The sequence below is a fragment of the Humulus lupulus genome, chromosome 4 (genome assembly GCF_963169125.1).
Source record: "Humulus lupulus chromosome 4, drHumLupu1.1, whole genome shotgun sequence".
Classification (NCBI taxonomy): Eukaryota; Viridiplantae; Streptophyta; class Magnoliopsida; order Rosales; family Cannabaceae; genus Humulus; species Humulus lupulus.
Window position 1 is genome coordinate 18,149,796 of NC_084796.1, and position 72,089 is coordinate 18,221,884.

The window sequence follows — 72,089 nt, forward strand, 5'->3', positions numbered from 1 at the left end:
TAATATAATTTAGGTAATATTATATGGTCACTCATTCAACATAATATTGTTTGTTGCAAATTAATTGTTGATGATTGATAAGTGCTTTCAGGGTATAAGTTTAATTTATTATACCTCTTTAAGAAGTAATAAAGTAGGATAAGGCTTGAAAATATTGTATCTTCAATCAAAAGGAAAAAAGTAACTTGGTAAGAAAAAAAAATGATCAATATATAAAAATTTTGGCCTATAAGCCAAAATAAGTTTACTCATACAAAGCCTAATATTTTTAATCAATCTAGTTCTACACATGTCTTGATAAAAATAAGATGAAATAAATATTAAACATATATAAATCAATACTAAAAAAAATAAAATAAACCTCAAACCGTATATGAATAACTATGTTTCTTTCATAGTCTATGTTTATACCTGATCTTGTAAGAGAAATAATAGAAACCAGTAACAATAATAGAGTTGTTGAAGCAAATAATAATGACACAAAAAAAAATTACTAGATGAGACTACACTAAGTCCTTAAAAAAGGACTATGATTTCTTTTTTCTTTTGAAAGGACTAAAATTTTGATTTAGAAAAGCAAAAATTCAACTAATGTTTTATATTCTTTTTTTTAATGTAGTAATAAGTTAGTATTTGGGTTGAATTAGAACTTAGATAATTAATGTGATACTAGTGATCTTGATTACATGAACCATTTATTAAATACACATATGTAAACATCATATAGTAATATCAAGATTAGTACAAACAAACAAAAAATAATTAGTCAAGGATATTATGTGTGCTTTCATTCCTTGTGATAAGAAAAAGTAGTGCGATGCCATACCTAATCAACACTAAACAATATATCCAAGCAAAAAAAAAAAAAATTACTAAATTATATAATATATACACACATACAAAAGAAGGAAGCAATCTCTGATTGTAGCCAACAGAAGCAACCAATAGCATATATGCATACATATAAATCTTTTCTGATTTCAAAAATCAATTTTTCTTGAGTCCCACTAATTTTAAAAGAAAACAAAATAAAAAGAGAGAAATATATAGAGTAATGACCACTTGCAACAATCACAACATCGAAAACCTCTTCTACCATCCAAAGAATATATGTTTACAGTTTTATCTATATACATTTGTAGTTGTGAGTGGTGGGGTACATTCATTAACAAGTAGTAATATAGGCCATGTTATTGCAATAATATAAAATGCTCATCTCATATGGATATAGTATGTTATGCTCTATATTATCAGGTACAATTTACTTTATCTAAGCCAATAAGCTATTGAGAACAAGAAGCATGTATGTGTGCCTTCAATTAATTTGGCCATTATTAAAAATTCCTTTAAGTTATTTTCCCTTATATATATATACACACCATATTCACACTTTAATAGATAAATGAAGAACAGAGAAGGAGAAGAATAAACATGCTCTGTTTTTCAACACACCAATCTATTTCTCTAGTTAACTATGGAATTAACTTTCCATAAAAGAAGATATGCATTATAAATATATAACTAAATATATAGTATATTGCTTTTGTCAAGAAAGAAACTAACTGCCAAGTTAAGCACACCAAATATAAAGAAATTAATACAACCATCAATATTCAATAATAAATGCTAAGAACCTTATCTTCATAATAAATCATAAATATAGCTTGGATCATTGTGAAATAACTATGCAAGCTTGAAGAGATCCTAACTCATTTACCTCTACAACATAATAAATAAATAAAAATATTAGCTATACATTCCAATAAAAATTTGCAACCACTACAATAAAGATTGAGAAAAGTAGAACTTTCGGTGCAGCCTCACTGATATGGTAGGCATCAATAGTAACACCCACCAACCACAAACCAAGAAAAACAACCTAAAACCAAAAACCTAGAAGCAAAGAAAAGAAAAAAACTAGCCACCATATTCAGATAAAAAATTAGAGAAATAAAGCTTAAAAGAATGAGAAAGACCATAACAGCCAAATAAAACCAAGGCAGACAAAAAGAGACCAAATTAAAGTAACCAGGGTTGAATCAAGGAAAACAACAAGAGAAACACAATCTCTTTAACCTCTATAGAATGTGAAGAGCGATGGAGATTAGAGGAAACCTAGAGTTTTGTATTAAAGTGTGAACAAGAAGTGAAAAACATAAAACCCTTATTTTTAACAAATACATGACAATAATGAACAAAATAATAAGCGAGAGAGATGACTTACCCAACACAAAGAGAGAGTGCCTCCAGGAGAGAGACAAATGCGGGAGAAGGAACATGGAATATAGGAAAGGGTAACTCAAAATGATGATAGTTGATAGATGGGGAAGAATACGAGAGAGAGAGAGAGAGAGAGAGAGAGAGAGAGAGAGAGAGAGAGAGAGAGAGAGAGAGAGAGAGAGAGAGAGAGAATATTGATTCCAGGGAAAAAAAACCATTAGTAGATAGATTATTTCCTAATTCCAAAATAACACAAAGAAAAAAAGTTGCCGCCTCATGAATTACTTGGGCGGGATTTCTCCCAAAAGTGCCACCTCTTTTTCACAATCATTTAATATATTATAATACTTTTTAAATAGTCTTATATTTATGTGTTGTGTAAAGACATATTTGGTGTAGTGATATAACGATACACATGAATATCACATAATCATATAATTCCATAATTTGCCACCCTGGCCCCCTAATCAAGACCCTAAGCCTTATTAGGAAATTTGAGTCGTTACAACTATCCCCTCCTTACAGAAATTTCGTCCTCGAAATTTTACTTGAGTATCTCGAAATATTAATTCCGCATAACTGATTTCAGTTCCCAGGTCGCTCGCTCGACTTCATTGTTTCTGTATCTGTATAATACCTTCACCCAAGGTATAGCTTTGTTCTTCAGAACCTTGTTCTGTCTGTTCAAAATCTGAACTGGCTACTCATCATAGAATAACTATACCTCCAATTACAATTCCTCACAACTCAACACATGAGTCTCATCTAACACATGTTTCCTCAACATGGAAATATGAAGTACACTGTATACGACCGACAATGCCAAAACTGATGTCAACCCAAATGCAACCTGACTGATCCTTTCCAGGATTTCAAATAGTCCTCATTGATCTAGCGCTCAACTTGCCATTATTTCCTCACCCCTTTCCATGGTGATATTCTAAGGAAGATATAGTCTTCCACCTGGAACTCCATGTTCCTGCATTTAAAATTATCATAACTTTTCCATTTATCCTGAGAAGCGAGCATCCAAGCTCTAACCTTTCAATAATCCCAATGATCCCCTGAACTACCACAGGATCCAAAGATAACCTCTTACTCATCTCATTCCAATGAATGGTAATATACATTCTCTACCATACAACATCTCATAAGGTGCCCCTCCCATACTGGATAACTCTCTCTCTGATTTACCATAAGTTTGAGGATAATTAACTTTACTAAATTCTAACTGTATACTCATCGCCTTCTTCAACCTTTCCCAAGACTTGGAAGTAATAACGGGGTCCTTATCTAATAAGATAGATGTTGAATTTCCACGAAGGCGTACTACCTCTCTCACATAGAGGTCTGTATACTGATCAACCATATCACTTGTCCTTACTGATAGAAGTGAGCTAACTTAAATACTGGTCCATAATAACCCAATCCAAATCATGCTGACCGACTATCCTGGGCAGCCCCACCGTGAAACCTATCACGATGTTTCCTTACTTCCACTATGGAAAACACAAAGGCTGTAATGGCCTTACTGGTTTCTGATACTCTGTCTTGACCTGCTAACAGGTTAAGAACTTTGCCACGTATTCTATCATGTCCTTCTCCATCCCAGGCCACCAATATAAAACTTTCAGACTCTGTTACATCTTCATGATGTCTGGATGAAGAGAATAAGAGGGTAATATGAGATTCATCCAGAATCTCCCATTTAATCCCAGTGTCCATCGGATCTCAAGTCCGGTCCTTATACCATAATAAACTCATACTTGACACTGTATAGTACTTAGCTAATCCAGTTAAGACTTTTCCTTCACTCCTTCCCAGCTGTGGGTCACTTTACTGTTTTTCCTTTGATCCTCTCCACCAGAGTAACTCAAACATAATGTTGGCCACCTGGCCCACCAGTAACTCTACTCTAGTTTTGGTAATATCCTTCAAATAACATGACACATAGGCAATCACTTTTCCCTGTCACGGAGGTGTCCTGACAACCCACAAATTGCAACTGATTTGTAAAACGACTCAGAACTCTTCCACAAAGCACAAGTAATATCATGCCTGTCCAAGGAAACTCCTGACCTCTAAGGCATTCCTTGACCTTGGCAAATCTCCAACCGAGAATATACCACAATACTGATGATCAGGATGATCACAAATCCAATTCAAATAATCTTTGAATACTAAGTTCATCTAATCCATCAAATCAACTTGACATTAATCAAATCCTCAAAACATAACTCACCACTCCTGGTGCCCATAACTGATACAAAAGACAATCTTTTGTTATCCTTCTCTCTGATCTTTAGCTGGTACTAACCAGTTCAAAGATCCACCTTGGAGAATACCATCTTACTCAATAACTGAGTCCTTAGTTCTTACCATTCTGCTGAAGCCATTCAATACAGTACCCTAGACCTGATCCCGTCCCTGGCGCCATCCTAATCACCATTCTATCTCTTTATGTAAAGGTAATCCTGAAAAATCCCCTGGAGATACATCCAGAAACTCACAGACTAATCCAGTCTGTCCTGGTCCCACTGGCATGACCTAAGTGGTATCCACCACACTAGCTAAGAGTTCTATGCATCCTCCTGCAATAGATCTCTAGCTCTAAATATAGATGTCATATGCACAGTGCCAACTATTACAAAAGTTTCTTACTCTCAAGCCCAAGAGTTACTATCCTTTCCTTGAAATCTATCATTTCCCCCATACTTGGCTAACCAATCTATATCCAAGATCATACTAAAGTCAGTCATAACCAACTCTATCAAAACAACTGATGAGTCCCTTCCACAATAATCTAACTCATCTCAACATAACCATGTAATCTGCCTAACATGTCTATGCTGCAACAAGCAAAGAACAACATGGCACCAAAACTAGTCAGCGCAATACAAAAAAAAATCAAAACTAGAAAGCTGACCTACCACCCCTGAGGAACCAGCCTCAGTCTTAGTCTCAGTCTCTGACTCTGACTACATCATAATGAACACTCAAGCTGGAGTCGAGCTGTCCACCCCCTCTTGCTCATCCGTCCTCCGTCCTGGGCAATCCTTCATAAAGTGCCCAACCATTCCACATAAGAAGCATGCCCTTGCTCGACATTCTCCCAGATGACGCCTCTTTCACCGAGCGCATTTTGGATAAGTCCTCCAGTTCTTATTTTTGCTCGAACCAATGAACGAAGGTATCACTGTCTAAACTTTGTGCTCTCCAGCACTCTCTTCAATTTGATTCCCTGTTCTCTCAACAGCAAGAGCCTTTCCTACCACCTGAGCGTAGGTAAAGATTTCATGCACTGGGGCAACTCTAATGCCCTGAGCTATTCTGGGATTCAATCCCTGGATAAACCTTTCCTTTCGAGCTACATCTGTGGATACCATATCAAAAGCAAACTTGGCCAACCCATCGAATATGTTAATATACTCAATTACTGTTGCATTTCCCTGGACCAGGTTCATAAACTCATTCATCTTAGCAGTCTTGACTGCATCACAGTAATATCTTTCATTAAACAGCTGCCTAAATTCTTTCCAGTCCATCACAGCTGTATCTCGTGTCTGGGATACCACTTCCCACCAAGTTCGGGCATCATCCCGCAATACAAATGTAGCACAGATCACCCTATCGTGACCTACCACCCCCATCCTATCGAGAATAAAACTGATCATGCCCATCCATTGCTCAGCTCTAAATGGATCTAGGCCTCCCTCAAAGACTGGAGGGTAATACTCCTGAAATCTTCCACAGAGAAATTTCCACCTGTTTTTAACCCTAGGCTGAGCCAATAGTGGTGCCACTCTCGGCATAGCAAAGGAAGAGGTGTTCCCTGACAGATTCTACTGTTGTTTCAAACACCTATTCACTTCCTCTTGCCTCTGCAATCTTAATTGCATATCTGTAAACACCTGCTGGAAATTCTGAGAGGCAGGTGAAGAACTCAAACCCTGACTGTAATTCCTAGCCTCGGTATAACCACCACCAGGTCTCATTATATGCCTTGGGAACATACCTGCTGGTTGAATCTGCAGTCAATAACTTGACCCATTAGACCTGTGAGCATATTCAAAAGCCTTCCCCCCACGGGAACAATCATACCACACTACATTCACAAACCACTGTACTGCTAAAAAAAACATGCCCATGACATTCATACATCAATCATAATCCCTGCTTTTCCAACATACATACCATGCCTCCAACTGTAGCATACAAATATCACATTTATATATTCACTGAGCAGGTAATCATATGATCAAGAGCCAAGCTCTATCAGAATCTCATGCTCCCTAATACAATATGTAGGTAAAGAATTTACATTCTATTTAAGCAGTTAAGCACATAACCACATAAATAGGTACCATACCCTGAGTGAAGCTTGTCTTTAGTGACGAGTGTACATGCCCAGCTTGTCTACAGGAACCCTTAACATTGGCTCGCTCTGATACCAAGTTGTAACACTCTACTACCCAGGGACCGTTACGTTGTGCATTTTAAACGGTGTTAAATTTGCTAACCGAGCCATTTGGCCATAATCGTGTAACTAAGTGTGATTACGGTTTAGGGTTAAATTTTTTGGTTAAGATACAGCATTTCACTAAAACGTTTACTGTTATATTATTTTATAATATAATGTAATATTATATTATATTATAATATAATGTTTTAGATTAAATAAATGTGACAAAGTGTGTCACATATTGTAACATATAATAGAGAGTTACAATATTTAGATATATAAGATGTATCCAAATAATGTAACATATTTGGTGTTACAAATTTGTAACTTCCAAATATTACCCTTTATTGTGTAAATTTGTTGTTAGACAATATTGAGATGAATTTCATAAAGTCATATGTGATATGGCTGTTAGAGATATGATTTTAACCCCAATAATGTGTTTTGGGAGTTACAAAATCATTTGGGAGGGTTTGGAACCGTTTGGAAAAACATCACATTTTTTGTGCTGAAATTGGTCGGTGGCCGCGGCCACCAACATTCAGTGGCTGCGGCCTGTGAGTCAGAGACCAATGGCCGCGACCACTAATGTCTCTGGCCGCGGCCACAGGCCAAAACTGACCAATTTTTCAGTTTTTTCAATCTTTGTTGAACGGCTCAAAAAACCCAAATAACTCCCAAATCTCATTTTTAATTCCATGTTAATCCAATTAAACATTGGTAACAGCCATGGGGGTTGGTGGAATTTGAAATTCAAAGGGTGTCTCTAAACTCTATAAATAGGAGCCTGTAGCTCACTTGAAAGACACAATATTTCTATCCATTAGAGCACTTGGCTAGAAACACCTTGAGGCTTGATAATTCCAGAAAGCATTTCCTATAATCTGTGAGAGATCCCTTAGTGCTTGAGTTAGGGGGAAATAAGATTTTGGATTAAGGTTTCAAACCTTGTTCAAGTTGGTGATCCCCAACACTCTTCACTTTGGTAGTGTGAGTGAGAGTTGCTTCTATTTTGTTTGTTTGTTCTTTCTTTCTATTCTATTTCTCTTCATCTTCATATTCTTCCCTTTTGTTTATTTTTATTTCTTGTTTTGAGTTGTAATCTTCTTTTCTTTATTTCAAACATTTTACTTTACTTGTAACATTTTGCTTAGAGTTGTATTTTCACCATTCTATTCTTCTTCTCTTCTTCTTGTTCTTTAGTTTATTTGTACTTTCAGTTATAGAGTTGTAATCTTATTCAATCAATCATTATTTATTAGTAATATATTACATAGAGTTGTAATATTATTATCAATTTCCATTGAGGCAAAACATTTTTTCTTAACATTTACTATATACATTGGGATCCCGAAAATATATTTTAAAGGTTAATTACAATAAAATATTTACAACTAGCCAACCTAAGTGGCAAATTAGGGTTTAACCCTAGTTCCTCTTTAAACCCTCGGCCGTGGTGGTCGAGCAGCCGCATATGTACACATCGTCACCTAAGCTCTCCAACTCAAGGATGGTCCAGCTTTCTTTTGCCTTTACCTGCACCACATAGCACCCGTGAGCCGAAGCTCAGCAAGAAAACTCAATATGCTTATGAATAGGTAATAACATGTCACTGAATCATAATAGCATGCCTAGCAATAATAGCCATATTCATGCATGCAAGCAAGTCCAAATAAATGATTATGGGGTCCTGTGTCTAAATAGATAACTAATGAGTCAATCTCTGGGGACCTGCTTCTTGAATAGATGACTAATGAGTCAATCTCTGGGGATATGCTCCCTGAATAGATGACTAATGAGTCTATCTCTGTGTGGGTGACTAATGAGTCACACCCTGTATAGGTGACTAATGAGTCACACCCTGTATAGGTGACTAATGAGTCACACTCTGTATAGATGACTAATGAGTCTATCTCTGTGTAGATGACTAATGAGTCTATCTCTAAGGTCCCATGCCCTCTTAGCCATGTGACGTTTCAGTCACCTGAGCTTATAGCCCTGACTCTATGTAACTAGCCTTTAGACTAGACAAGCGCTTTTGTTTTCATCGAACTTAGGGTCGGTCAAGCATTTCATGCTTATGATGATAATGCTTATGTCGATTAGATTTAATATTTTCGGCTTGCGTTAAACACGCTAATACCGTTCTTGACTCATAAGCCAATACCATACGACCAGTGCTTAGTACTACTCCCGAACTTGACTAATAAGTCACAGCTTCACAGTCAATACTGACACCATTGTCGATTCCTAACTCATAGGTCAGTTCCACTCACAAGTAAGCAATGCAACCAGGCATATATCATATGTCAAATATCCAAGTACAGGGCATTCATCATGCTTACTCAACAGTCAATAGCATAATTATGATCATGCACATTTACAGAGACTCAAGCTTTGATTAATCTCATATTCAACATTCATGCCATGCCCTAATCACATGTATCTTATGTATCACATGCATCACATACTAGGTGCAGTTTTCTTACCTTTGGTCCAAACACAGGTTACCAATAAATGAGCCACAAGCACTATCCTATTTCCAAGCCCCTAGTGATAACCTAGTCATAACCATAATATAAAACCTCATCAAAATGAGTAAATAAATACTTCCAAACCCCCTAGCCTCCGGGACGTTGAATCCTACTCAACTGGGTTATAGAATCAATGCAAGGCCCTTAGAGTTAAGTTCCCATGACTAAAAACCAACTCTGGGAAAAACTGCCCTTAAGCGTCGTGGCCCCCAAACCCTGAGTCGCGGCCCGCCTCTAGACAGAAGCCAGACCACCTCTCTGCCTGAACCTTGCGCCGCGACGCTCCAACCTTGTGTCGCGGCCCTACCTGCAAATCAGCCAGCCTCCTCCTTCTTCAAGCCTGGGCTGCGATGCCTAAGAACAGAGCTGCGACCAAACCACGAACCCAGCCAAAAACCTTGTTTTCTCCATTTAAAAACCTTCCAAAAACCTATCCAAACATCTCCAAATTCCAAAATCAAAGTTCCCAAACATCCTAATTATCCAAAACTAATAAAACCTAAACTTCAATTCATCCAAAAACTCATCAAAACATAAAATCCAATCAAAGCTTAAAAACTCAAAACTTAAAACTTGAATTACCTCTAATTAAGTCGTTTCCCAACTAAATCCTCCAACTAATAAGCTTCTAATTTTCCCTATAATCGCTATGCCTCAATCCTTACTTGAATCCGAGTCCTAAAACTCAAGTTTCCTTCGAAAATGCGACCGGGTGTCGAAAAGGGAATGGGAGAGAGAGAGAACGTTCTGATCGTTCTTTCTATGTTTCTTAATAGGTTACTTCAAGCTTAAGTAACATCAAGCAAATCCTAATGCTCGAGATCCCAAAAATGCCCCCAGGGGTAAAATAGTCAAAATTCCCAGAATTTCCCCTTGATCTCACAAACTCCCAATTTATCATCAAATATTTATCCCCATTACCCAATATCTCGGTAATGTGCTAAATATCCAAAATACCCCTTGACTCACTCCGAGTCAAGTGTGGATCCCGTTGTGACTTTCCCACTAGCTTGCCTCCTAGGATCATCTCGTGCTGAGTAACCCTAGCATAACCAAATAATGATTAAGCACCACACACATACCACATATATGCCAAATATACCCAAAACGGGTCAAATTATGAAAATTGCCCAATTAATCAGAAATGGGCCCACATGCATATTTAATACACCTAAACATGCATATCTAGTCATATTATGATATAACTCACATATTCACATAATGATACACATAAATATCACATAATCATATAATTCCATAATTTTCCATCCTGGCCCCCTAATCAAGGCCCTAAGCCTTATTAGGAAATTTGGGTCGTTACATTCACGATCCCCTCCAGCTCCATTTGGGCTGTCTCCAGCTTCATTGCCATCTCTGCCACCAAATTCGCATTCCTATGGGTCATCAGTGCGTCCTGGAACAAATCAAAGTTAGAAAACATACACGCAACAAGTATGGTAAAATGAAATATTACATGGGCATGTGACTTACCGCGGTGGCCTGGTGACGAATGGCTTGGGAGATGAACAGGGCATCCTGACTGGCCATGGTAGCATACCGCTTCAGCTGAAGGGTGGACATAGTCGTTCCCACTTGGGCCAACAAGTCTACAGCAAGCGGAGCCATATCGTGCCCCAACATAGGCCGGAACCCAGTCTCAGCTACGAGACGGTCCACCATCCGTTGGGGAGCGTTGAAGGCCTCCGGGCATTCAGCAAACTCCACCATACATTGGATAGTCAAGGCCCGGTACACCTCCTCCTGTTTGTCCCAGCCATCTTCCCAAGCTCGGGACACCATTTTTGCCCTCTCCTCCTGGAGAACCAGGTCCCCTTCCTCGAGAAGGGTTGGATTAATGGGAAGCCCTGGAGCCTCCGAGATCTACTGGGTAACAATAAGGCTTTTCCTCGGAGGAGTGCTCCTCGACCAAGGCGAGTTCCTTGGTCTTGGCCCGCTTCATGGACTCGCCAACGATCGAGTCCGCCGCCTTCTTCTCCGCCCTTCCACCTTTAGAGGGCTCCTGATCCAAATTGATAACCAGGAGAGGAGTAGGTTGAGGTGGGATCGTTTCAACACGCCTCACCATGGGAGAAATCACCGCTGAAGCCCTCTAAGAAACTTTGAGGACTAGCCTCGAATCCCTGAGGATAAACTCGATCACCTTTTTCTTAGCCTGGCCTTTGGCGGCCCTCTTCGTTGATGCATTGCCCGCGACCGCCCTGGCCTCGATCATTTCCTTCATCTTGGCCACGGGGTTAGACATTTCCAGATCACCTAAAATAGACAGAGAAACTAATCAGCAAAATATACGGATGGGGAAGGAAGTAAAAAATTAAAGGAAATATTAAGGTCTAAAGTCCTCTGGGACGAACCCTTATCTAAGGAACGGGCACGACTCAATTCCCCTAAGGCGAAGGAGTGAATCCTGTGCCCCATGCCATCCATGTCCAAAAAGTTACCGCACTGTAAGAACCTGGACGAATACATGAGGGTTGATGAATCTATAACAATGGGGCAAGGAAGCCCCACTTCTCTGATGGCCCCAATCAGGTAATCTCGATATTTTTGCCTATCCTTAACTAAGTCCTCAAAATGAGGAGCATAAGTTAAAAACAGAGGCGAGTTACCTTGCCCTGAAATGCTAGCTCTGGGAGCCCCAGTATTTGGCTTAGCCCCCTCGATAAGGACATCCAACTCTTCGGACGCGACCTTCTCCGCATGGCGGGCCTGCTCCTTCTTCTTCTTCTCCGCGTCCGCCTTGGCTGCGGCCTCCACAGCCTCGATGTGCACGAGGGCCAACTCCTCCCTCAAGACGGGATCCCTCTCACATTGCAGCCCCCGGAAGCTAGGGGCATCTATCGTTTGGTTGGCGGCAAGCATTCCAACCAATCGAAGATTGTCCATGGTCACGAAGCCCCCCACGTCCAGCTCCTCGGCGCTAAGGGTGGCGTAGTACTTCTTGCGGTCCAGGATGGATTTGGTGAGGAGGGTTTGGGCGTATGATCCTGTTTTCCAAGAATGTGAGTGGAGAACAGACAAAACTAAAAAACTAAACAAGCCAGGAAGAAAAGTAACTTACACGCGCACTGAAAACCCAGCATCAATGCGAGGTTCTCCAATTGGAACCCGGATGTCATAAACCAGTAGTGTTTGACATCCGGGGTGTGCTTCCAGGTGTTGAATGGAGCCGAATAATTACCACGGGGCTTCAATCTATAGAATCTATCTCGGGTCTTGTCCTTAGCATTAAGCTGTGGCTCCAGCTTGTAGAAGTATAACACCTCCGTGGGGGTGGACGCTGGGATCTCCTTCGACCCGCAAAAGATGCGCCATCCCACAAGCAGCTTTTATGCCTGGGGCAGAAGTTGGAACGGCGCGGTCCCCACGAACTTTAGGAATCACGCGAAGTAGTTGTGAAGCGGGAGCATAGCTCCCGCACTGATATGGCCTAAGCTCCAGGCCCCGAACTCGCCCACGCTGGTATGGGCCTTTTCTTCCTTCCGGGCCAGCCGGTTGTAGAAGAGTCCTGGAGTCGATTCCACTCCTAAGTGTTTCTCCAGAGCATCCAACATCCAGTAGTTTTGGAACTCGTTCCTCTCCCCTCCATCTCCCATACATTGCCCGTGGGAGGCTTATGCCCTTCCAAGACTATGGGGCCCGACTGAACAAAGTCTTCCGGATGAAGGGTAACATTGCGATTCATGATCAAGGACCTGGAAGCAGCAAAGGAAACAAAAACCAAGCAGTTATCACCAAAACCCAAAAAATTGGTTAAGGTACGAGGGTTCTCCTAAAACTACTTGGAGAAGTCCCTTCTAGACCCAGATCCGGGATCAATAAAGATCCCATGAACCTTGGTCAGGAACTAAAAATAAGAGGTTTTTTCTAACTCTTCCTAATCAATCTTCGAACGTCCGAAGTGATTTGAGACAACCATACAAGAGTTATCACCTAAAAAATCTATACTTCAAACCTACACCATTCTACCTAGAACTGCCCTACATGGCGGTCACAACCCTAACAGTTCTATGGTCGCGGAAGTAACGTTACAATAAAAAAAAGAATAAACATAAAACTTACTAAGAAGTGCTGGGTTTGAAAGTTGTAAAGTCTCCGGCGACAGGGTCGGCAGAATCTCGGCCTTAAATTAAAGAAGGTGGTGCAGCAGGTCGTCTACTAGTTGAACCGGGACCAAACCATCTGATGATTGAATGGAAAGAGGCCGAGTCGGAAATAAACAGGTGCGGAGATGAACTAATCGCCGGAAAAGTTCGTCGGCAAATTGGGACATAAAAAGCTCTCGTTTTGCTATGAATGTTTAGAATGTGTAAAGTTGGAAATGAAACTATCAAGGTATTTATAGGGAAAAAACCCACTGCTTGATCCAACAGTTCAGAATGACTATTCCCATCTAACGGTCCCGGATAACGCAGAGGTTTTAATTAGCCCCATCAAGCACCAGATCATGGATTTGCCAATCCACGATCCACGCCTACTTGATCCAACGATCTACATTAAGAAATTTTCAAAGCTATCTCCATCCAACGATCCCAGATGGTGCAGAGGCATTAAACAACCTACTTGAGTACCCTATCAACATCGCTCGTGCAGGCGGGACGCCTCAGAGATTACGCTGACACCCATCGGTCACTTTGACAATTAAAAGATTCTTTCCAAATCTGTAAGGCGCGAACGGTACGGACGCACCAATTACTGGAAGACAAGTGTATAAATTTGGTGAATTCGAAGGACGGGGATCACCCAAGTGGCCCCCAAGTAAATGAACCCGTCTTTTAGGAAACAAAGCAAGATATTTGGATTTGATTTGGGAGAATGAGGAAAATTTCCATCATGCAAAATCACCCAAGTGGCCCCCAAGTAAATGAACCCGTCTTCTAGGAAACAAAATAGGATATTTGGATTTGATCCGGGAGAATGAGGCAAGTCTCCACCATGCAAACACGGATGAAGACTTTGGGGTAAATGTTATCCATGTTTTTCCCTGGACACGTGGCATGACATAATGGGCCCGTGGGCTCTCCCAAAGAGATCGAAGGCCCATCCTAAGCCCAATGAACGGGGAAGAAGAAAGTCTCAGTGGCCCAATCGTCAGTAAGCCCAACAATGTTCGATGGGCGTAACCATAACGAGGGAACTGGGACCAAGATACAGACCCAACTCATTTTCCCAGTCCCAACCTACCCGTATCCTCCGGGATGCAAATAGAGGTGGCAGGCTCAATAGTCTGGGAATACAACCCTGTCAAGAATGAACCCAAGCCCTGGTGAACGAACCAGGATCCTGGTAAATGAACCGGGACGTTAGTATAGGAACCTGGACCAGACGTCCGAATGGGGCAAGATTGATCTTCCCTGACGCTGACACATTCCAAAGAAACATGGAAGTTAGTCTCCTCAACTAACCTGCAGAAGAGGTCATATACGAAATGTACGCTGCTACTAGGAAACAATACTGCCACTACTCTGACAGATCCTATCCCCGAATCCCCTTAGAAGCCCACGCGGATCAGTCTGAGGTTATGTACTATTGACAGCTGTACGGCTTGGCCACACCCAAGCCGGCCCAATGGGCCCTGATTAATATGTATTATTTATCAACATCCTCTGTATTAAGCCTCCATTAGTGAGAAAACCATGATTACGTCCCTATTGGGCCCAGCTTAGTCCGGCCCAAGCCCATTGCACTTAACTGCCTATAAATATGACCAGTTGTGAACTGTAGCAGGGATCCCTTAGATTTTTCTCTTGTAAGCAATTACTCTGTTTAAACTTGCAGAAAACTCCATTATCAAAAGCTCTCTAAGCTCTAATACAACAGACTCGTGGACTAAGGCTCATTAACGCCCCAACCACATAAAAAACCTTGCTTGCATATCTAAATCCTTTCTTTTTAGCTCTCTTATCTTTCATAACTCTAGTTTCCGAAAACTCGGTAAACACTACTAAATCTCCAAGATGTAAGTATGAGTTAGACCGTAGGGTAAGTTGGTAACAAACAAGTCAAAATATTTAAATAATATAATTAGCAGAATATTATCACTCAAAATCAACTTGACCTATGGTCAACATTGTGACATTGATTAGATTCAATAACAACGATAATTATTTATCTATCAATAATCAATATCGGTAGTCTAATGTACCCATATACATCTGATCTTATCTTCTTGGTCAATGTCTTGGATAAGGCATCACACCCCGAATATGTAAGTAGATCATATCGTAGATTACCATATCAGTGAAAATCCAATGCACTGACTTAAGCTTAGGATTCGTTCTTTTGAACATATAATTACAATTATAATCCACTGTGACCTAGTCACTATAATTGTAACTATTTATATCTTCCTGATTTTATAAATGTTTGTATTATTTCAATAATCATGTAATAAAATAAGCAAGCAATACAATTGTCAAACTAAATGATTTCTACTTCTTTTATTGACAATATAAAATCGCGTTACATGTCGATCATGATTTTATAAGGCCATAAAACCCAACAATATCTCCTCGTTAAATAAATATTAAAATACTACCTTATAATTGACAAATCAATACAACAAAAAAAAATACCATAAAACATAATTTTAATCAAGTTTATTCACAATAATATCAAAATATTTTTATTTAAATTACATAAATATCTAGCATATTAAAAAATATATATTATTTTTCTAAAAAATTAAAAGCATAATTTAAGAATAAAAAATATGTAAATAATTTTAATTTTTTCTTCATATGTTTTTTGACACAACATGAGCTTAAGAGGCAAGAGCACGGCAACACAAAAAATATAGGTTTAAAGTAGGCACGACATGATGTTGTGAACCATGTCGGCCCTAGATGTTAAGCACGAAGACACAACACGACAAGCTCAAATGTATGACACATAAACACGGATGAACTAGCCCAAACGAACACCATGAAAAAAAATCCAAATTAAGTATGATAATTTGACATTAATAGTAATAAATATTTATTTGTGAATTTTATTTAAATTAAAATAATAATAAAAGTCTAATATAACTTTGAGGAATTATAGTTCTATAATTGAAACAATTGTATAATATAATATTAAAACTATATTGTTTTGTTTTAAGATTTTTGAGTTATAATTTTGAGTATTTATTAGTATGTATTTAAATTATAATAATTAATAATTATATGTATCTTTAATATAAATGCGCGTAAAGTATTATTGAAACATATAAAAATAATTGAAAGTATAATTTAATCAAAAAATACATTTTGCTTAGTGGTTATATATTTAGTATAGATTAAAAAAATATATAATTTTTGAAATGAGAAACTTAACCCATTGTGTTTTTTATAAACTAAATCTATATTTTTAAAAGATGCAAAAATACAACTCTCTCTTTTGAGACTCTTCGTCTTCCTCTTTTTTTAAGGTTTCATACTTAAGTTTCGCTTGGTTATCTCGGCCGAAGTGGTGTCTTTGCCTCTAGGGGCTTTGGTGGTGCTTTGGCCAAGAGACCCTCTCTCATATGCAAGGTCGTGTGAGTATTTAGTTGGTGGCATGCGAGCTTTCCAACGTCGACAGTTTTGGAGTGTTGTTTTGGCCTTCGCTAATGCAGTGATGGGCGGTCTTGGCGTCACTTTCAACTCCTTTTCCCTTCTACAATGTCCTCTCTTGTTTTCATGCCTATTATTTGGCGTGGGTCTTGTGACAGTGTTGGCGAGGATGGTTGTTCTTGGGGAGTGGGGTTGTGGTTTGTGACCTTAGGCTTTTGGTGGAGCTGGTTGTCGCCATTCAAGGTCTTATGCACCTGTTGTGGTTTTCGGGTTGTTTATTTTATTTTCTTTGTTAGTTTTGTTTGATTTTTGGTGTTGTAATAATGATGTCTGTCACCCTATCTTGTGGACCTTGGTTTTTGCCAATTTGTATGATTCTCCCCTAGCTAGTTCACACTTAGGTAGTTTTGCTAATTCAGTTTGGAGCAATCATTGCTTAATTGATAGATTTTTAAAAAGGCAAATTAATGTTCTTTGTGTGTATAGTTGGGAGTTTTGATTAGTCCTTATTATCATTATGGTGTTCAGTGTTTGGGTCGATCTTTGTTGGGATTAGATTTGCTCTTGGGTTTGTTGTCCATCATTGTAACCTGTGTGGTTTGCCATGTATGGATCATCTTCTTTGATAAGTACAACTCTTTGAGTGATTGCGTAAAACTTTTGTCCATTTTAACCTTTGAATGATAACTTCTTTCCCTTTAAAAAATCTATATTTTTGAAAAATACATATAATGTCATAAAATTGATAAAATAAAACATAAAAAATAATTATTTTTTAAAGTTCTCTTTTATTAAACATGTTGAACCTTGATTCTGAATTTCTCTATATTTTTTTAAGAATACCTAGTCAAGCTCTTCTCTTACTCGTATCAAATAGAATACTAAGTTACACTAATGACAAACTGTATGCCATGCCAATGGGTTTTGGGTGCCCACTAGCAATACACCAATATTTACTACTGTATGATGTACATTTTGAGAATTGTAATTGGGCACCAGTCATACCTAACGCTACCAAATGCCGCATTCCGCAATTTAATACAATTTAAGACCAAATATTAAATTATATCAATTCACAAGTGATGTTCTCAAACATATTAGTCCAAAGGTGTCGTGCTCTTACCTTTAGTCTTTGATGCATTTGCCACTTGGAGTGAGGATAGAGAATAGGGAGAACTTAATAAGTGCCATAAACTCAGGAAAGGCAAGCAAGCGCACTGAAAGGAAATGTTATTTGGTGTAATCCTTTTAAAAGGAAGAACATTCCCTCATGCAATTCTCTCATTGCCCCTAAAAGGGGAAGCTACACTAGTGAGGTCTATGTTACAGCTATTGGGTCTGCAATAAATTGTAGACTCAGTTCCAGGTTAGGTCTGCGGTTGGTCTAGTTAAAACCCAGGATCTTTATGCAGATGCACTGGTCAAGCTTCACTGGCATGTCCTGGGAACCATGGCAGTCCTGGTTGAAGGCACTGTTTTGTGTCTGAAACCGGGACAATAGGTCCAAGAAAGATGCGCCATAAATCGAGTATTATAGTGACCAGCATTGCGGCACCAAGAGCATCTATAGCAACTCTAGGTAAGTCCCATGGAGCACCTGATTTTTCATCGATCCTGCAAACAAAGATGAATCATCATCCGCTGAACTTGGTCCTATATTGACTTGAACAGGAACTAATCATGCTAATTCATGCGTATCCAGTTTAACCAAATATATTTTCTGGATATGTGGTAAACAATTGAAATTGGTTCAAATAGTCTTAAAATGGGTTCTTACCTTAGAAACATTGGGAAGCTCACGATGAAATAGATGGCATAAAACAAGGACCCAACTTTATACATGGTTGCCCGATCCACAAACTCATAGTAAGGAAACTGCACAATAAACAGCAGAACATCGTTAATTTTCTGTACGACAGCCAGCTGTATTAACGAATTATTCCAAAGAAGGACTTATTATTTTTTATAAGTTACAGGAGTATTGTAGCTTTCCCCTCAAAAACAGAAGGAAAAGAAAACAACATGTGGACTCAGTTTACTGTCCTAATGAAACAGAAGGTTAGTAAAGGGATTGCCAAAACTACCGAGGAAACTAACAGCAAATGCAGAGGGATAACCAAGACTAGTCTGAACAGCAGTAATCTGAAACTTTACTGTTTCAGTTTTCGCAATACTACTATATGAACTATTTATACTACTATATGTAGACAAAGGTGCAACAACATACATTAGCAATAGCAAACGTCTCCAGAAATGCTATGAAATAAGAAAGTGCCAAAATCCACGCTGCCTCAATAGCCCACTGAACTTTTTCTGGCATGTCAGCAATGGCATGCCGCAGTCTACGAAGTGTAATGTTCGAGGTTACATGATAAAACAGGAAGCAAACATGAGCAAGAAGGAAAGTTGTATGTGGAACCTGTACATAAACATCAACATATGTTATTTAGGAATGATAAGTAGATTGATTACTGATTTCTTCTACATTTCTAAGCTTACATTGTTCATCCTCCATGATGGAAATGTATATGAAGCCCCCAATACTGTGAAGAAATAGTGTGTCCAAAAGTAGTTACCAACATAGCTAAAGATGAATATCCAAAGAGTAGCCTGCCAGAACACGTTCAGATAGAGTATCATCACACGGTAAAAAATTAACAGAAATTTTGCACTAACAAGTTTACAAAATTTATGAAGAGTCTTTCTCAAATTCCTGTATCACTACAATTTAAAAGATAATACATTTCTACACAAAATTCCAAAAGAGTCTTTGCTTGATAAGAGCCTTCAACAAAGGGCTGAAGCTTTTCTCCTCTGACCCAACTACACTAAATAATACCTAAAGAGTACTATTGTTTTTCTTAGATAAAATTCCCACTATGTTTTGTTTTATTTTAGATGATATAGGTTTCAATGTAGCAGCTGAAAAACTTCGATAATTTAGTGAACAGTCTATGCTTCAATTTTCTCATTGAAGATTTTGGTAAGCCTCACTTATAGAATATGTGCTACAAATATGATAAAAGATTTGAAAGATTACAAAATATAAAAACAAACGATTATTAACAGAAGTGTGAAAAATTGATATGTTCCAACCCAAACGATTTAACAGGGCTTGTTTCTACAGACAAAACATATCACCATGGTGAAAAAAAACACATTAACCACATTGCATTTCCCTAGTAAGTAAACTCTTCATGTTCGTCACTCTAATATATTAAGATACTTACCTTGACCCAATAACGATCCTTCCATGAGATGCTTCTATCTGCCTGCAAAATTATTCAGAAAGGAAAGGTTAAAATAAAATAAGGAAAACATAACCTAAAACATCAATGAATATTGAAATAACAACTATTGTTTTGCATGTTTGGAACAAATACCCCCACAGATAACCATAAATTGTAAATTCAAAACCAATTATTTTTTTTATATTGTTTCAGCTTAAAACATGTACTTGGAAAAATAGCTGCTTTTATATGAGTAATTACTAATAATTGTCCGTCATAAGTACCAGCAAAGAAAAATATTGCGTATGGAAATGGAAATCAAATGATATTTCAAACTCCAAAATGGATTTATAAGAATTCGGTAGTCATCAAAGCTGGTATATGAAACTTTTGGCTAAAAGCTGATTCTTTCAAATTCTTTGACTGAATTTATATATCTGAACAATGAGTTGACTTCTTAAGTAAATATTAGATATGAAATCAACACATACATTCCATAATCATCAACAAGATAAACATCCATATACACTCCCATTTTAAATATAGTGAGAATATTACCCTTCCAACCCATATTAATGGTATAAGAAACGACGGAACAGCTGAAACCAAACCCAGAATCAAATACTCCAATTCCGTAAAGCTCTGCAAAATCAAGAACATATTTATTATGCTGCACATGCACTAATACGCCCAAATCAAAATCCTGCATATAGTACATTTTCCACAACTTTCTCCCACTTTCCCATGAACCAAACAGAGTCCACAACTACAAACAAACGAAGTAAATCGAACCTCGTATAGCTTGTACGGGACAACGATGCCCAAGCAAAGAGTGAGCCAGAAAGGAGTGTACAAAAGGAAAAACAATTCTCCCCATCTCTTACTCGGATTTGGGGCCAACCATAAACTCGGTGAAGGAGAAGCTGATTCTGAACCTGAGCAAAATGCAAAACGAAGGAACAAAATTACAATCAAAAGAATGGAAGCAAAAGCTGAAATAGAATGAATTGAGGTTTAAAATTTTTACCTCCCATTATCGATGGTGATGTGATCCAGATTCAGGAGAAATGGGTTTGACTCAAAATGGTTTGACCCTTGAGTATCAGAGGAGTACTATCAGTGGAGCGCAAAAGTGACTGAGCTAATACGAATACGAATGCGAATACGACGACGAATGCGCTACAAGACCAAGGTGGCCATATTTATTTATTTATTTATTGAGTCTTGCTGTAAGCCACATTAACGTGTCCTACTACACCACCACATGCCACATGAGTTGTGTGGTTTAGGATACTCATTATCCATAGTCCACACTAATCTTATTTATATTATTTTATAAATTTTAACTTAAGATTATTTATTTATGTGTTAATTTATATACTATTTTATTATGCATAATAATAAGTGATTACAAAATATATACACCGAGCATATATATACATATTTTTGAAAAATAATTGTTCCATAAATTAAGAGTCAAACCTTCGATTGGAATGGGTGTTCCAATCACTAATTCTCATCCAGCTACATTAGCCCAGCGCAATCTCATCTAAAACACAAAGGCATCTCAAAGTCTCATATACACGTATAACATATTACTTTAATGTAGTAAATCTCATTTTAAATAAAATATGATTTGTTAAAAAAAAATAAAAATATTTTGTGTCTATTATTATATTAAGATATTATTATCTATTACACAATCATTCATTGAAGATGATTTTAGTTAAATTTATTTTTTCGATATTAACCAAATATCCTTTAAGTAGTATACATAATATGTCAAGAAAATCAATTTTTTTTAAAATAATTTAATCAATCAAAAATAAAAAATTATTGTCTACATCTTATCAGTTAAAGCTTCTAATTTTTTGGAAGGAGGAATTTCCTCTAGTAGTCTCCGCTGCTGTTTATGCATATTTGGCCTTCCCATAGTTCCAGGTTGTGTCATTCCCCAAAAAAAATGGTATTTACAAAATATATAGAAATGTCTAATACATGTAGAATTTGCATAAGAGTAGTGCAATCAAAATACATCAAAAACATTTGCTAAAAAAATTACATCAAAACATATGGTAATAAGTATAATTTAGTGATATTACATCTCATCCAACTAAACATATCTATATTAACACATATCTAGTTGTGTCCGAGGAGCATACCAAAATATTATCATGTCGGATGATTTTAACTTATTATGTCATAAATTCAATATAAATAAATTACATTTGAATGTCATTAATGATCACTGCCAGCCACTACACATAAGAGCAATCTCAGGGGCCCACTTGAATGACAAGATGACGTGTCATAATTCTATTTGGTTAGAACAAGGAGAACAGTCCCCCACCCAAGAGCCATATAAAAAGAATTGAGTTCAGAGGAGAATACCGTAACAAACTTTGTCGCATATGAGAAGACCAAGTGCCAAGCGTCGTCCATTCCATGCAAGTGTTCTTTTGAAAAGCATGCAAAGCAAAACAAGCTCCATATCAAAACGCCTTTAAATAAGTTGTCGTTTCTTTCTATGCTCTCCTCCTCTCTTTCTATACTCTACAACAAATAAAAAAGACTCCTCTTCTCTTCTCTTCTCTTCTATTCAAAGAAAATTAATGGCTGAGGCTTTGGTAGTTTGCAGCAACAAGAGCTCGGCAACAGGGATCACTATAATGGAGATGAAGACAGGGGAACAAATCCTGCACATACCAACTTGTGCTTCTCCTCCTCATGGCTTGTGCTGCTTGAGAAATCACTTCCTTTTCGCTTCTCAGATTCATAGGCACGGCTCCGTTGGAGGCGGAGCCATCTTCATGTGGCACTTGAACAAGGTGCGTATATATATATATATTTATTTATTTATGAGAAAATTACTACGTACCCACTGTTTTTTTCCCTTTGAAATCAATTGTTTTTTTTTAAATTAAATAATCAACTGGTTTGGAGGCAAATTTTTTTTTTGTTTGAAAAATGGATGATATTGTCGGTGACGGAGCCATCTAGACTTCTAAAAAAGATGGAACTATTTATAGATTATTTTCTTTAAATATATATATTACAATATTAAATTAAACTTTTACTAATATCTTAATAATTAAAAATTTGAGGCGGAGCTTCAGCCTTCGCTCTCTCACATCTCTCCCCGTCAATCGTCACTGGATATTGTAGTTTTTTGAAAGAAAAAAAATGTTGTGTAAAAGATATTTTTTCCCCCTAAATATGTGTAAGTGTGAAAAAATTCATATATATTATTAATAAATTTAGTCACTTAATTCATACAATCATACATATATATGAATTGTAATTACTTTGCCATTTTTGGGATGATTTTAAGGTTTTTTTTTTTTTCAATCAAAGATAAATAGAAATTTCATTTAATGGTATGAAAGACAAAGTCCATTAGAGGTTAGACAGATAAAGTTCACCCAATAGCAAATAATGATTCTTTCAAAAAAGAAGACCATCAAAGTGGTGAATAAAATCAAAAACCGTGATTTTAAGATTATCTTAATCTGAACAAGATATATTTTTTTCTTTATTTAATGTTAGCTCTAAATGTGCAATTAATGTCTGCGTTTATTTTCTTTTTGAAAGGAGTAAATGTCTGTGTTTATACATGGCCATTGTCATAGTTTTGGTCAAAAGTCAAGTCTTGCTGTTTTTGGAAATGGGTGCTAAAAAATAATGATAACATTCCAAAATATATATATATATATTATATATCTTTTTTAGTCAAAGAAAAGAAGTTAAGAATTTGAGTGGAAAAAAAAAAGGAGAGTTAGTTAATGCATTACAAAATTTGTGAAAATGTAACTGACATATATAATTTTTGGGGCTTTAATCTTATCTTCTAAGCACATATATATGTCTATACATACAGCCTCAGCCACCTCTACGAAGCTATCCATTGGAGGCCATTGGACCACTTTCTTGCACAAAAGATGGTGTATATCTTTCAGGTGGAGCTCTATCTGGAAATGCTTATATTTGGGAGGTTGGTATTGGTATAACCAAACTTGAACTCTCACACATTTTAATTAGCCTCTTTTCATAATTTTTTTTTGTATGGAAAATTTTTGTAGGTTAGTAGTGGAAAACTGCTAAAGATTTGGCGAGCACATCATCGATCTTTGACATGTATGTTGTTCTCTGATGATGGTTCTCTTTTCATTTCTGGTTCAGAGGATGGTATGATCTGTGTTTGGTCTATGATTAGGTAAAGATTAATTAAGTTTCAATTGCCCTTATTAAGTTTATGAAAGAAAGAAAGGAAACTTATATAAGTACTATTCTATGAAAGCTTGCTAGATGTAGAAGTTTCAGATTCAAGCTCAGCTTCTGTATTACATTTCTCTTTGGAGCATAATACCCCTATAACAAGTCTGTCAACTACATCATCAGTCAGCTCAAGTTCAATTTTAGTATCAAGCTCCAATGATGGCACATGCAAGGTAACCACAGCCATTACCAAATCCTCTGCATTTTGATTCTTATCAACTTCTACTAGTGTTTGTAGGTTTTCTGGTTTTGTTATAAACAATTTCTTGTAAGTTTTTTTCTAGGTGTCAGATTTGGTCTTGGGAAGGATCATAAGAACTGTCGTTTATCCACAAGCAATAACTGAGGTACTTCTTCACCCAGCAGGGCAGATTCTAGTATGTGGAAGTTTAGATGGAAGAATTTTCATCAACAAACTTGATTTTGAAGATCAACCAGTTGAGCTACAAGGGCACAAGTAAGACCTCCTTTAGTTGGAACACATAACAAATTAACCAAAGGCTTTTAATGTTTTGCTGTTTTGTTGGGAGTGATCAAAATATATAACAAGAATAGAATGGAATGAAATAAAATAAAATTTAACAATTTTTTTTAAAAGAAATATTATGTACTATTATTCAAATGTAACAAGATACTAACTGCTACACTATATTTGAATACACTGATTATTTACTTGCATAAGTTCATGCAGTGGGGCAGTAACTGCATTGACTTTCAGTCAATCTGGTTTGGTTTCTGCATCTGAGGACTGCACCATCTGCATATGGGATGTTACTACTTGGACAATCACACAAAAATTCAATCACCAAAAAGGTAAAAATATGAACTCTGCTATATGTGCTCTGTTATATCATTAGATGACTTTGTTTTTTTGTTGTGTTCATGTTCATTCTCAAGCAGGAGCAGTAACCAACTTGGCTGTGATACTGCGGTCCTCGCTGCTCCCAGTGGCGAATAATAATCGAAAAGTATCGAATCCATTTCGTGTTTCATCATCACTTGACAAGTATCCGCAGCATGATAAATTTTCTAAGGAAACAATCACTCTTATTCCCTCCTCAAGCTATTGCTCCCTCATAGAAAGTTTTCAGAGCACTGACTCATGCCAACAAATTCTTAACTTGCAGTCGCAGGTTTACCTTCACTTTTCACTTTCTGTAATAAGCCAGTATTGACATGGCAGTGTAAGATTTATATTAAGTCATCAAACTAGCTTTGTTTTGAATTCATGTTATGATTTTTGGCAGAAAGAGTGGACACCAGCAGCCATGCAAATGAAAGTGGAAACATGTATAAAGAGTAGGATTTGGGCATTGAAGATGACAAAGCATGTTATGGAGATGAATAGGCATTTACAAACACGTTTGCTAGACTTAATGCAGAGTAGGTTCTTGAGGTGTACAGAAACTGATGAGTCCCATACTACAAAAAGAAGAAAGAAGTTTTTTCTTAAGAGTTCTTGTAAAGATAGTGGATCACCATTACAAGATGAGCACCAATAATCACAGTTATGTATTTATATATATATATATATATATTTATATTATTTTTTGTACAAGATTATACGGTTAAGTTATATTGTAGCCATGATGAAAAGTATTGATGTAGAAGTGCATTTTGATTTTGAGGGTAAAATTGAGTTTTGTGCTGAAGAGAAATTCTTATATCATAATATTTTTTGTTCTTGGATCATTTAGATAAGTCAATGTATAATGTGCAACTCTCAGTGCACTTAATTAATATATGGGTAATACTTATTTGTTACATGTGTTTTATCGAAATACATACTGGATATACTGTAACGCCCTGGATAGCCAAGACCGTTACACTGTGTACTTATAAAGGTGCAGGACTTGCTAATCAAGTCATTAATTTGAAAACGTGTCACTAAACATGTAGGATTTAAGATTAAAAAAGTTTTGGTCTTAAAAGACTCATTTCATATATTTACACTGTAGAAAATATGGGATCCCATACAAAACGAAGTTAGAATAAGTTTACAGACTCCCAAAAGTACAAGTGTATCCACTAGCCATACTAAGGCAAAACAGACAATCTCCAGGTTCCATGTCCTTGCCTAGACCTCAACCGTGGCGGCCGAGCACCTGGCTATGTACATTCCGCTCGCTGAGCTCTCCAGTCAGGGCTGATCTAACTTGCCATTGCCTTTACCTGCACCACGTAGCACCCGTGAGCCAAGACTCAGCAAGAAAACATCATAGATAACTCAAACAATAACAACAGAAAAATAGCTCAGTAAGCACGTATACCCATCAGATAATCCACAACAGATATTCAGCATATACAATCCAATACAAGATACATTCTATCACATATAATATTCATATCACATAATATTCAGGGCCGACGACTTAGGCCGCACCCTCTGTTTAACCTACTGACTCTAGCTCGCTTAAACCAAGCTCAGTGCATAATAAGCTGTCCTCAGCTACCAGTGGCCAAGCCGCGCCTTGTGCGCTAGTGAGACCCTTGGAACCCTTAGGCCGTTGGTTCACTAAATGGCTTGCATGGCATAATACCATCTTTTCAAGCTTCTACAATAGGGAGCCCTTAGTCCCGTCACATATATTCAACCAGGTGCAGTTTTCTTACCTTTAGTCTGTACGGTTATCGAATTATGAGCAACGCCCCTCAAGCACGATCCGTTCCTGAGCCTAAGCTTTTATCACCAAGCTACAACCAAAGTATAGGGTTTCATAAATACTCAAATATAGGTTTCCAGTTACAAAACTAACTCCCGGGACTCCTAATTCCAACAAGCACGGTGGTGAAACCAAACTCGAGCACACTAGACCACTTTCCCATGCTTAAAACCCTCAAAATCTCAAGTGTGCAACCAAGGGCTGCGGCCCCCAAAGCCTAGCCGCGACCCTTCCCCAAAACAGAACCTACTCCCACACTGAACCACACACGCGTCGCGGCCCTTGCCTTGGGCGCCGCGGTGCGCCCCCTTGGCCGAGCCCCCTTGGCTTCTTTGCATGCTAGGACCGCAGCGCTCTAGAACAGAGCCGCGGCCCTCCTCTTCGAACCCAGATTTTACACCATTTCCAAGTCTGAAACCTCACCTTAAACCATCCCAAAACTCCCCAACTCTTAACCAATTAATTCCCAATTTCTTTAGCATGATCTAAACAGCATAACTCCCAAGAAAACACAGCCTAACACACTCTAATCTCTTCCTTTCAACCTCTGAAACCCAAGTGCTATAAACACTCAAACCAGCCACCTAAATTCCATTTAAAACCTCTAAACTAGGAGTTAAAACTACCTTTGCTGTAGAATCACTTCACCAAGCTGTGGCCAAGCTAAGCTCCCAAGTTTTCCCTCTTAATTCTGCCTTAGAACATCAAAACCATACTTGTTTCAACACTTAATTAAAACCCAGCTAGAACTCAGAATTCAACCACAGAAAATAGAGTTAGATGCTTACCTTAATCCTTGTTTTAGTGCTTGATAAATCCCTGAGCTAGACCTTCAAATCCTCACTACAAATCCAAGAGATTCCAGCTAGTTTCCCCTTTAGGTTTCTGTGTTTTTCTTTCCTTCCCTTTGTTTTCCTTGAATGTGAAAGTGAGCTGAGATAAAGTCTTTAGTCGGTTTGTGTTTTTCTTCTAAAGGATTCCTGTAACGCCCTGGATAGCCAAGACCGTTACACTGTGTGTTTATAAAGTACCAGACTTGCTAACCAAGTCATTTAAATAAAATCGTGTTATTGAAACTATTAAGGAACTAGGGCTGAAAGCGTTTTGGTTTCAAAAGCCACATTTTCATTAAAAGAAACACTGTTTATTTACACGGGATCCCAAAAATATCAGTTTAAAGGCCGTTTACAAAAGTTACAAGATTCAAATACATTAACCAGCCATACTAAGGCAAAACGAGCAGTTAGGTAGATCCATGTCCTGACTCACACCTCGATCATGGTGATCGAACAGCTGGCTATGTACATTTCACCTCGGAGCTCTCCACCTCAGGCTTGGTCCAGCTTGCCCTTGCCTTTACCTGCACCACGTAGCACCCGTGAGCCAAGGCCCAGCAAGAAAACACAACAACAACAGAGCATGAACAATTAACAGACAAGTCAACATCTCACATTGCATCACATATACTCAAATATATCATCAGTCAGTATAATCAAGTATTCCACATACTAGGCATTTCAGTTCATAATATTCACAATTCACAAACGATAACCAGGGCTAGCGCCCTCAGGCCACTCCCTCGGTTATCCCGTTGTTCTTGGCTCCTAGTGGCCAATTCGCGCCCTGTGCGCTAAAATCATGTACGGCACTCTTAGACCGCTTTTACATGTCCCATGGCGTAATACCAACGTTGACACGATATATCTTTCGAGAGCACTTAGTCCCATCACAATCATACAACCGAGTGCCGTTTTCTTACCTTTCAATTCACTAGTTCCCGATGCCTCGAAGCCGCGAGCACGTTCCTCTACCCCGAGCCTCTCCAAAGACCTAATCACAACACAAATGAAACTTCCTTTGTCACTAATCAATCCAAAACTATTTCCTGGAACCAATCCCACACTCTCGGAACCCCCAAATCCCTAAAACAATGCACCGAAGGCATCCCCCGAACCCCCGAAGCAAAGGCTCAAAATTGAAAATTCCCATGTCCTGAAATTGGCCTAGCGCCGCGGCGCAGCCCTATAGGGCCGCGGCGCCCAGCAAGTCAGAGAGCACACTCTGCCTAGAAAACAGCCTTGCGCCGCGGCGCTCCTTCGCGAGCCCAGATTTCTGGGTTTTTCCTTACGTTTTTCCCGAACCCAAATCACTCCAAATCACCCCAGATTCATTCCTAAGCCCCAAAACCAACTCAAAACCCCTAATAGACCACACAACAACCTAAAAACGTCATACCCTAGCTCAATTACACACTTATTCCCAAAATTCACTCTTGAGTTCCATGCCTTAATAACTCAAACCAGAAAGTTAAAAACTTAAACCTAAACCCAAACCATACTTCAGATTCCCTAATCCATAACAGAAATAAGCTTTACAATTACACAGAATCCTCACCTTGAATGAAGAGTCCAACCTCTAGCTTCCTTGCTTCTAGCTCCAAGTCAAGCTTTATAACCCCACAAGCTGAATTTCCACAAACAGCCATAACCATCCTTGAGTTCCCATATTCAATCTCTGAAAATCCAAACTTAAATTCAACAAAGCAAAGTTCTAATCCTTACCTCTGAATAACCTTGGCCTAGGCTTGATTTGATAACTTCAAACCCCTTGATTCTCCTTCCAAGAGCCAAATTCAGCTTCCCTCTTCCACCTTTCTTTTACTCTATCTCTAGGTCTCCAAAGTTCAGCATAAATCCATTTCCAAAGTGTTTATACGTGATTGCATTTTCCCTCAGCTGAAACTTAACTAAACCACTGCCAAAAGACCACTCTATCCCTCCATAAATATCCCTTTCTAACTAAGCCTCAAGGGCACACTTGTCCTTTTACTTGCATTACAATTCTACCACCTTTCCAATAAAACCTGTTACTCTTTATGGTTACTAACAGTTACGCAGGTTACCAAATCACCAGTTACCATTATCTAGCTTTCTAGGACCGTCTCGGCACGTGCATCACATTGATATCACCACACCCACGTGGTACAAATCACATAGCATAATTATCACATAACATAATACACATAGTCATATAACATGCTTAAAATCATAATCATGCATCTTAATCATTAAAACCACACATAATTCCCATTATGCCCTCCAGGCACACTAATCAAGGCCCTTAAGCTTAATTAGTGAATTTGGGTCGTTACACTTCCTTAAGTCTATCTCACATATTAAGTTAATCCCGAGGCTCGGGGTGCCGGAACTGTCATCGAGGCCAAAATGGTAAAATCCCTCATTATTCCCACCTAAACATCCTAACATTAAATATATCTCCATATATTTATTTTCATGACCCAATAGTCCAAATTGCTATCCGCTATCTAAAATTATCCCCGACTTCTTCGAAACCATACCCCGTTGTGACTTTTCCCACTATCTGGCCCTAGAATCGTCTTGAGTCGTACTCAGCGAACCTATCCATATAATAATGTGGTTCTCACATATATCACATATCATATTACCACATAATATAATCAATTATCATATAAACATTATTAAACATATAATTACTCATTAAGTCACAGTTATTCCAGTAATGCCCTCCCGGCACACTAATCAAGGCCCTTAAGCCTTATTAGCGAATTTGGGTCGTTACATATACTATATTTTTAATAATGTTTATCTGGTATCGTGTTATATGAAATCGTAAATATTTGGTACTTTGTATATACATTTTATTAATATAATCAAATTATTCTCAATTATATGAGTTTCAAACTTAAATTTAATTATATATAATTAATGAGAATTTGATCATATTGATAAAATTTTATCGTTTAAATTTGAATTCAAAATATCAAATATATATAATTTTAAATTACAGTAACAGAAAAATATTATTTAAAACATAATATATAAAGTCTGTATTTCGATAAAATACGCAATAATAAATAATTATATACCCTTAATATATATAAATTTTTGACAATTCACATTGATATATATATATATATATATTATGAATTTATGAATACGTCTATGTATGGTTTTCTTTATGTTGTTGTGGGACTTCGATGTATGGTTTCTTATGTTGCTGTGGGACTGCTTTCATCATATGTAGTCGGTCTTTGCGAAAATAAGTTGCGCAACCATTTTTTTTATAATTTTATACTGTATGACTAAATTACTCTACTGAATTAAATTGTTACATATGTGCAAAGACTAATTACATTCTTAGGACAATATTGGTTGTATTTGGTAAATACAACCAACACCATTGATTTTCATTATTTCATGCCACATTCTAAAGCAAAATGATTTTGGGTTTAAAGGTGGAATACTTTTTTATTTATTCTTTTATAAAAAAGTTGGAATAAAACAAAATAATAAAGTACAAAATTCCAACCTTCTTTCTTTTTCTTTTCCTTGAATTATGTAAAGAATAAGCATTTTAGCTTTTTTTCTTTTGAGAAAAAACATTCTTTTGGTTTTAAAAGTGGAATAAAGTAGAATGATAAAGTGCAAAGATTCTTTTGTATTGCACTACTACTACTGGGTTTTAGGTAAAGTAATGTAGATTAAATTGTGATTCAAATATCCAATATTTTTATAATCAATTTTTTTTTAATAAATATACTTAATGTTTATAAAATATTGTACTTTTATCCAAATTTCTTTTTTCGATAAATATAACCAATGTTTTTAAAATGTTTCACTTTTAAACCTATTTTTTTTATTATTTTGAGATATAATAGGAAAATGAAAGAAAAATATAGAATTTTAATTATATTTTAAATTATTTTCACTTCTTTATTCTTTCTCAAAATAATAAACAAAAATCATTTAAGATTTTAAAATAATCAAAATAATTAAAATTTATATTTTTCCTTCACTTTTTTTTAAATTGATGGAAAAACATAATTTAATTATTTTTTATTAATTTTAATAAAACATCTATTAATTTTTAATTTAAAATAGTTATTTTGAGGAATAGTAAGAAATAGAAAATAATTTAAAATTTAAAAAATAATTAAAAACCTATATTTTCCTTAACTTTCCTTAATTTCTCAAAATAATAAAAAAATAAGTATAAAAGTGCAATATTTTAAAAACATTGAACATATTTACCACAAAAAAAATTGGGCATGAAAGTGTAACATTTTTAAAATATTGAGTATTTTAGGTATCCGCAATTTACTCAATAATATTTATACCAAATTAATTTCATGTGTATTATACTAGGTGTTGACACTAGTTTTCACCAACTAAAAAAACCTAAAATCACAAGTAACAAAATTTGTACAAGACAATGTTGTTGACTTGAGAATTTACAATACCCAATTTTTTTTTTGAGTTTGTAATATGACATCATTTTAGCTTACTCAAATTAGCTTACTTCTACAATGAGACCCTTAGTCTATTTATAGGTAATTGAAACGTCTAAGTCTCATTAATTAGAGCTAATTACAACATCTCTTATAATTATAAAGTTAGTACAAAGTTAACACAGTAAGAGTTCCAACATTTCGAATAATTTTGAGAAAATTCGGAATAATTTAATATATTGAAAACATAGTTCAAATATTTTTATTTAACGCTTGCCTATTTTTTAATAAGCGTGTGCAACAGAATATTTGAACCTTGATTTCGGCTCTGTAAATTATTCAAAATTTCTCTAAAACTGGTATGATGCATGTTGTAACTACAATGAACATCATCATATAAAAAAATTATAATTATAATTATCTAGGTACCGAAAACACAAAAATGGTGCACTAACAATTTCATTTTAAGAAAAACTATTTAAGAATTACCCAATAAATATAGTATACATACCAATGCACAAATCTCATCACATGATGAGAAAAATATCTACTTTGAATTTCCTCTTCCTTTCTCAAGAGCATTTTTAAACATAGCTCTTCAACATAACTTTTTAGAGAGTACAATAGAAATAAAAGCACTCCAAATACAGTTTATGTATATACCTGTAATAATAATAATTAATATTAGTTGAGAAACATAGCTATCTAAAATAATTTTTTAGTAAATTTCACTGAATTTAGCTCAAAAGTAGATAACACATGTAGCTATAACCATTTTCATTTTATGTGAATACAAACCTAAATGTTAGTCAGTACATTATTTCCAACAGCTTAGAGCAGTCCCAATAGTTGTTGTATATCACATACTTCTTTAAAATTTTAGAGAATCAATAAAAAAAAAAGCTCCTTATACATAAATGTTTTAATTTTACTACAATACTACACTACATTTATAACATACTGTACATACTCTAAATTATTTTTTTATTAATTTCTCATACTTTCTCTCTCCTTGTCTCCTTCAAGCTCTACTTCTATTTTTTTTATTTGAATGTCTTTTCTTTAGTTATTTTATATTAATTGAAACTAGTAACACAACCAAAAATTAGTTATGATTAATTTATTTAAATTGTAATTATTATTATTTTTTTTTTATATATATACTCTAATATATATATTTTCTCTCTACCATATATTTTTGCATAACAAATCTTTCAATATTTTTAGTTATATAAATATTTGAAATAAATATTAATATAAATATTAACATATATAATAATATTAATAATAGTTAGATAAATATTTGAAATCAATAAAAAATAAAATATTTAAATGTTGTAAGGAAAATGTATTTTAACTTATTTTATAAATTTGGATTAATTAAAAGTAAAATATTATTATATTTGACATTATGCATAGATAAATATTGCAAGTATTAAAAGATATATAAATATTATTGTAAGAAATAGATATATTATTGAAAGTGATAGAAAATATTTAAAAGTAATAAAATCATAAAATTAATAATATTTAAATGATATAGAGAAAAAAAAAATCGAGAATTTGATGTATGGTGTAATATAAAACTTAAAAGTAAAATAAAAAAAAAGTGTGTTTTGAGAATGTATTTTAAAAAATAGAGTAGAAGTAATATTGAGAGTGTTGTTATTGACGTCGTTTTTCGTCAACTTAAAATGTAGAGCACGTAAATAAAGAATTATGGCCAGAAAAACACAATAAAACAATGAGAGTTTTTTTACGTGGTTCAGCAGTTAACTCTGCCTAGTCCACGAGTCTTTGTTATTAGAACTTAGGAAATTTCTGGAAATCCTTCAAGGATGAATTCTCCAGAGTTTTTCTCAAGATCACAAAATTTCGGTCCCTTACAAAGGTACATGACTTCTCTATTTATAGAGGAAGTCTCAAAATATTATCCCACACGTTTTTGGGAAGTTATCTTGTATATTAATAAATTTAATGGCTTTAAAGCCTGTAACTCCTATATATGAGGAAACGTTACAACAATAAGATCTCTTGAATGCATGGACTGTGTCCCTTCAAGTGACCTATTAAGCCGTTCGAGATTAACAATCTGCATCATGCCCGTCTAAGTCTCTGACTGAAGTACAAGTTGTCTTGTTTTCCCGAAATCAGTTTGGAAAGGGTAACTACCACCGAGGCCGCCTTACCCCGAGCTCACACTCATGCCAAACTCGGGCCACTTGATCCGAGGTCATCTGACAATGGACATACTCCGATGTTCTGTTTTTCGAGCTTGCAAGAACTTCGAGGCTGTCCATCTTCGAGGTTGCCATCTGCTTTGAAGGTTCGGTATCTAGGTTACAAGCATGTATTTTGACTATCTCGAACTCACCCCTGACGGATCCAGCTTTCGAGATCACAACCTCAAGTCTCGAAATCTGAGTGTAACAACTCTTATCATATTACCTCGTTTTTGTATGTAATAATAATAATAATAACCCATCAATACACTATACTTCACCTAAATCATATCTGCATATATAAAGCCATAGTTTCTAGTGCCTATGTATGTAGCACGTGATATATATTTGTTTTTGTTGAAGATCAAGAAAAGACAATAATAAAAAAAGTAAAATAAATAATAAAAAAAGGAGGTGGAATCCACCTGCTTATCATATACTAGAGATGAAATGATAGGGTGAAACGACACACTTTCCTCCCATTCCTATTATATATCATAGCTTTCATGTTTGGATTCATTGTCATAAAACCCTATTCTTCTTCCTGAGAAAAGAGAGAGATTGTGAAGATGGCCACAGGAGAAAGAGGCTTACGAGGTAAATTGAAGAAGGTGGTTCTGGCTTATAGTGGTGGCTTGGACACTTCTGTCATTGTTCCATGGCTAAGGTATTTATTTTTTTAAAATGTCTCATTTACTACAATGAAGAAGACTTGGCCTTGGCCACACCCTTTTACAAAAGTGGGTTTTTTTTCATTAAAATCTTCTGCATTATAAAATGATAAAATGTACTAAAAGTTTTACTTTAAATTTGTACTGTATAATCTGTCTCATGCAGGGAAAACTATGGTTGTGAAGTTGTTTGCTTCACTGCTGATGTTGGTCAAGTGAGTGTTTCAAATTTTTATTGATTTTTTTTTTGGTTGGAATGTTGTTTGTATGGTATTACTATTGATGGGTTACTCTATCTGTCTTGCTTTGCTGTACTTGAACTTGAAATTTTATAGGGTATAAAGGAATTGGAAGGCTTGGAACAGAAGGCCAAGGCCAGTGGGGCTTGTCAGTTGGTAGTGAAAGACTTACAGGAGGAATTTGTAAAAGATTACATATTCCCTTGTTTGAGAGCTGGTGCAATTTATGAGAGAAAATACTTGTTGGGTACCTCAATGGCCAGACCCGTTATTGCCAAGGTGAGTTCTTATCACAAAGAGGAGTAATTGAACAAATACAAATGTTATGTTGATTGATGATATATGTTACAAACATATTGATGAAATAAAACAGGCCATGGTGGATGTTGCCAAAGAAGTTGGAGCTGATGCTGTTGCTCATGGATGCACAGGAAAAGGAAATGATCAGGCATGCGTATCAATTAAAGCATTTGAAACATGAAACTTAATTGTGCTTGGTTTGACTTATTCTATTTTTTCACTTCAGGTCCGGTTTGAGCTGACTTTCTTTGCTCTAGACCCCAAGCTACATGTTGTGGCTCCTTGGAGGGAGTGGGATATTACTGGTAGAGAGGATGCTATTGAATATGCCAAGAAACACAATGTACCTGTCCCAGTGACTAAGAAATCCATTTATAGCAGGGATGGGAACTTGTGGCACCTTAGTCATGAGGTAATAATTACTAATTTGTAGTTCACTTGACAAAAAATTAATTCTAATATTAAACCTTAAAGTTTAATTGTCTAATTTTCCGAGTAGCACTATCCCATGCTAGTGTGCCCTTATGCTAGCTTATGTTAGACAATAAGCTTAATTGGATGGAAGAAATCCTTCCACTATCTGTAATGTCATTGCTATGCAATCTTAATGATAATTCTTATCACTTTTTTCAAAAACAAAAAATTCATTCTTCTTGTTTTACATTTCTGCCCTTTAGGTGATTTGGATGATTGAAAAATAATGATATCTAAAGCTCTTACTATTCTCCTTCATTTATGAGATGATCTTTTGAAATTGTAGGGTGATATCTTAGAAGACCCTGCAAATGAGCCTAAGAAGGATATGTACATGTTAACAGTTGATCCGGAAGATGCACCAAATGAACCTGAGTACTTCTCCTTAAGCACCTTCACAGTGATTTTGAGCTACTCCCTCACGGTTTTACATACTAACATAGATATTATTTTTTTCAAGGTATTTGGAAATTGGGATAGTCTCAGGGGTGCCTGTTTCAGTCAATGGAAAGGAGCTTTCCCCTGCATCTCTACTTAGAGAGCTCAACCAAATCGGCGGAAGGCATGGAATAGGCCGAGTTGACATGGTTGAAAACCGCCTCGTTGGCATGAAGAGTCGTGGGGTCTATGAAACTCCTGGTGGCACCATTCTCTATGCTGCTGCCCTCGAGCTTGAATCATTGACATTAGATCGAGAAACAATCCAAGTTAAGGACTCTCTAGCGCTTAAGTATGCAGAGTTGGTGTATGCAGGCCGGTGGTTTGACCCACTTAGAGAATCTTTGGATGCTTTCATGAAGAACATAACAAAGACCACAACAGGTTCAGTGACTATAAAATTGTACAAAGGCTCTGTGACTGTAACAAGCAGAAGTAGTCCCTTTAGTCTGTATAGGCAAGACATTTCATCGTTTGAGAGTGGAGACATATATGATCAAGCTGATGCTGCCGGCTTCATTCGGCTCTATGGGCTTCCAATGAGAGTTAGAGCAATGCTTGAGAATGGTATGTGATGTGATAGTCTTTTCTTGTAATAACAGTGCTGTTTGCACTAAGTCAGGCATTTGGGTTGTGTTCATGCAATTCTGATATGATGCTTTAGCTTTTCTTTTTAATTCTGATATGATGCAATTCTGATATGATGCTTGAGAATGGTATGTGATGTGATAGTCTTTTCTTGTAATAACAGTGCTGTTTGCCCTAAGTCAGGCATTTGGGTTGTGTTCATGCAATTCTGATATGATGCTTTAGCTTTTCTTTTTAATTCTGAGCTTTGATTTTGTACCGTAATGGTGTAATGAAGGTCAAGTCAGGTGTATCTCTCCTTTATTTGAGAAATAATGCAATTTGTCTTAAAGTTCTCAAAATTAAATGCATAAATAATAACATGTATATATAACTTTAAATCTTTTAATTCAGTTTATAGAATTTATTTGCCAAATATGCCTTGTTTTATTTGAATTATAAGTTTTAAATATTTATTTAAGCTCTTATATTTCTAGCCATTAATGAAACGATAAAGTATTATTAATGTAGTTTTGTTAAATATATGTACATATATATCATATAAATTTATTTTTGAGATTACAATGAAATATTATTAAAAAAATGACTTCTGTAGGAGAAGTCTAGTTTGTATTTTAACAATTTAAATTGTCTCACTCTGCATAAGTTAAAAGGTGGCATGAATGTGATTGATATTACACAAACCTAAATTACATGTTTAAGTTTAGTATACCAATTTTTATCCAATTAATAATTTAAAAAATTTCAAGAAAATACTAATTAAGTATATGGTACATATGTTCATTTAAACATGAATTTGAATTGAGATTTGAGACTCCAAATCTGGATAGGTGATTGCACTTACATAGTGTAAAAAATAAGAGGCTTTTCTGTTTGTTTTAGAAAAAACCAATTATTTTGAAAAATTAAATGCAAAAACAGTCCACAATCTTTCTTGCTCCAGAAAAAGGGAAAACTTACTAGTGGATAAACTTCACAAAAGCTAGGCTGCTGCTGCAACTTGGAGAAAATTATAGAACTTTGATTCTCATGATTGAAAACAATGCTGAAACCCAACAGCATTATAGGAAAATCATAAAGAAATTATGATTGATATTTCCCTTTAATTTACAACTTGATGTAAGGAAATATATAATGATGTATATTCAAATAGTATGGTCTTACCCTGCAGTGACTTCTTGTTGAAGAATACAAGGAGACAGAGCTATGTTAACTAATACAAGAAAAAATAAACTATATTATTTATTTTTATTTTTTGTAAAAAAAGTTTTACATGAGAAAAACTGACTAGATTGAACCCCACTTCCCTTATTTTACATGCCCTTTTATTTTAAGCATATCAAATCTTGTGGTGAAGACCATTCATGCTGTACCTCTCCCTCTGCATGGAGATGACTCATTTATCTGATCTTTGTTCACCATCTGCTGTTGCCTGTACTTGAGCTGCATACTGCAAATTCCAAAGTATGTCCTCAAATGATGGACGGCTTGCATCTGGAGAGATGCATTTCTGCATTATGGAGATTACAATTGACAGTGATTCTTGTGAGCTTGTGGATAGAACAGCTGGTTCAACTATTCGCTTCCGCCCATCGAGGCTCTGCAGAGTTGTCTGCACATTAAGGATCATGTTCAGTTAACAAACTTAAATGATCACAGTGTGCATTGAGATCAGTGTTTAGATTTTTTTCCCCCTTGGGCATTTTTCATCTATGGCACACACATGACCAGATTATGTTACTCTTGAAGAACATACCATTTCTTTGAGCAGAAATGCCTCTCTGCTAGCAGATTGGGAAGGCCCAACTACTGCTTCCAGTATTATAAAGCCAAAGCTGTATGCATCATCTTCTAAACTTGTCATTTGCCTGAAAATCAAGATTTCCCATTGTCAAATGTAAATAAAAAATCGCTTAAGTACAAAGCTGCAACCTAAGATAGTTGAGAGTTTATAATCTGCTAAGACAAAATTTTCCCCAAAATACCCTTAACTTAGGGGAGTATTTTTTCAATTCTATGCTTCATTGAGCATATTTCCTCAAATTTCCCTTATCAAAAAGCTTGATTTATTTATTTATTTGGAAACCATTTGCTTTTTGTCTGTCCCAATTAAAGATGGAAGTAGTCACATTCTGTTGGATTATGCCAAATTTTTCGAGTTTGTTCATGATCAACTTGGTATTAGAAAGCAGTAGACAATATCATACATTGAATGAAAAAGCTGTTTTAGAAGAGAGAAAATTCTTACCATGATTTATAGCTGTCTCCTTTTGCCTACAAATTAAGAATAGAGGTTAAAACCACAAAGAATGACTAAAAAAATTTGCTAGATAAAACAATTAATCAATTGATACGAAGGGCCCTTACCACAAAATTTTCAGTTCCTTCTGAGATTATTGACATTCCATAGTCACTCAATTTTGCCATTTGATGCTGGTTGAGCAAGATGTTATTTGACTTCAGTCTATTGTTGAAGAAACCAGGTATGATTCCAGTATGAAGGAAGTGTACGGCTTTGGCAACACCAATTAGTATTGTCAATCTTTGTGGCCAATTAAGGACTTCTCCCAGACTGTTCTCTACACATGTTATCAGTTATATTTTCAGAAAAATTGACATTAGTTTACAATGCTTGTAAATTTTAAAATGAGAGTGAATATTATTTAGTTCTTTTTCTGCTTCGAGTTTATTTGTAAATGCTGCCAATCTCGCACTTGATCACATTGGCATACCCTTTCTTTGGATGTTTGATATATGAACCAACAATAAAGAGTAATGTCTGGTAAAGTTGAAAAAGTTAAAAATAAAGATGAATTGAAATGTGTTGGCCATTCTTGAATTTAGATGGTTGACACCATTAAAAAGGAAAGGCTCTTCAATGCTTGCTTCCAAAAACATTTCTTACTTAAAATTTGGAACTTACCAGAAAGATGATCGCGAAAAGTTCCATTTGGTACAAATTCAGATACAAGGTAGACCTTGTTCAGATTGTAATCTCCTTGCCCACCACTGTCCAGACAGTGGCCTAAATGGCATACCAAATGTGGGTGTTGGAGCTTATAAAGCAGATCCAACCTGAGTCTTACATTTCGAATTGAAAACTTCTTTGATAATTGCAGGCACCTTATAGCAACTTCTGTCCCATTCATTAGCCTTCCTTTGTATAGCTGCATGAAAAAAAGAGAAAAATCAGAGGAAAAAAAAGAATCACAAAAATTAGAACTTAAAAAGAACTATTACTATAGTGATAAGAAACTAAAAATCCTTGGGGATATCAATATTTTCAAAACATCATACATCACATTGAAAGGTGTAAAGATGCAATGATATGAGAACTTTACCTGCCCATAAGACCCTTCTCCCAAAAAGGCAGAGTTGTCAAAGTTGTTAGTAGCTTCTATTAACTCTTCTAAGGAAAAGGACTGGCATACTTGGTGACCTTGTCTGGCTAAATTTGCAGCTTGAGAAATAAAACCTGTGAGACAAAAATAAAATAAAATTTGGCATCATTATTGGTTGATCATTATCCTTGTTGAAATTGTATTACAAATCTTGTTATTGGTTGACCTACTTGCATTTGTTGAAAGCTCAAAGGAGTATCCTGCAACCGAGCTATCTTGTACAGCTTTGTGCAGTAAGTGTTGTTCAGACATCCCTCGAGGACAGAAATTTTTTAATAAAAGAAGCAAACCTAGAATCAAAAGCAGAGAAAGCACAACTATTCCTATAATAACACCAATTAGAATAGCTGTATTGCCTCGAGATTGTTTACTCTTCACACTTTTCACTTTTTCGCAATGCGATTGTTCATGTTGATTCTGCATATCTATTGATAAGCAATTCCCATCAAACTCAACAAGTCTCTTATCTGATTTATTGCTTAAGCAAGAAGGCAATCCACCTGTGAACTTGTTATTGGATATATCTATGAACTCGAGTTTACTCCCACAACTTAGATGGTTCGAAAGTGAACCTCTTAGCATATTTGATGCCAAATTCAAGTAACTGATATTAGGCAAAGAGAAAAGTTTAACTGGAGGCATGCCTGTTAGAAAATTGGATGATAAGTCAAGGTTTTGAAGCCCTTGTAATTGGCCATATTGCTGTGGAATCCCACCTGAAAATGAGTTGTTGAAAAGAAACAGCATGACCAGCCCCTTTGGCATTGTAGGTAGTGTAGAGGTAAGTTTGTTCCCACTCAAATCTAGCACATATAAGCTTCTTAAGGGAACAAGATCTGGTAACTTCCCTGATATATCATTGTTAGCTATAGTAAGATTGGTGAGAGTGGTTATTCTTTGAAGTGAAGATGGAAGCGTACCTATCAATTGGTTGTTGCTCAAACTTAAAACACTCAGATCAACTAATGAATCAAACCAACTTGGAACGGTTCCATTCAAGAAATTGTCATCCAATATAAGAGTTTGAAGCTTCACCATTTCTGAGATTTTAGGTGGAACAGAACCAAAGAAAAAATTTGAACTCAAGTCTAGATATTCAAGGGAATACAGTCTATGAATTTTGTCTGGAATTGGACCCCAGATGCCCAAAGACACAAGGCAAAGAACTCTCAGACTATTAAGCCTTGACAGGGTGGTAAAAAAAGAATCAATTGAAAATCTCTCTGACAAAGTTTGATTTGGAATAGCAAACCCATTAAAACCACTAACCTTAATTGACTTATCTCCCATAATTCTGAGCTCAGAGACAACATTGTCCTGGCATGTGAGGTTGACTTGTGTACCTGAAGAAATGAAGCAATAATCCCTGCCATGATCTTTCCAAATTTCCAACTCTGTGGGGTACTCCAAATGCTTTCTTAGTTGTAGAAGAACTTGGGTTTGAGAGGACTGAAGTTGATAAGTACCCAGAAAAGAAAAACTCCAGGTAAATAAGAAAAACAAGAGCATATTACAACACTCCATTAAAAGATCTCTCTTTTTCTTGTTATGAAGAGTCCAAAAACCATATGACCCAAGAATTCAATAAAGACCTGTCATTTAATAGAAACGCAACCGACACCAATATAATATCAGTGGAACAGTGAGAAACTCTTCAAAATAGGTGGCAAGTTCAGGTTCAATGAGTGGATCTTTTGCGTTTTAAGGAAAACGCAGTAGAGTATGAACAACCAGCTTCACCCATCAAAGCTCAAAAACCAAGCTTGCCAACATTAAACTTTCAAGCAAAATACACAACTTATGAAAAATGACTCAGAATAAAGGAAGAGACTTTTTAACTCTTCACAGAACTTAAAAAGCACATGTTACATTTGATTCAAGTAACATAGGCAAAACCCACAAGGAAGAATGTAAATTCCAAAGGTTTTGCTTAGTAGTTGGAGATGAGAAGTGGGGTACCTGGATTTAATGTAGTATTGCATTTAGTGCTCCCACATGGTGCTTTTTTTGAAGCCAGTGAAGCATTAATGGCTTAGACTTTTGCTCTCACAAGCGAGAGAGAGAGGGAGAGAGAGAGAACAGTTTGAGTACTCTTCAGTCTCTTCAGTCTTTTGAGCAAAGAGCTAACCCAAAGAACTCATGAAGAGGCCAAACAGAAAATGATAATATATCATTTGTTTTGTATATACTTTTTTCTTTCTTGAAAAGATCACTTTCTTTCTTTAGTGGCTAGTTGAAGCATGCTTGCCTTACTGTGTTTCTCATTTGTTGTTCCTTTTTTAACTGGAGGGATAAAAGGATAAGTTCACAATGTCTTTCCCTAAACAATACCATCAAACAAATCAAAATGCGCTGGCTGCCACAGTACCGTGTGTGTGAAACATCAAATGGGCAAAGGGATAATGAATTGGAAGACAATAATACCACTGACACTGCCTCTGTTTCTTGGGATAGAGAGCTTCAATACAATACATTATATGTCCGTTGTTTATTATTATTAATATTTTCAATATAATAGTAGTTTTTGGTAAGTGAATGGGATTTTTATTTTGGGACTGTCGTTTTAGATTAACAAATTTTGTGGAGCGTAATGAGAAAGTAATCCGTTGGAATTTGTGATTGTCATTTACCACTATTTGTATGATGGAGGAGTTTGAACGAAGCAGGTGTGGCCATGTGACTCCCGTACAGGTCTTTAGTTACTAGTTAGATTTAACGGGACAGTAAACTAAGACGCACCAAAATATTAACGAGAATGAGTTTTCGACAAAGAACAATTTTTACTTTAAACTGAACTCCTTGTAGAGTTTTATCATGGAACTATTTGTTGTGGCAAAAATGTTTCTTTAATTATGGAAATCATTACAAACATATATTTTTTGTGATATTAGGTTCATTTTTGCAAGTAGTTTGCTATGTAGCCATATGCCACATGTACAGTGTTAAGAAACAAATTCCTGATGCTAGCCTTATTCAAGCGACTGCTATTGGTCTTGGTACAGGTGTAACTCTACCTTAGTGGTCCCTGTCAACAATTACATTTCCTAGCACAATTCTCTTAGGATATTTTTTATTCTTTGCCTTTATGTTATTTTGGTAATGATTATGTAAAAATATTGTATCTAGAATATTATGTATTTTGTACAATATATTTATAAATACAAGGCAGCAACTCAGAATTCCTTGAGCTGAGAAATGCAATTTTACAAAAGTTTTGTTTCTTTTCTTAGTATCAGAGCATTTTTTGTGTGTGCCATCGATGTCTACTGACGACATCACTAGTGCAGCTTCTAGCGTAAATGGTGTTCCTCCGTCTTCCTTAGCTCCCACCACCGCTTTTAGTGCTGCTGTTTCGATCGCTGCTCTTGTGCTCACTTCGTCTACTGTTATGACGACTCTGTCCCAACCGTTTGCTCTCAAGTTGGATCGCAACTAGGGGTGAACATTTGACCTGCAAAACCCGCTGACCTGCAACCCAAAAACCCGATTTTTTACAAAACCCGTCGGATTCGGGTTAAATCTAGTTCGAACCCGACATGGCTCAGGTCAAGTTCGAGATTTGAATATTCAGTGTCGCGGGTTCGGGTTTAAACTCGAAATAGTATTAAAAAAAAACCATGGTTCATCATTTATTTTGATTTGTCACTCACATGATTCATCTTCTAAAAAAACCCAAAGCCCCAATCCTTTCTCTCTCTCTCTCTCTCTGATCTGTAGCCGCCCGACCCTTTTCTTCTAAAACCCACCGGCAGTCACCACATCGCCCTCCGCCCAAGGCCACCACACCGCCCTCCACCCAAGACCAGCCCTTCGCAGCAACACCACACGTCCTGTAAGCCCACCGCAACCCTTGACCTCTCTCCCTTACGGCTCCAGTCGGTTAGTGTTATTATAGGTTAGATAAAAGAAATATATATAATATGTGTGTGTCTCCTCAATATAATACTGTTTAATGGTTGTACATTTTAGTTTTCGGTTTGCAGTAAAGAAAAAAAAAATTGAATAGGAAGAGAGGTTAACACTGGAAAACCTATGGAATAGAAGTGTTGATGGTTTACTTAATTGTACATTTCTATACAAAATTAATTAGGTAACAATAATAGAGAAGCACAAGTCTACAACATTTGCTTATCGGTATGTTAGTTTTGAGATAGTGTACTTGTATACAAGTTAAAAAAAATGAAAGTTGAAGACTATAATAACATTACACACTACTATACGCAGCCTAATTCGACTCTCTACTTAAGAAACTTCCTTAGAAGTTAATACAAATTATAAAGTAATTTAACCCTAGAAATTGTCCAATTTGAGTCATAATAATAATAGGTAATATGGGATCCCTGCCTTTTCATTTATTAATATATTTATATTGTGTATAGTGTTCCACTTTCATGCTCTGCATATTTCATTTCTTTTAACAGTGGTGAGAGTTTCTTTAATGCTTTTACTATAATATTTTTACTTGAATCATTAAGAGCAGCAATTACTCATATATCCTTTTTTTTTAAAATGAAATGGATCTTTTCACTCTATTTTCACTCACTTTTTTAAAATTAACTATATTTGTAATAAGATTTTAATGTGTAAAGTTAAAGGGATCTCTTGAATCACAAACTTCTTGAACCTATTATGGATTCCTTAGGGAAGTGTTGGAGATGAGATCTTTTGCTTAATTATCATAGCTAACTGAGTATAGATTGGGATCTTTTGCCTATTGTTGTTTGATTGTGTATTGTATATGTATGTATGCTTTTTCAATTCTTGGGAGTTAATTTCATTTAAATAAGTAGTATCAAGATTGATTACTTTCAATGTTTGGGTCTTTTTTTTTTTTAGAAATCTGCCTAAAAGTTATTGAGAAATTGACAATTATTTATTTTTGTTGATTTACAAATTGGATTTTGAGCAAAATCATACTAGTCTAAACTAAAGTCAATGTTTCTACCTTGAAGCTTGAGGTAAATCTATTATCTTTGTTATATTGGATTATAATATATAGGCTTGTCTGAATGTGTGCTCCCTGTTGTAGTGGTTATTAGGTTTGTTCATTGTTGTGTGCTGCCTTATTGTAGTGGATTATAGGCTTGTGTGTGTGTTGCTCTATTGTAGTGGATTATAGGCTTGTGTGTGTGTTGCTCTATTGTAGTGGATTATTATAGGCTTGTGTGCTGCTCTGTTGTAGTAGATTATAGACTTGTGTGCTGCTCTGTTGATTAGTTTTCTTGTTGAATATGTTGTATTAGGTAATGAATATTGATGAGGTAGATGAAACTCTTCCTCTGATAGATGATCAAGATCAACCACCTCTCACTTAGACTGAAGACCCTACTCCTCCTACTCCTATTGAAAAGGGTAGAAAAACTAGGGCTAGAAAGAGGGATATGTTGGTTTTTATTGATCAAATAAGAGATTATACGCAGCGGAACAACAATCAAATTGTTAGATTAATCCCATAAGATTTCTAGATCTACTTCTTCACATGCATATATATATATTGAATCAAGGACATGAACAGAAAAATTACCTCAGGTCCTTCCTTGCTGCTATCTTTTCGTATGGCTAAATCCTCGAGATCTCACACCAAGATCTTCCAAAATATTCTCAGGCACACAAAGAACGAGTGTGGGCTCGCTATACAAATAATAGGCAATAAACTATTTATCAGATGTTCTCAACACATGAGATTTGATAAAGTTTGGACCTAGGATTTTGTGAAGAACAATGACTTTAGTTTTTGTCACTGTTCTCTTTCTCTGAGAGAGATTCCTAGATATTTTTCTATCCCTGAAAAGTTTCGTTCTGTGAAAAACTGATATCCAATATTTAATAATATCAAATATATTAAAATATTTGTTATTTTAAACAAATTCAAAATAACTAATCAGTTATCAGATTTTTGTTTAAATAATAATATTTTAATCATATTAAAATATCTCATTATTTATTTAATATTTAAATAACTAAAATTGTGGAATCAAGATACTGAGTACACTCTCTTATGCGTGTAGCACAGTGCCTGTGCACTGTGCCACACGTGTACCACATGCCTGTGATGACATGTGATTTTTCCCAATTTTTATTATTATTTAAATACCAAAAATCCAAAAAATAAATTAATTCAAAATTAATTATATTTTGTTAAATCAAATAATTAATTAATTACACATAATTAAACGATAATTATGTTTGATACATAGAAAAATATTTTACTTATCACATAAGTCATTTTTGCCCATTTTTTGTATTTGCCTTTGACAGTGATTGTTTGAGCCATTTCGGGGACCATGGACCTATAACATTAAGCTCCAATAAATTGAAACTAAATAATTAAACTCTTTAATTATAATAGTTAATTTATTAATTCTGATATTACTCCACTATAAATTCAGAATTGTACTCTTTATGTTATAGATATACTTTTACAGAAATCTTTTTCTTAAGTCGTTCATTGATATAACCATCTTACAATAGTTCAACCCTCTAATTAATTAGTTCATAAATTAGAATGGAAGAATTACCATTTAACCTTTATAATTTACTTCTTATTCCTTAAGTACCATTAATTCACTAGTGAATAATTAATCTATAATCTAATTATAGATTTGAGCTCAAAATCATTCAGTTCTAGAATTAACCCTTAAGGGAACTAATATACGATCCGTTAGGAAAGATTAGATTCCGTATTGTTGATACATGTTCCCAGTTATCCATGATATTAAATCTCCAAAACAAAAGTCATTAGCCTCATTCTTTGAAGAGACCTTAACGAATGAATCAAAAGATTTAATAAACATGAACAGGAGTTCACGAACACTCAGGATTTAGGTTGATCTATAAATGATCATCAGTTATGGCATGAATTACAAGTCTTTATTGTTAAATGGTTTTTGGATAAAGACTTTAATTCATATCGGTCCATGTCATATATAATCATATTATATAAATCACATTTACCGAAATGTCTTTCCACATCAATAATCCAAATCTAGATTATTTGTATCATTATGATACTCAGTAAACCATACTTACAACTCCAATTAAAGAATTCCATAACTTTAATTTGTTGTTGTTGACTATTTTTATTCATTCATGTGATCTTAATTCTCTCGTACTAATACAAGATCACATCCTCAATAATGAATATGGAATTTTTCTGATATTTACAAAATTATTCAAACAATAATTTAACAATCTAAATATAACAATAATAATAAACCATTGTATTTATTTATTCACAGAAAAACAAATGTCTTTACATGCTTTTAGGACACACTCCTAACAATCTCCCACTTGTACTTAAAGCAAGTAAGACATTTCTCTCAATCCCATATTACGTACATGACCCTCAAATTGCTTTGCTGGAAGCGTCTTCGTGAATGGGTGTGCGAGATTGTGTTCTGATACAAATTCAGAATGGACACATCTCCTCTATGTACGATTTCTTTTAGTTAGTGGTATTTGCACTCTATATGCTTTCCCCTCTTGTGGCTTCTTGGTTCTTTAGAATTGGCCACTGCTCCACTGTTGTCACAGTAAAGAACAAGTGGTTTCTCCACTTCTGGAACTACTTCCAAATCTGTGTAGAACTTTTTTAGTCACAGAGCCTCCTTAGCTGCTTCACAAGCCGCTATATACTCAGCTTCCATGGTTGAATCGGCTATACTGGATTGCTTAATGCTTCTCCAGACAACTGCTCCACCACCAAGAGTGAATACTGACCCAGAAGTAGACTTTCTACTATCCTTGTCAGATTGAAAATCTGAGTCAGTGTATCCAGTAGGTTCGAGGTCACTACCTGAATATACTAGCATATAGTCTCTCGTTCTCCTGAGATACTTGAGAATATGTTTCACCGCAATCCAGTGTTCCAAACCTGGATTTGATTGATAACGACTGACAATCCCTACTACATAACATATGTCAGGTCTAGTACATAACATTGCATACATTAGGCTCCCCATAGCTGACGCATAGGGATACTTTCTCATATCCTCTTGCTCTTGTGGTGTCTTAGGACACTGATCTTTGCAAAGAGAAATTCCATGTCTGGTCGGCAATTGACACTTTTTGGAATTCTCCATAGAGAATCTTTCAAGCACTTTATCAATATAATTTGCTTGTGAAAGTGCTAGGAGCTTGTTCTTTCTATCTCTTAGAATTTTAATGCCTAGAACATAGCTCGCTTCTCCCAAATCTTTCATTTGGAATTTGTCAGCCAACCATTTCTTTACATTTGATAATGTCTCTACATCATTCCCAATGAGTAGGATATCATCAACGTAAAGAACTAAGAAAACCACAATTTTTCCTTTGATGTATTTATAAACACATGCTTCGTCAACATTTTGTTCGAAACCATATGTTTTAATAGTTTCATCAAATGTTAAGTTCCAAGATCTTGATGCTTGTTTCAATCCATATATGGATTTCAACAATTTGCATACCTTTTGATCTTGATCCTTCTTTATAAACCCTTCTGGTTGTTCCATATAAATGGTTTCATCAAGGTGGCCATTCAGAAAAGCTGTCTTGACGTCCATTTTCCATATCTCATAATTATAGATGGCAGCTATGGATAAGAGTATGCGAATGGACTTAAGCATGGCCACAGGAGAAAATGTTTATTCATAGTCCACACCCTCTCTCTGTGTGTAGCCTTTGGCCACAAGCCTTGCTTTAAAGGTTTCTACCTTTCCATCTGCACCCCTTTTCTTCTTGTAGATCCATTTGCATCCAATGACATTAACATTGTCAGGCAGATCTACAAGTTCCCAGACTGAATTGGAATACATTGATTCCATTTCTTGATTCATGACTTCTTGCCACTTATCAACATCAGGGTCTTCCATTGCTTCTTTAAAAGTCAATGGATCGTCCTTTTTAGTATCTGATACAAGAACATGTGCCTCATGTTCGTAACGAATAGGTTGTCTCACAATCCTCCCACTACGACGTTGCACTGGTTTTTCCTTTTCAGGAATTGTGGTTTCTTTGGTTGTTTTATCATTAACTGATGAAGAGAATGGAGATGAAATATTATCTGTCATTAGTTCCTCTAAAACTACTTTGCTCCGAGGTTTAAAATCATTCATATAGTCGTGTTCTAAAAAGGTTGCATTTGTCGAAACAAATACCTTTTGATCACTTGGGCTATAGAAATATCCACCTCTTGTTTCTGGAGCATAGCCCACGAATATACACACTTCAGACCTAGAATCCAATTTTCCAGATTTAAGTCTTAGCACATGAGCAGGATAACCCCAAATATGGAAATGTCGTACACTAGGTTTATTTCCATTCCATAGTTCCAGAGGTGTCTTTTTCACAGCTTTGGACGGAACTACATTCAAAATGTCGTTAGCCGTTTGAAGTGCATATCCCCAAAATGATAAGGGAAGTGAAGAGTAGCTTAACATAGACCTGACCATGTCCATCAGAGTCCAGTTTCTTCTCTCTGAAACTCCGTTTTGTTGTGGCGTTCCAGTTGCTGTGAGTTGGGATAGAATTCCATGCTCCAGCAAGAAATCTTTGAATTCAGAATCCAAATATTCACCACCACGATCAGATCAGAGTGTTTTTAAAGATTTACCTAATTGCTTCTCAGCTAAAGCTTTGAAGTCTTTAAACCTATCAAAAGTTTCTGACTTCTTACGCATTAGGTACACATGACCATATCTATAATAGTCGACAGTAAATGTGACAAAATATTCATAACCACCTCGAGCTTGAATGTTAATTGGACCACATACATCACTATGTATTAGCTCTAGTGGTTCTTTGGCTCTATTTCCCTTCGAAGTGAAAGGTCGTTTAGTCAATTTTCCTTCTAAACAGGATTCACAAACCGGTAGGGTTCCAATAGTTAGTTCCCTTAGAGGTCCATTTTTAGTTAACCGGTTTATCCTATCTAGACTGATATGACCTAATCTTAAGTGCCATAGATACGTGTCATTATCTTTAGAAACCTTTTGTCTTTTGTTACTTTGCGGAACGGCTACTTTAAACAATTCAGAATTATTGAGCGATTTTTCTATTGGATTAAGCATGTACAGTCCGTTCTTTTGTTTTGCATGACAAATATTGTTCCCATTCCTTGAAATAAAAATCATATTATTATTAAAAGAAATGTTAAAATTTTGTTCATGTAACAAAGATAAAGAAATAATGTTTCTAGTAATTTCAGGAATAAATAGCACATTATTCAAAAACTAGAAAATTGTTCTTAAAATTTAAACGGACTGTTCCACATGCTTTGGCTGAAACAAGCGCTCCACTTCCCACTCTCATAGTCATCTCTCCTTGCTCCAACTGCTTTGTGGACTCAAGCATCTGCAAACAAGAACAAACATGGTTAGTGGAACCAGAATCAACTATCCATGATAATTTATCTTGTTCCACCATACAAGCTTCGAGTACAAGTAAATCTGATTTACCTTTCTTTTTCTCTTTTAGCTCGGCGAGATACTTTGGACAGTTTCTCTTCCAATGACCATCGACATTACAATGGAAACACTTTCCTTTGGGTGCCTTTTGTTTGGGGTCATTGTTCTTTTTGTTCTCGGGCGCCTTGGATGACTTCTTTGCCTTTTTCGGATTGTCCTTTTTAGGTTTGCTGTCATTGTTATTGCCTTTTCTTTTCTTCTTTGAAGAAGATGGTTTTGCTTCAGCCTGACTTGAGATGGTCTTATTCAAAGACTCAAAAGTTTGTAATTCATTAAGCAATTGTGTCATGTTAAAATCCAATTTGTTCATGACATAATTTGTTGTGAATGTAGAAAAGGCAGGAGTTAAAGACTCAAGTATAATGCTTACTTGTGTCTTTTCATCCATGACTGCTCCATGCGTCTCAGCTTCATGAAGTACACTGATCATGTTCAAAACATGCTCACGCACAGATTGACCTTTCTTCATCTTAGCATTCATGTAGGTTCTAGTAGCCTCATGACGGCTTTGATCAGATGGGCGCCCAAACATTTCTTTAAGAGATTCTAGTATCTCAAAAGCAGTTTCCATGGATTCATGATTTGTTCGTAAGACATCACTCATGCTTACAAGCATTTAGCACTTGGCTTTGTTATTGGATTGAATCCATGCATCAAATTTGTCCCGAACATGTTTCGGGGCATTGGCGCCAGGTTCTTCAGGACATTCCTCATTTAGGACAAACTTGTGGTTTTCACTAACCAACAACAGATTCATATTTGATTTCCATTTTATGAAGTTATCACCAGTTATTTTTTTTTTTGTGCAATCAAAGCAGTGATGGGATTTCCAGAGATAGACATATTCTGAATAAAATAAAAAATACAAATATATTAATATTATATTTAGAAAAATAAATATCAAAGTTTCGGAAATTAAACGTGATGCATGAGCACAATTAAAACACATAAAATAAAGATTAATTTCCACTATAAAATTTTCTAACAATTAAAGTGCCGCCTTAGGGTCGGTCAAATTAATTTTAGAGAATTTATAAGACATTCTTATCTTTATTGTTTAATACTTAAAATAACTCTGTTTTTTCTCTTTTAAACATTAAAGTACCGCTTAGTTTGGTCAAGTTATGATTATCTACTGCATGAGCTTAATCATAACTTTGTGAGTGTAACCCATTATTTCGGAGTTCATGACTTAACTTAGGACATGTCGCCTTAGGGTCGGTCAAGCCTAAAATACATAATTAGTTCCTATCTATGTAAGAAATACAACCTTGCTATTGATATGTCCAGACACCTTCCTTAGGGGGACGAAAACAAAGCCGTTGCGAGGCGCTATTCATATCTCACGGTGTTATATTAATAATGGAGACCATGGGTTATGTTTGAGATATCAACCCTCTCCCACTCACTATTTTGAAATAAGTGTTTTTAACTTTGTACGCCCTGATTTTCCCACAGGCTGATTAGCAAGCCGAGCTGCGGCTTAACCATGATTACCTCATAATCATCCCCAGGGCCGGAGCTTCTGCCGTAGTGTTGTGCTTTCTTAGCTCGAGGAAGCCCCAAGAGCTCGCCTTCACCGCCGAAGGCCGGGGCAGGGATTCCGAAGGCCGAAGACCGAGCTAAGTATGAAGCTCGTGGTACGAGCTGGGTATGGAGGCTGTGACCCTTTGTGAAGTCAACACACGCAAGGTAAACGTGCATATATCAGGCATCATGTGTCTGATATCCCCCTGACTTCTCAGACACGCAGCAGGAATGTGCGTGTTCAGACACCCACAACTGGGTTGGGCCGTGCGGCCCATTATCTCCTTACCTATCGATTTGACCACACTTATGTGTCAGGTTTAGGAATTAATCATGAATGTCACAGAATTGATACGACAAGTAAGAAGGTCACGGGATGACCTTCTTACCAACTTCCAGGTGCCTTCTCCTATAAATATGGGGACCCTGGGAGTTGATAGGGGTTGGAAAAAATAATCTCTTGTAAGAAATACTCTGTAATCAACTACTCAGTATAGATCAATAATATTGACTAGTGGAGTAGAAGGATTTTAACCTTCGAACCACTTAAAAACCGTGTCTTGAGTCACCTCTTTCATCCTCTAAGATCGTATATCTATTTCGGTTCATCTTTAGCACTAATCCCTTTCTCTTATTCTCTTAATTACCTGTTGGCGAAGAATCGCGTCAACAATTTGGTGCTTTCGTTGAGAGCAAGTTTGATTAGTGCTGCTGCAAACATCCAACTATGGTGACTACTCGGTCCAGGCATGGTAACGAGACAGAACAACATGATGGGCAGGAGGCTCATCATACTACCATCCCTGATGAACAAGTTCCTGAAGTCCAGCAGCGGCCAGGAAAACAGCCGGTAGGCCAAGATGATACCGGTAGTTCGGCGCCTCGACCACCTAATCCGAACCCATGTTATTATACTGCGGTGGAGATGGAGAACGCTCAACTGAGGAGCCAGTTAGCAACAGCCAGCCAGCAGATCCAGGATATCCTGGCAGACGAGGCTCCTAAGTCTCGCCGGGGTAACCGGTCCAGGCATAGCCGTTCGGATAGGTTTCCGGCAGCCAACTCCACCCCTTCATCACACCATCGAGAGGCAAACTTCGAGGAAGTACCTAGGACCGGACAACCGCAGTACAACCGTTCGGTCAGGACGTCAACTCCTAGCTCTCGGCCATCCTCGAGAACGCCCAGGGGAACTCGAGGAAATTCTCGAAGGAGATCCGGGGGGGGGGGGGGGGCTCGTGACGTCAGCCCGTCCCCGACGACCATCCTGCGCCTCGTCCAGATCGCCCGGCGCAGGACCAGTAGGTTGGCAGGGCCGAAAGGCCCCCACCAAACTTGATCCGTCCAGACGGAACTAGGATCGCCTCCCCAGTAAGGCATCCTCCATCTCCGATCAAATATCCGTCTCCTCCTCGGCCCGTCCGGGATGTCCCAGCCTATGGGAGTAGTAGGAGAAACCCGCCGTCTGCTGGACCTTCCCGGCGTAGCAGGGCGCCAGGGGAAAGCTCAGGTCGTCACCACCAAAGGCGGACTCCAAGCCTATCCAGCAGGAGCCACTGGACCGGCAGTCGCCGGAGTGATCTCTCTGGGGGAGACCTGCGTCAGCGGTTAAGTTCGGCACAAAGTCACCAGAGCACCCAGGGAGGTGACCTGCGAGATCGCCTCAACTCTCATAGAGAGGACTGAGCTGGAGATGGTGGCCAGGCTCGTTCAGGGGGAGTCCTGTCCGAAATACGCAATGGAGGGAATGTCCCAAATAACCTATCTCAAGATAGGAGGGGCAATAACCCACCAAATGCGTACAATGGATCCGGAGCTATTGAACAGCCCCGGAATAACCAAGGACATCAGGACCAAACCCTCGAGCGCCTGACTCAGATGGAGGAGCTGATGAGGAAACTTCTATCAGAAAAAGAAAAAGACGAATATGATTCAGGGGACGAGATGGAACTCTTCGCCCCCAACATAGCAGCGACGGCATACCCGCCTGGTTTCCGTATGCCTCACTTGTCAAAGTTCAACGGGGACGGAGACCCATCGGACCATTTAGGGATGTTCAACACCCTAATGATGGCCCATAACATTGGCCCGGAGCTGAGATGCTTGATCTTCCCCTCCACACTGGCTGGACTTGCCAGACAGTGGTTCAAGCAAAGTAAAAGACACTCAATCAGCTCCTGGAAGACCTTCTCAGCCGACTTCAAAAGGGCATTCCGAGCCTCCCAGGCCGCCCGTGTTCAGGCCGACTCCCTGGCCAACGTGAGACAGCAGCCCGGTGAGACTCTGAAGGCCTACCTGAGCAGATTTGCGAACGTCGCTGCTCGGGCTAGAGACGCGGATGATAGCTCTAAGCTCATGGCCATGAGAACCGGAATCCTTGTCGGAGGAGACCTATGGAAGGATATACAGAGGAAGGGAGTCAGCTCGGTCAACGAATTCCTTAATAGGGCCCAAGAGTGGATAAACTTGGAAGAAGCCGAGGCCTCAGCTGCGGGAACCAGCCAGGTTCCCGATCAGCCCACGGGAGTAGGGATGGAGGTCGTGGCGGTGACCCCAAACGTCGCGCAGAGCAACCAGCCCGATGGAGGCAAGAGAAAGGGCAATGGTGAAAACAGTTAGCATGGCCAAAAGAAGAATAAGTCCGTAGATAAGTTTAAGCCCGTTTTCACGACATATACCGAGCTCACCCAGTCCAGAGAGAGTATCTTCTTGGCCAACTCTACTCGGGTCTCCTGGAAGAGGCCGGAGCCATTGAAGCTCCACAAGGGAAAGAGAGACACTTCCAAATTTTGCCATTTTCATAACGATGTGGGCCACAATACCGACGATTGTAGGCATTTAAAAGATGAGATCGAGACTCTCATCCGAGCCGGCCCCTTGGCTCAATACTCGCGGAACAGGGTCCCAGCGAGTCGACCTGCTCCAGAGGTCCCAGCCAGTCAGCCCGGGTCCCAGGTAGATCAGGACGTCCCTCCTCCCGTGGTCGGAGGAGAGATATCCACCATCTCGGGAGGTCCACACATGGCTGGCACAAGCAGAGGTGCCCAGAAGAGATACGTGAATGAACTAAAGGCTCATAACGGAGTGGAGTTCGTCCCGGAGCAGCGTCAGTCAAAACAGCAGCGATTGGAGAGGCAACCGATCATCTTTACGGAGGAAGATGCAGGCCATGTCCAGTTCCCTCACAACGATCCCTTGGTTGTAGCAGTCCAGCTCGCCAACCGGAGGGTGAGAAGGGTACTAATAGACAACGGGAGTTCGGTGAACCTCCTATTCCGATCCACCTTAGAGAAGATGGGTTTGACTGTCGCCGATCTAAAGGCATCCTCCATGATGCTGTATGGTTTTTCGGGAGAAGGATTAGTAGCGATAGGGACGATCGAGCTGGTGATCACCCTAGGAGAAGAATCTCGAACAGTATCCAAAATACTCGAGTTCGTGGTCATAGACTGCTCTGCTGCTTACAACGCCATTTTGGGCCGACCTACGCTCATAGCTTTCGAGGCTATCACTTCCATCCGACACCTCGCCATGAAGTTTCCCACTTCAACGAGAATCTGCACAATCCAGGGCGATCAGCTCGCTGCCAGGGAATGCTACAGCATTTCCATGAAGGGAAAATCTAAACCCGGGCAGCTGGCTATGGCCATTCTGAGTGAAGAGGAATCTCAGGAACCCTCAGCGGGCCCTGAGATTGAAAAACCTCAAAACGCCAAAGGGGGAAATGTCGCTTTAGGCGAGGATATTGATCCCCGAGTAGGCGAAGACAGATCTGAGCTCCAGGCTATTGAGGAGCTCGAGGAAGTGAACCTTGATCCACAGAATCCGTCACGGACGGTCAGGCTCGGGAAAAACCTCTGCGACAAGAGGAGGGCGGAGCTGACTACGTTTCTGCGGGCTAACTTAGACGTATTTGCCTGGTCCCACGAGGACATGGTGGGGATTAGCCCGAGTGTCATCATGCATACGCTCCATCTGGATAAAAGCATTCCTGCCAAGTCTCAGAAGCAAAGATGTTTAGGGACAACCCGTGCTGAAGCCCTAGAGGAAGAAGTAGCCTGGCTCAAAAAATGTGGCTTTATCCATGAAGCCAAGTTTCCAATTTGGGTCGCCAACCCCGTGCTAGTTCCAAAACCCAACGGGAAATGGCGAACCTGCATTGACTTCTCCGACCTGAATAAAGCCTGCCCTAAGGATTGTTTTCCATTGCCAAGGATCGACCAGTTGGTGGATGCCATGGCGGAACACGAGCTAATGTCCTTTATGGACGCCTACTCGGGCTACAATCAGATCGCGATGAATCCGGCGGACCAGGAACACACCAGCTTCATGACCCCGACTAATGTCTATTGCTACAGGGTCATGCCTTTCGGTCTGAAGAACGCCGGAGCTACCTACCAAAGATTAGTAAACAGAATGTTCGCGGACCAGATCGGAAAAAACATGGAAGTGTACGTTGATGACATGCTAGTCAAGTCAAAGACTGCCGATAACCATGTTTCCGACCTGGAAGAATGTTTTAAAATACTACGAGAATACGACATGAGGCTCAATCCCCAGAAATGCACTTTTGGAGTCGCGTCAGGAAAATTCCTGGGGTTCATAGTCAATACTTGAGGAATCGAGGCAAACCCCGACAAGATCAGGTCACTGCTCGAGCTTCCTTCGCCCAGGTCGCGGAAAGATGTCCAAGGCTTAACAGAAAGAGTGGCAGCACTGAACCGGTTTATTTCCAAGTCAACCGATAAGTGTTTGCCCTTCTACAACCTACTCCGAGGAAACAAGAAGTTTGAATGGACAGTGGAATGCGAAAGCGCATTCCTTGACCTGAAGGCACATCTGGCTGAATCGCCCGTGCTATCCAAGCCCAAGGCAGGCGAGTCTCTCTTGCTCTACCTGGTGGTCACTGAGGATGCAGCTAGTGCCGTACTGGTACGAGAAGAGGACCAAGTTCAGAAGCCAGTTTATTACATCAGCAAGAGACTTCTCGGGGCAGAATCACGATACCCACTGATGGAAAAATTGGCGTTCTGCCTAATCACGGCCTCGCGAAAGCTCAGGCCGTACTTCCAATCCCACTCAGTACACGTCATGACCGATCAGCCTCTAAGGCAGGTTTTGCAAAAACCTGAAGCATCGGGACGTTTGTTAAAATGGGCGGTCGAACTCAGTCAGTTCGAGATTTTCTACACTCCACGAACTGCTATAAAAAGTCAGGCCCTCGCCGATTTCGTGGTAGAATGCACGGGATTCCAGGAGAATCCAGCAGAGGGCTCATCTCAGGTCACCTCGCCCCAGTCGTTGTGGAGGATCTTTGTAGATGGTTCATCCAACGAGAACGGCTCTGGGGCCGGAATCATTCTGATATCCCCCGAGGGACATAGATTCCACTCGGCGCTAAGGTTCGGGTTCAAGGCCTCCAACAACGAGGCGGAGTACGAAGCTTTGCTGGCCGGCCTGAGGATAGCCAGGGAGTTAAAGGTGAACTCCGTCCAGTGCTTCAGTGACTCCCAGCTCGTGGTAAACTAGGTCCTGGGCGAATATCAGGCGCGGGGACCCAAGATGGCCACCTATCTGGCAAAGGTAAAAGCTGAGCTGTCCGCATTTGAGCGAGGATCGATCGAACAAATACCTCGGGAGCAGAACACTAATGCAGATGCTCTTGCCAAGCTCGCCACCTCGGGAGAGACGGAGACCTTGGGGTTGGTGCCGATAGAATTCTTGGAAAAACCAAGTATAGAAGAAGAACGGGCTGAGGTCGAGATGGTCGACGCCAAGCCGACCTGGATGACCCCCATTCTTGAATATCTCGTCAAGGGCAAGCTGCCTGAGGGACATAACGATGCACAGCGAATCCTGTATCAAGCTCCGAGATATACGCTGGTCGATGGGGTGTTGTATCGACGTGGGCATTCCTTACCTCTCCTCCGGTGCATTCTTCCAGGCGAAGCGAAGGCCATCCTGCAGGAAGTTCACGAAGGATTCTGCGGAGACCACACCGGGGGGCAGAGCTTGGCCTTAAAGGTTCTCAGGCAAGGGTATTACTGGCCAACTCTATCCCAAGACTCGATCTCGTACGTGAGGAAGTGCGACAAGTGCCAGCGATTCGCTGCCGTTGCTCGAGCTCCTTCGGTCGAGCTGAAGATAATCTCGTCCCCATGGCCGTTTGCCGTTTGGGGGATAGACTTAGTCGGCGCCCTCCCCACTGGAAAAAGAGGGGTTCGTTACGCCGTGGTAGCCATCGACTACTTTACTAAGTGGGTTGAGGCAGAGCCGTTGGCAACGATAACATCCAAAAAGGTGCTTGACTTCGTGGTTAAAAGCATCATCTGTCGCTTCGGCCTGCCCAAGAAGATCGTCTCCGATAACGGCACTCAGTTCGACAGCGACCTGTTCACCAAGTTCTGTGAGAGACACGGGATTGTGAAAAGTTTCTCCTCCGTGGCATATCCTCAGGCCAATGGCCAGATCGAAGCTGTCAACAAGACCCTAAAGGCGAGCCTCAAGAAAAGATTAGATGAAGCGAAGGGGGTTTGGCCAGAACAGCTCCCCCAGGTCCTATGGGCATACCGGACCTCGCATCAGACTCCTACGGGTCATACTCCCTTTTCCCTAACCTTTGGGAGTAAGGCAATCTTCCCCGTGGAGATAAAGGTTCTTTCGCATAGAGTCCAATCTTACGAACAAGATCGAAACCACGAGCTCCTGCGCCATTCCCTCGATCTGGTTGAGGAAAGGCGAGAGGATTCGTAACTTCAGCTCGCCCATTATCAGCAGAAAATCACCCGCTACTTCAACACCAAGGTTAAAAAACGCGCCTTTAGCGTGGGCGACTTGGTCCTGAGGAGAGTTTTTCTCGCCGGAAAAGATCCCAAAGATGGAGTTTTGGGACCGAACTGGGAAGGACCATACCAGGTCATTGAAGTCATCAGGGAGGGAACTTATAAGTTAGCTCGACTTGATGGAGGGGCGGTCCCGCGGACTTGGAATGCCATCCACTTAAAGAGATATTATCAATGATCCACTTGTAAGGCCTGGAGGGCCACTTTTTATGTATTAATGAAAATCAGTTTTTTTTTTTTTTTTTTACGCGTATTTGCAAGTGTAATCTTAAAGTAACCACGAAAGACCCTTTCCCAGTTACTTGGGGGGCATATGGTACCTGGATATAACCAGGTTTCCTTAACGACTTAGATGTTGATTCTTATCGATTGACCGTTGTTTTCTTAAAAACACGAGATATTGATAAGAGTTAAACACTAACTAAGTCCTATCCTGGTTTTAACCGGGTCATAAAAAACTTAGAAGTTGATTTAAATCTATTGATCGTTGTTCTTCTTAAAGAGCTCGAGATATGGATAAAAGTTAACACGAACTAAGTTTTCAAAATTAAGTTCATGGTTTTAACCGGGTCATAAAAAACTTAGAAGTTGATTTAAATCTATTGATCGTTGTTCTTCTTAAAGAGCTCGAGATATGGATAAGAGTTAACACGAACTAAGTTTTCAAAATTAAGTTCCTGGTTTTAACCGGGTCATAAAAAACTTAGAAGTTGATTTAAATCTATTGATCGTTGTTCTTCTTAAAGAGCTCGAAATATGGATGAAAGTTAACGCGAACTAAGTTTTTCAATAAATTGTAACCGAAATGCTTAAAGGCATGAAAAAGCGTAAATTAAAAACGTCAAAGCAAATTGTCTCGAGGTGGAAACACCTCATGCAAAGGTTACATAAAAAAAAATACTTAAAAATGTTCAAGGGCAAAAGAGAAAAAACGCCCTAAGCTCCGCCAGGTGGCCCCCGGGAGGTCGCTGTCTCACCCTGCTCCGCCGCGCCAGAGGCTTCCCCAGTCTCTGAAGGCGGCGCCTCTTTCTCAAGGCGAGCTTAGAACTTCACCAGCAAGCGCGCCCAAAGACTCGGCGACATGAAGGAAAAGTCAGCCTCCGGATTGTAGGCCCAGCAGTGATAGAACAGATCTTCCATGGACTGCTTTTAAGTGGTCCGTTCGGCCTCCAGGGCGGCCTGGATCTCAGTCTTCGCAGCCTCGAGGTCTGTCCGCGAGGTGGCAAGGGAGGTCTCGAGCTCTTGGACCTTCGAGCGGGCCTTCTCCAACTCGGCCTTCGAGGTCGCCAGGGCATCTTTAATCGCCTTAGCCTCCTGAAGAGATGCCTGGTGTTCGACCCTCATATCCTCGAGCTGAGTCTTCGCCCTGATGATGCTCCAGTGAAGAGTGACGACGCCCTGCGAGAAACGAAAGATAAATTGCCTTAGAGGAAAAATAGGGCAAAGTGTAACGGTAAAAGCTTTAAAGAAAACAAGGCAGCTTACCGTAAGGGTCATGCTCATTAAAGACTCCATCACGCCAACCGGGCTCATGGTCTCAATGACCCGGAGTTCCTTCTCGGTGAACTTATATATATGGCTGACGGCGTAGTTCGCCGACTCATACACCGTTCCCCGGAAGGCCTCTGGGATCTTCTCCAGGTCCTAGGGGTTGACTGGGATGCGTACATCGGAGGCTGCCACGACCGGAGTCCCGAGCTCCGTTCCTGCATCCTGGGTGGCGGCTGGAGCTCGCGGAGGTGGTGGGGGCATTTGGCCTGCTCCTGCAGCAGGAAGAATCGCTCCCACGACCTGGGCTGCCGGGGTTTTCTCCTTCTCCTTTGCCGGAGACTTGGTGGAGGCCCCAGCGGCGCTCTTGGACGCCCGGAGCCTTTTCAGTCTTGGCCCAGCTGAGGGGTTTCCCCCGAAGACTACGCCTCGCAAGCTCTCCTCGGACTGAGATATCTCTTCTGTCAAAAACAAAAACATGGTTAGTACAAGTTAGCAACCATACAGAGACAAAAACAAAGGGTTAAAGGTAAAAAGTGTGCGAATACTAAGGGAGCCCTACCCCCCGAGCTGGAAGAACCTAAGACGATTACTTCCCGAACTGGCGCAAGTTCTGGGTTCGGGTCTGACTCAGGGCTAGATTCTCCTACATACTGCCTAAGTCTCGGAGCTAAGATACCCCTCTGGAGTGATGGCCATGTGCGGAGGTTGGTCCCATACTCCTCGAATAGGATCGACCTAAAGGCTAGGGTGTTATCTACTACTACGGTACCCCTAGGTCGGCTCTCTTGGTGATCCAGCACGAGCCGGTCGACACAATGGAGCAGGATTGTGTTCAGGTCCGGATCGCTTCGGTGACGATGGACGAGCTGCCTAGGATTGAACCTAGCCAAGCGGGGATCTGCAGTGGCCCTATCTAGATTCCTAAACATGTAAGGGTTACCTTGGCCAGAAGGACCCGCGGCTGCTCCGGATTGGGTCCTCTCCTCGCCCATCCTCTGGGCCAGGGTCCTCTTCCTGTTCCTCACGAGCGAAACTTCGTCGCCTCGTCCTCCTCACCTTCATCTCCCGCGACCTCCTCCACGATGATAGGTCTGGTGTCGCGAGATGGGGGCAGCACCCAGGGCCTCTTTAGGTTTAGGGTTTGGTTTGGAAAAATCAGCTTGCAGGCCACCATCGTCTCGTCCGTCATGAGCACGTGATAATCCTTCTCACTGGGGGGCAAGCCCGCCAGCGTTTCATATTGGGCCCCGAGGGTCACAGACTTCTCTGTCCTCGCGAAGATGGCTGCAAGATTATTTTAAGTCAGAACGGGGTACGGGAGGAGTTAAAATGACACTTAAAGCACAAGCTAAGGACGAAGAAAACTTACGAGGACGATTGAAATAGTGGTGTTCGCAGTTCCGGAACCCAGTTGACATGAAGAACTGGTCCTTAAAGTCATTAGGGTGGCTGGGCAGCTCGATGACCGCCGCCGTATTGGGGAACCGGGTTAGATAGTAAAACCCGTCGCCTCGCCCCCGCTGGTCTGGGCTGGCTTTGAGGCAAAAGAAATATAAAATGTCTGCAGGAGTGGGGACCTCTCACTCATGCTTCTGGAACAAGTACCTCAACCCTGCCAGCAGACGGTAGGAATTGGGGGGGAGCTGAAATGGGGCCAACCCCACATAGTTAAGGAAATCAGCAAAATACTAATCTAGTGGAAGGAAGGCCCCTGCCTTAAAGTGTTCACCGCTCCAGGCCACGAACAACTCGTCGAGCGGCGCACAGCTCCGCTCGCCATCTGAAGCAGGTCGGGTTACTACGGATGCCTTCCCCAGGGAAATGTTGTGGGAGATGAAGATTTTGTTAATCTTCACCTGGTCAGTTATCTTCGAGAATATCCTTTCCGCCTCAAAGAAGGCATCAGGGGCCATCTCGACCTCCTTCTCCACTGCCGGCCCGAAGCGGGGGATCGGGGAGCTAGGCATCGCCGCCTTCCCTTTGTCCTGCTGGGAGGCCGAGCTGCTGACGTTCTTCTGTGGGAGATTTCTCTTTGGAGCCATCTGGTCGCCTAACGAACAAAAGAAAACATTTCAGAAAAGGCGACCCAAGCATGAGGAAAAAGCAATTATTATTTGCACGAGCTGAGGTAAGCCCAGCCCGTGGAGAGTGGGACCACGCGGTTCGATGAACGCGCGCCTGTGCTCCCAACCGATCCCCGATTACTCGGGATTCGTGTGTCAGGAGGGTCAGGATAGAATTTTCCTTGGGGGGAAAGTTTCAGTAGACAGAAAATTACAAAACCGCCTATGAGGCGTGTTCCCTAAGCTACCCGGTTTTGCACCCAGAATTCCCAAAACTCCTACCCAGAAAATTTTCCCCATAAAAAGCATCCTAAAACCCATACTCTTCGGTGGTTTCCTGCAGCAAAGATACCCTATCTAATAAGGGCTTTCACCTTCCGTATCCACAAAACCTAGTAAACCCTTGCATGCGGCTACAGTAAAATTTTTTACCTATGCTACAGCGGCAAATATTTTCAAAAAAAAGAAAAAAAGAAAAAAGGGCGCATGGTCAGGAAACTTACAGTGTGTGACTGGGGGGTGGATGGAAATATCGCCTTGATAAAAGCTTCGTTGGGGTATTGGCTTCCAAAGCTTCGAAGAAATCCGTGCGCCTAAGCTTCTTGAATGCTGAAAATGGAGATAACAGAGTAGAGGGTTTGTTCTTCTGAAATAAAGAGAGAAGAAGAAGAGGAGTTTAAAGCTTGAAAAATTTCGAATGAAAGGGTGGCCCATGCGTAGGGTGGCCACCCCTTTTTATATGCGTAAGGGATCATGTGTAGAGGGCCGTTGGATGGCCCTGATGAGGGATCCGAGGCCCTCCACTCGAAATACGAAACAACGGCTGGGCATAGGCTAGGCCATTAAATGCGGTTCTCGTAAGATGTACCGTCACCACCCACGATGTTCCACGTATCAGGCGCCTGCGTAAAAAGTGGAATACAAAGAGTTCATGGGGAAGTCCAAAAGCCCCCACTGTGGACTTATATACGACGTAATATACCACGAGCAGGAGCTTGGGGGGCAGATGTACGCCCTGATTTTCCCACGGGCTGATTAGCAAGCCGAGCTGCGGCCTAACCATGATTACCTCATAATCATCCCCAGGGCCGGAGCTTCTGCCGTAGTGTCGTGCTTTCTTAGCTCGAGGAAGCCCCAAGAGCTCGCCTTCACCGCCGAAGGCCGAGGCAGGGATTCCGAAGGCCGAAGACCGAGCTAAGTATGAAGCTCGTGGTACGAGCTGGGTATGGAGGCTGTGACCCTTTGTGAAGTCAACACACGCAAGGTAAACGTGCATATATCAGGCATCACGTGTCTGATATCCCCCTGACTTCTCGGACACGCAGCAGGAATGTGCGTGTTCAGACACCCACGACTGGGTTGGGCCGTGCGGCCCATTATCTCCTTACCTATCGATTTGACCACACTTATGTGTCAGGTTTAGGAATTAATCATGAATGTCACAGAATTGATACGACAAGTAAGAAGGTCACGGGATGACCTTCTTACCAACTTCCAGGTGCCTTCTCCTATAAATATGGGGACCCTGGGAGTTGATAGGGGTTGGAAAAAATAATCTCTTGTAAGAAATACTCTGTAATCAACTACTCAGTATAGATCAATAATATTGACTAGTAGAGTAGAAGGATTTTAACCTTCGAACCACTTAAAAACCGTGTCTTGAGTCACCTCTTTCATCCTCTAAGATCGTATATCTATTTCGGTTCATCTTTAGCACTAATCCCTTTCTCTTCTTCTCTTAATTACCTGTTGGCGAAGAACCGCGTCAACAAACTTAATTAATTCCAAATTAATTACAGTTTCTTTAAACTTTATGAACATAATTAAAATTGGAAAGAAAGTGATTTTCTAGGTGCATATCCAATTTTAAATTACCAATCATGTTCATCTAAACTTTACTAAAAAAGAACTCTTTTAAAATAAAGTTGGTTTAAAGAAATTAAGTCATAAAGACTTAAAAATTGGTGTGATATTTTACCAAGTTTTCAAAATAAAACTAAGTAATTTACATGCAATTGATTTCACAAAACAATTCATATAAACATATAGGACAATCCTAATAATCATGTTTCTACTAATGAGATGCATGATTATGACTGTATGGGTTTTCATGTATGGTGTTATCCCAAAAATTTGAAAAGGATGATGTGGCAATAAAATTGACACGTGGCATGAATTAGTTGGGTGATCTGGCTTAGGAGTAGCCCAATACATCAATTAAGAATTGGGACTGCCTAAGAGATGCTATAGTCAAGGCAAATACACCCGAGGAGAATATTTGGCCCAAGGAGTGCTTGGCTCAGACCCCAGTTCGAAGAGCAAGTGTTTGTTTCAAACCCAAGTCTAAGGAGCTTAAAAGGGGGGTTTGGATTTTGGCTCTAGGGACAAAAGAAACAGGTCCGATCGGACCTTAGCTTGAGGAGCCTCTTGAATATTTGGCTCGAGTGTGTCCGAGGTAGGCCTCTCAAGGTTTCCTAAGTGTTGGCTCGAACGTGTCCAAGGTAAGTAGCTAAGGAGAAGGAGTCCCATGCAAGCCAAGAATGGAGACTTAGATTTTGACAAGGAGAGCCTACACCATGTCCGATCGGACATGGTTGGAGAAGCCTAGGAAGTGCCTCAGACATGTCCATGGTGAGATTCCAATGAGGATGGCTCGGACCACCTTGGTTCGAGGAGAAGGCAAGAGAAGGTTGGCTCGGACCACCTTGGTCCGAGGAGAAGGCCACAAGGTCCGATCGGACCTTGATTGGAGGAGGTAGGCTCGGACTTACCCGAGGTGAGGTGCCAAGGGAGTTGGCTCGGACCACCTTGGTCCGAGGAGAGCCAAGCTTGCATGACCTTTGGTCCGAGGAGAGCCATGCATATATCACCTTGGTCCAAGGAAAGCTTGAAGGAGTAATCAACATGCATGTGAGACTACGTCAAAATCCCCGGAACGACTTCAGCAAGAATTGGTGTAAACATCCGGGAATCTCTCACTCCTCACTCGAATTGAGGAATCAGTTGTATTTTAAATATTTCTTGTAATATAAATATAAGATGAATAATAAAATATCCCTATCTAAAGGGGATATCAGTTGAGGATCCCAGGCCTATAAATAGAGGGTTGGGAGGATCGTAACAGGACTTTTGGGCAAATTGAGAATTATTCTGTGTTCTAGAGAGAGAAAGTGTGTTTTTCTTGAGAGAACCCCTTTTTTGTATTCTGGAATATTTATACTTAAGAAACTCAGTTGACACTGGTTCATCTAATCTTGAGTGTGAATAAATTAATAAAATCTCTAAGTGGATTAGGCTATTATCGACTATCGGGGCTGAACCACTATAAAATCTCGTGTTATTTACTTTCTGTTCATAAACTGTCTGTTGTCATTACATTCTCTTGAAGGCTTGTCGTATTTGACGTTCTCACGTCGTTGGCTAAAAATACAGTCAACATATGGCATACAATGCATGAACATGTTATCAATCACATTAATCACATGAAATTAATTATTTAAATAAATAAATAAATATATAAACAATAAATGTTGAACCGGGTGCTTTTGGGTATTTCTAATTTTACAACCACTTTATAAAATTAAAATAAATAAAATAAAACTGCCTTGATCTCCATCAGGCTTCTTTACTTTACTGTCGGTAGGATATGTGGCATTGTTGGTCCAGAATAATAATAAGAAAACAATTTTATAATTATATTTGATTAATTAAAACAAAATTTTAAATAATCATTATTTTTATTTTTCTTTTTAAATAAAACAACTTTTAATTAAAACTGAAATGAATTTAAATTAAAATCTGTTATTTTGAAAAAATAAATTTTAAATAAGATATTAAAAAAAGTTTGTTAAGACAATAAAAATATCTCATTATTTAAATATCAAATTTCAAAAATAGGATATTTAAACATTTTAAAAAAATAACAGATTAATTTAAAAAAAAAAAAATTCTGGACCAGTCAGACGGGGACACGTGGCGTCAAACGGGGGCTGTCGGGCTGGACCCGTCCGTACGGCCGTTCGTACGGCGTCCGGCAGCGGCTCGGAGGTTGGCCTCGGAGGTGCGGTGGCTGAGTTCTGAATCTCGGGCTCCGTTCTGACTTTTGTGTGATCGGAATTACAATTTTATGGTGTCGAAAACCAAATAAAATTACATAAATCCTATGCCCTTTAATGGCTTACACAATGATCTAATCATAAACAAATCCTAACCCAAAAACACCATACAATTAACGATTCAACATTCCCACGCATTCAATCACATTAAGCTATCCATTCATTCATCAAAATAAATAAATGCATAAAATTAAACCCACACAAATTCAATACATATATTTCTGAAGATGGCTCTGGTACCATTTGTTGGTTTTTATTGATCAAATCATAGATTATACACAGCGGAACAACAATCAAATTGTTAGATTAATCCCATAAGATTTCTAGATCTACTTCTTCACATGCATATATATATTGAATCAAGGACATGAACAGAAAAATTACCTCAGGTCCTTCCTTGCTGCTATCTTTTCGTATGGCTAAATCCTCGAGATCTCACACCAAGATCTTCCAAAATGTTCTCAGGCACACAAAGAACGAGTGTGGGTTCGCATACAAATAGTAGGCAATAAACTATTTATCAGATGCTCTCAACACATGAGATCTGATAAAGTTTGGACCTAGGTTTTTGTGAAGAACAATGACTTTAGTTTTTGTCACTGTTCTCTTTCTCTGAGAGAGATTCCTAGATATTTTTCTATCCCTGAAAAGTTTCATTTTGTGAAAAACTGGTATCCAATATTTAATAATATCAAATATATTAAAATATTTGTTATTTTAAACAAATTCAAAATAATTGATCAGTTATCAGATTTTTGTTTAAATAATAATATTTTAATCATATTAAAATATCTCATTATTTATTTAATATTTAAATAACTAAAATTGTGGAATCAAGAGACTGAGTACACTCTCTTATGCGTGTAGCACAGTGCCTCTGTACTGTGCCACACGTGTACCACATGCCTGTGATGACATATGATTTTTCCCAATTTTTATTATTATTTAAATACCAAAAATCCAAAAAATAAATTAATTCAAAATTAATTATATTTTTGTTAAATCAAATAATTAATTAATTCTTAATTAATTAATTACACACAATTAAACGATAATTATGTTTGATACATAGAAAAATATTTTACTTATCACATAAGTCATTTTTGCCCATTTTTTGTATTTGCCTTTGACAGTGATTGTTTGAGCCATTTCGGGGACCATGGACCTATAACATTAAGCTCCAATAAATTGAAACTAAATAATTAAACTCTTTAATTATAATAGTTAATTTATTAATTATGATATTACTCCACTATAAATTCAGAATTGTACTCTTTATGTTATAGATATACTTTTACAGAAATCTTTTTCTTAAGTCGTCCATTGATATAACCATCTTACAATAGTTCAACCCTCTAATTAATTAGTTCATAAATTAGAATGGAAGAATTACCATTTAACCTTTATAATTTACTTCTTATTCCTTAAGTACCATTAATTCACTAGTGAATAATTAACTATAATCTAATTATAGATTTGAGCTCAAAATCATTCAGTTCTAGAATTAACCCTTAAGGGAACTAATATACGATCAGTTAGGAAAGATTAGATTCCGTATTGCTGATACATGTTCCCAGCCATCCATGATATTAAATCTCCAAAACAAAAGTCATTAGCCTCATTCTTTGAAGAGACCTTAACAAATGAATCAAAAGATTTAATAAACATGAACATGAGTTCATGAACACTCAAGATTTAGGTTGATCTATAAATGATCATCAGTTATGATATGAATTACAAGTCTTTATTGTTAAATGGTTTTTGGATAAAGACTCTAATTCATATTGGTCCATGTCATATATAATCATATTATATAAAGCACATTTACCGAGATGTCTTTCCACATCAATAATTCGAATATGGTTTATTTGTATCATTATGATACTCAGTAAACCGTACTTACAACTCCAATTAAAGAATTCCATAACTTTAATTTGTTGTTGTTGACTATTTTTATTCATTCACGTGATCTTAATTCTCTCGTACTAATACAAGATCACATCCTCAATAATGAATATGGAATTTTTCTGATATTTTCAAAATTATTCAAACAATAATTTAACAATCTAAATATAACAATAATAATAAACTATTGTATTTATTTATTCATAAAAAAAACAAATGTCTTTACATGCTTTTAGGACACACTGCTAACAGGATAGACCTCCCATCCCTACTGGAAAAACAAAGGGAAAATGGTCATCTGTTTAAGATCATTTTACTAAGGAAGATCCTCCTCCACCCCCGACAGATCCTAACAAAGAGCCTCCTCCCCCCAAGTGTATATGTAAATATTATGGTTTTGATTGATGAGCAAAAACAAAAGACTTTAAGCTTTCAGCATGTAAAGGGAGGGAAAGAGGGGGAAACAAGCTTAGTAGCGGTAGCTTATAACAAAGAAGCTTGTAGGGTGGCCCTCACACAATGTATTGTGCTGGATGAATTGCCATTTAGACATGTCGAGGGTGAAGGGTTCAAAAGATTTGTCACAACACTCCAACCTAGGTTTGAGATCCCTTCTCAAATGGCTGCTGCTAGGGATGTATTGAAGTTATATAAGGAGGAGAAGGTGACATTGAAAAATATTTTGAACCGTGAGAGAATATCGATTACTACCGATACTTGGACTTCCATTCAAAATTTGAATTACATGGTCATCACTGCTCATTTGATTGATAATGCTTGGGAGTATCAGAAAAGAATTATCATTTTTTTCCAAGTGGTAGATCATAAAGTGGAAACCATTGGCTATGAGACCGAGTTATGTCTTTTAGAATGGGGCATTTCTAAGTTGTTTACCATTAAGGTAGACAATGCTTCCTCTAATAATGTTGCTATTAGATACTTAAAGAGGAAGTTCAAAGAGAAAGAGAATGGACTAATTTTAGATGGAAAGTTTTTACATATGAGGTGTTGCGCTCATATAGTGAACCTAATTGTCACTGAAGGGTTGCAGGAAAAACATGGGTCAATTGCAGCAATTAGAAATATTGTGAGGTTAATTTTTTAAGGAGCGTGTGATGGAGGAAAAAATTGAATGTAAAGGGCTTTTGTGTTTAGTCCCAACAAGATGGAACTCCATATATCTAATGCTCAATTGTGTAATAAAATTTCAGAAGGCATTTGACAGGATGCAATCAGATGGTAATTATATGAAATGTTTTGATGAGGTTGACAAAGATGGAAAACCAAAGGAGCCCCCCCCCCCCCCCCCCCAACTGATGGTTGATTGGGATAATGCTCTAGTATTATTGAGGTTTTTGGTGACTTTTTACGAAATAACATTAAAGTTTAGTGAGTCTACTTATGTTACTGCTAATAGGTACTTCATTGAGATCTGCAATATGCAATAGGAGCTGTATGACTTAGAAGTTGACGATGATGAGAACGAGTTATTGAGGACAATGTCAACGAACATGAAACTAAAGTATGATAAGTATTGGGGATTGCCTTGGTCCTTGACCGAAGATACAAGCTTGAGTATCTCAGTCATTGCTTTAGTGCTACTTATGATGAGATGAAGTTCAAAGAGATGGTGAAAAGGGTAGAGCAGACAATACATGCAATGTTTGATCAATATAATGAGACAACATCAAGTCTTCATCCATCGACATCTATGACTCAACTACAGTCTCAGTCTATTGTTAGTGCTTCATCCACGTTCATCATGTTTGTTAGTGGTCGACCTACTTCCAAGAAGTCACGTAATTTTCATGATGAGTTTGTGGCACGAAGATTGGAGAAGGATGATGGAATGAAAAAAAATGAGGTCTATAAATATTTGTAAGAGGAGCCTAAGCGACCAAGTGAGAATTTTAATGTTTTGGAATGGTGGGATAGTAGTGGGTGCAAGTACAAGATCTTATCACTCATGGTTCGTGACGTGTTAGCTATACAGGTTACCACCGTTGCTTCTAAGGCGGCATTTTCTATAGGAGGTTTAATTTTAGATCCTTTTAGAAGCTCACTAAGCCCAAGGATGGTCGAAACATTAATTTGTCTCAATAATTGGTGGAGCAGATCACATCAACCCATCATTGTTCGAGACTTTATGGATGAAGAAGAAACACTTCAAACATCAGAGTATCTTGAGTCAGGTAATTTATTACATTTTATTTGGATTTTCATGGTCTAACTTGCAACTTATAACTCATAAATATTTATTATAAGTGTGTGAATGTTTTATATCTAATATTTATCTTTTATATTAATAATATTTGTAGAGATGACCGATTATCCTACTAGTGTTGGGCCAGCCTCATCCTCTGTCAATGTTCAGTCTTTAGTCTCATCAACTGCACAACAATCTACGAATTGAAAGAATTGCTTGTAAGAATTTATTCGTGCCTTATTTTACTTAGTGTGTTCTTATTTATTATCCTTGATTTCTTTTCTTTAATAATTTTTTTATTTGAACATTTGAATTTTGAAAGGAATGAAGGAAATGAAGGAATGAGTGGTCATACTGTAATGACCCAACTACTCTAGACTTTGGACCATTAATGAAAACTACACATAGACCCTAATTCTTAATAACGCTTACAAGTGAAAAGATCATAACTTTATTAAAAACTTGTAAAAACAAATGTTAAACTTACATAAATTCAAAGTAGGATATGGGATCCCATTGTTTAAAAAAACATAACTTAATTGTAATGAAAAGAGATTACATAAATAGGTGCGGAAAAATACACATAAACCATAAATAAAGACTTCATCCTCGAAATCGAAACTCTCGACTCCTTGAATCCATTCCGCCTCAATACACATTCCCCAAGCATCCAAGAACCCTTCCCGCCACTATAGCTATTTTCCTGCACATATAAACATGAAAGGAATGAGCCTAATGCCCAGCAAGGAAAATCTAACATATAGCCATATACATAAAAATTCATAATGCGCAACATAAAAACATACTATAACACTTATGTCACATACATACTATAATGACCATTATTACTTGGGGTCCCATAAACTAAACAAGTCATATGCCCATTAGATTAGTGGGGTCTTGCTAGCTAAGCAAGTCATATGCCCATAATTTATTTGGGGCTTGTTAGTTGTATGGGT

General features: G+C 38.3%; 4 protein-coding genes and 1 long non-coding RNA gene across 8 annotated transcripts; 2 read left to right on the top strand and 3 right to left on the bottom strand.

Annotated features, from left to right (window-relative positions):
- Positions 1–17,803: 17,803 nt before the first annotated feature.
- On the bottom strand, positions 17,804–21,182 carry LOC133830095 (cycloeucalenol cycloisomerase). Its single transcript, XM_062260006.1, has 8 exons — positions 21,027–21,182; positions 20,792–20,934; positions 20,558–20,641; positions 20,000–20,041; positions 19,269–19,379; positions 18,997–19,188; positions 18,547–18,644; positions 17,804–18,383 (listed from the first exon to the last, which is right to left on the bottom strand). The coding sequence occupies exons 1-8, from the start codon at positions 21,031–21,033 to the stop codon at positions 18,191–18,193; spliced, it is 870 nt and encodes a 289-aa protein (XP_062115990.1). The 5' UTR covers positions 21,034–21,182; the 3' UTR covers positions 17,804–18,190.
- A 1,376-nt stretch (positions 21,183–22,558) lies between these two features.
- LOC133828849 (protein ROOT INITIATION DEFECTIVE 3-like) lies at positions 22,559–25,942 on the top strand. Of its 2 annotated transcripts, none has more exons than XM_062258932.1 (8): positions 22,559–22,827; positions 23,877–23,990; positions 24,079–24,212; positions 24,297–24,447; positions 24,559–24,731; positions 24,957–25,087; positions 25,175–25,407; positions 25,522–25,942. In XM_062258932.1, exons 1-8 carry the CDS (start codon positions 22,612–22,614, stop codon positions 25,774–25,776), a joined length of 1,407 nt encoding a protein of 468 aa, XP_062114916.1. In that variant the 5' UTR covers positions 22,559–22,611; the 3' UTR covers positions 25,777–25,942. The 2 variants fall into 2 exon arrangements, with proteins under 2 accessions (XP_062114916.1, XP_062114917.1); XM_062258933.1 differs by having other exon boundaries at positions 24,966–25,087; positions 25,522–25,941.
- Positions 25,943–27,601: 1,659 nt separating this feature from the next.
- Positions 27,602–29,637, bottom strand: LOC133828850 (uncharacterized). Its single transcript, XR_009891344.1, has 3 exons — positions 29,499–29,637; positions 29,332–29,400; positions 27,602–28,297 (listed from the first exon to the last, which is right to left on the bottom strand). It is a non-coding gene; the product is annotated as an uncharacterized LOC133828850 (long non-coding RNA).
- A 5,236-nt stretch (positions 29,638–34,873) lies between these two features.
- LOC133830096 (argininosuccinate synthase, chloroplastic) lies at positions 34,874–37,352 on the top strand. Its single transcript, XM_062260007.1, has 7 exons — positions 34,874–35,095; positions 35,266–35,314; positions 35,435–35,617; positions 35,712–35,786; positions 35,865–36,050; positions 36,399–36,487; positions 36,573–37,352. Exons 1-7 carry the CDS (start codon positions 34,998–35,000, stop codon positions 37,123–37,125), a joined length of 1,233 nt encoding a protein of 410 aa, XP_062115991.1. The 5' UTR covers positions 34,874–34,997; the 3' UTR covers positions 37,126–37,352.
- Positions 37,353–38,367: 1,015 nt separating this feature from the next.
- On the bottom strand, positions 38,368–42,978 carry LOC133830097 (probable inactive leucine-rich repeat receptor-like protein kinase At3g03770). 3 transcript variants are annotated; one of them, XM_062260009.1, is made up of 8 exons: positions 42,499–42,978; positions 40,710–42,131; positions 40,480–40,613; positions 40,062–40,305; positions 39,506–39,717; positions 39,387–39,412; positions 38,895–39,006; positions 38,368–38,750 (listed from the first exon to the last, which is right to left on the bottom strand). In XM_062260009.1, the coding sequence occupies exons 2-8, from the start codon at positions 42,061–42,063 to the stop codon at positions 38,535–38,537; spliced, it is 2,298 nt and encodes a 765-aa protein (XP_062115993.1). In that variant the 5' UTR covers positions 42,064–42,131; positions 42,499–42,978; the 3' UTR covers positions 38,368–38,534. The 3 variants fall into 3 exon arrangements, with proteins under 3 accessions (XP_062115993.1, XP_062115994.1, XP_062115992.1); XM_062260010.1 differs by having other exon boundaries at positions 40,710–41,988; positions 42,499–42,975; XM_062260008.1 differs by having other exon boundaries at positions 40,710–42,977.
- Between the last annotated feature and the right edge of the window lie 29,111 nt (positions 42,979–72,089).

Coding starts and splice junctions, on each gene's coding strand:
- LOC133830095 (XM_062260006.1), bottom strand. Junction 19,189..19,268: donor CATCATGGAGGATGAACAAT/GTAAGCTTAGAA, acceptor GTTTATGTACAG/GTTCCACATACAACTTTCCT. Junction 18,645..18,996: donor AGACGTTTGCTATTGCTAAT/GTATGTTGTTGC, acceptor TTTATTGTGCAG/TTTCCTTACTATGAGTTTGT.
- LOC133828849 (XM_062258932.1), top strand. CDS start 22,612: ATGGCTGAGGCTTTGGTAGTTTGCAGCAACAAGAGCTCGGCAACAGGG. Junction 24,732..24,956: donor GTTGAGCTACAAGGGCACAA/GTAAGACCTCCT, acceptor TACTTGCATAAG/TTCATGCAGTGGGGCAGTAA. Junction 25,408..25,521: donor TTCTTAACTTGCAGTCGCAG/GTTTACCTTCAC, acceptor GATTTTTGGCAG/AAAGAGTGGACACCAGCAGC.
- LOC133830096 (XM_062260007.1), top strand. CDS start 34,998: ATGGCCACAGGAGAAAGAGGCTTACGAGGTAAATTGAAGAAGGTGGTT. Junction 35,315..35,434: donor TCACTGCTGATGTTGGTCAA/GTGAGTGTTTCA, acceptor GAAATTTTATAG/GGTATAAAGGAATTGGAAGG. Junction 36,051..36,398: donor TGTGGCACCTTAGTCATGAG/GTAATAATTACT, acceptor TTGAAATTGTAG/GGTGATATCTTAGAAGACCC.
- LOC133830097 (XM_062260009.1), bottom strand. CDS start 42,063: ATGGAGTGTTGTAATATGCTCTTGTTTTTCTTATTTACCTGGAGTTTT. Junction 40,306..40,479: donor GAGAAGGGTCTTATGGGCAG/GTAAAGTTCTCA, acceptor TTTTTCATGCAG/CTATACAAAGGAAGGCTAAT. Junction 38,751..38,894: donor CATTTCTGCTCAAAGAAATG/GTATGTTCTTCA, acceptor CTTAATGTGCAG/ACAACTCTGCAGAGCCTCGA.